Here is a 71,881-nt window from a genome sequence, read left to right on the forward strand (position 1 = left end):
TCACTTCCTTATCACAACATTTGACTTGCACTTATTATATCCCTATAACATGATGCTGTCAATTGTTGCATTTAGCTGGTAAAGAACAAGGTGGTGGATTTCAGGCTTTCAGCTAAGGAGGCAATGGTATTGAAGAAGCAAAATATGGTTTTTACTGATGTTCATATCCACCCTGCTTGGATTAATTTCACTCCTTTTCTCTTTCACCTATTTTATACCTGAGGAATTTGTCATGGGTACAAGTGGCCTCAACTGGAAATAATAATATCTGGCATGGTGGAATTCAAGGTATACACCTGTTTAGGTCTTTGAATAATTATTTAACTTGTTAATCAATTTTGTTAGGTTTCTTGTTTGTTTATTTACACCTTATTATGTGTTTCAGGTTCTGCATTTGCTTAAGAATTTAACCCAAGCTTTAAAATGTGAGATAGAATTTTTAAAGCGCTTACATTTTTGCTTCCAAGTAGGCCTAATTAATATTTCCTTGCCCAAATGCTCTAAAAAAAAGGGAAAAAAAAAATAAAATAAAAGAAAAAAAGAAGAAGAAGAAGAAATCCTTGCCCACAACTTTTATATGAAATTGTAAAAGCATTTGTACTGGGTAGTTGTTTCGAATGAATATTTATTGTGTTGTAACAGTCATTAATGAATTAATAAAGAATTTATAAGCATTAGGTTGCAAGGGAGAATCAATTATTTTCTGTCTCCAATAAGTGCTACATGCAATCTTGATTAGATTATACAGATATTATTCATGGTTTTTACATAGATATGAGAATTGTGATAGTATTAATTCCCAGACTAGTTGGGATTGGCATAGAAGAAGAAGAAGAAGAAGATAGGAACATAGTGAAACATGTTGCTGCAATCTTATTATTTTCATTGCTAGCGGCCTCATAATAGCCGCAATCTTATTATTTTCCTTAAAAATATTGAATGTTCTCTCAAATTCTGAGTCCAAAAAGAAAAATCCCAAAAGCTCTCTGAAGCTGAAGTTTCCTTCCTTTTTAATTACCCATTTCGTTGTTGTCTTCGCAATTTCTTTAATTTCTTTCCATTTTATGTCCTCCAATAACACTTTTGCAATGAAATACCTCTACATTGCTGCGGATTCTCTCCAGAAAACGGTAATTCTCACCATTCTCTCTCTCTGGCAAGCTATTGGCAAACGTAATGGTCTTGAGTGGATCATCACTCTCTTCTCGCTTTCTACTCTCCCAGACACTCTTTTCATATGGATTCCGCAATGAATGCCATGTAGGGAGATTTCACAGTAGCTGTAATGGTTTAAATTGTGGTTTTGCAGAGTCTAAATTTGGTAGACTGATATGATATTGATGTTTAAATTCGGAAGTGCAAAGTTAATCAACACTTAGCAGTTCCCTGAAACTGCTGGTGCTATTTCCTCTATCAGGGTTTGATTCTGATGTTGGTTGACTCAGTGAATCATTACAACCCGATGCAGAGATAGATAATGAAGTAGAACCCATGTAGTGTTGAGAAGCTCAAATACATTTTCATCCCCAATACTATCTTCATTCAACTTGCGCCATGGAGCAGTGAATTCAGCGGCATCTATATCACGAAGAGCTTCAAATGTTACTGGCTTAGATATCTTCTCAGTTCACTCTACTTGCAGAGAACAAACACCAAGGGCTTCTCCTTTTGAGTTTTTAATTCATCAACTTGAAGCAGCAGTAGTTTCGGTTAGCTATTTTTCATATCTTGTTTGAAAAATGTCTGTTTTGATGCTTGCAACCATTTAAATAGTTCTGAATTTATTGATATTTGACCTATTTGGCAAAATTACAATACAAGGGTATGCCAGATGTGATGACCAACTCGTTCTCATTATTATTTGGAAGGTAAATTTCAATAACTATTCATAAACTTATATGGTTGTAATACTACAGTTCTTAAACTTTAAAATGTAACATAAAATTTCTAAATTTTTAAATTTTGCACAGTAAAATTTCTCTAACTTTCAATTACTGATTTGTCAGTTAAAAACTGATGTGAACAGCTTCTACATGACTCTTAATCAATATTTCTGTCTCCTCTCTTATTCAAATTGTAAAATTATTCTCTCTGCATCTGAAAAATTATTCTGTTTACAGTGAGAAAAATAATTTAATTTATATATAATTTGAGAGAGAAAAGAGAAATATTGATTAAGCTCTATACTAGAACTGTTCAGGTCAGCGTCTAACTGAAAAATCGATAATTAGAGGTTAGAGAGATTTTACTGTGTAAAATTTAAAAATTAAAGGAATTTTATGTTATATTTTTAAGTTGAATCACTATAATATTATATTACATAATTTCATAGATGATCGTTAAAATTTACCCTTATTTCGAGGAACCTTATTCGGAAATTGTCTTTGTCTGGTCTCTTTTGTTAACAACGAAACTAGCCAATAAAGTTAAAATGTGTTGATGGGCTTGTGGGTGGAAAATTCCACCTATGGGGGAAGATGTGACTGGGATATAAATCATTATTAGATTTTTATCGAGTCTCAGCAGGATTCATGTTTAAATTTGATAATTGGGTTCAATACAGTGTTGTTAAATTTGGTTTGGAGGTTGATCCAAGGAAAGATTAGTGGTTGAACAAATAAGTTATTAAAAATTAATTAAATGTATATATATTAATTAAATATAATATTTATTAATATAAATAAATAAATAAATAAAACTAATTAAATTTTAATTATTTAAAATAAAATTTTAATATTTATTAAATTATACTTAAATAATTTTAATAGTATTTTTAAATTTTATATAAAAGTACTTAAGTTAATACATAAAAAAAATTAATTAACAATAATAAGTTCAAGTTAAATTCATTTGAGTTAAAAAAAATTAAGGTCTTATTTGATTTAAATTTTTTACTTTTTGAAAAAAAAATTATTTTATTAAAATTTTTTATTTAAATTTAATTTATTATTAATTTAAAATATATAATATATAATAAAATTTATTTATTAAATATATAAATATTATATATTTATATTTTAATTTTATAATAAATTTGATTTAATTAAGAATTTTCCCAACTTGTAAATCAAAAAATGAACTAATTAAATAAACAAGGCCTAGTAGGGGAACTGCTGGCAGCGAGTGGGAGAGCCTAAACGCGCACAATTGACTAAGATTTACACAGTGGACACTTGTCACACTGAAGAGTGCGCGAGTACGAAGCGCTGATGTCCTTTCCCATATAGGTAGGTTATAAATGTTGACTATAAGTTAGAATTTTAGTTAGACCAAAACTCATTTTGCAAATTCTCACATGTTTATCATACTAACGAGAATATGGAAATCCAATTTAACACTCTACCACTCACCTGATAAATCCAGTTTTGAATCTATACTTTTCCAATAAAACGTGATATCTTTCTTATTCTATTTATTATAGCTCCTCCCTTTCTTTCTTTAATTTTAATCCAAAGAGCTGTTTTTTCTTTTTTTTTTTACTTAATTTCAATTAAAACTAAGAAGTTCCAGGAGTTATTAATTTGTCAAGGAATGATTCAACTTAAAGACTTTAACTCGTAGATGAAACTCAATAATAGTTTTATATCTCTCTATTATATATCGCATGCGAAAATTGAATAGTCTTGAAATGTGAATAAGTATAGACTCATTCTGTTTTATATTAAAATATTTAATTAATAAATAAAATAATTAATTTAAATTTTAAACCTTTTAATATAAAAAAATCACTTAATTTAAAAATTTAAATTTACAGAGGAGAGCTAAAGAATATTTTTGCGTGTCTGTGTTAATATAAACATGCATTTATCGTTTTGTTTTCTTTTCAACGGTAAATGCTAGTTGTTTTTCAGCAAGCTGCCAAACTAAGAAATTTCCAAGTACGTACCGTTGTACATGAATATTAAAAGCCCGAGTCTCATCGATCCCCCACAACATATTTCAGACAAGCATACACTAACTATAGAGTTGCATCCTCTCCAGCCCACAATGTCATCTAGCTCGAATTCACAATTTGAAGAGATTAGATGGGTGATTACCATCCGTCGAACTCTGGAAGAAGAGCTTGAAGATGATAGTGAAAACCCTGTGTGCATTTTCAATGTCCCTAAACTCCTAATGCATAGCAACCCTCATTCTTATATCCCGCAACAACTTGCCCTTGGTCCATACCATCACTGGCGTCCAGAATTCTTTGAGATGGAGAGGTGTAAAATCTCTGCAGCTAAAAGGGTTCGGAAACGTCTTCAGAAGCTTGAGTTTCAGAGTCTTGTTGAACAATTCATAAAACTGGAACCAAAGATTCGGGCATGCTACCACAGGTACTTGAGCTTGAATTGCGAAACACTAGCTTGGATGATGGCTCTGGATGCTTGCTTCTTGATTGAATTCATCCAAATCTATGCCCACAAAGAAGGTCCCTCAAGAACTACTCATTTGCTAGATTATGGAATGAGTAAATCTGCTCATAATTCAATTCTCAGAGATATACTTGTGCTCGAGAATCAAATTCCATTGTTTACACTAAGGAAAGTGCTTGAATTGCAATTCTCGTCAACAGAATCAGCAGATTCCATGATGGTTTCCATGTTGATGAAATGTATAAAGAGGTCTCCCCTTTCAAGATACAGGATGAGTTGCTACCAGCTAAGGTATCTGAGTGTGCCCATTTGCTAGATTTTTTGTACCACAGTATCGTGCCCAGAATGGAAGAATCTCTTGAGATAATGGAAGAAGTAGAAGATGATTCTCTGGCCATGGCAGACTCAGAAGGATATTCAGCTGACCCGAGTAGCATAAAACAACTCCTGAATGAGATTTGGAAACTGCTTTTAAAACTACACGGAGAACCGGTACGTTTTCTCAAAAAAGTTCTCCTATCAAATCCTGTCAGAGTCTTAATTAATATGCCTTGGAGAATCCTGTCTAGCCTTCCTGGATTTGCATTCCTGAAAAAACCAATTGAAATCTTCCTTTCTTTCCAAAACACAGAAATTACTCCAGACAATCTCATATATAGCAATGACAAGCCACCATTAGTAGAAGAGATCACGATTCCTTCTGTCACTTAGCTCTCTAGAAGTGGTGTCCGGTTCCTGCCCACCAGAGGCAACCTATCTACCATTACTTTCAACAAAGAAACAGCAACTCTTTACCTCGCTACCATTACCTTAGACATAAATTCAGAGGTTATCTTGAGAAACTTGGTAGCATATGAAGCATCAATGGCCTTAGGACCAGTGGTTTTTTCTCGTTACACTGAATTAATGAATGGCATTATTGATACCAAGGAGGATGTGAAAATTCTTAGAGAAAGAGGCATTATCTTGAACCATTTGAAGAGTGATGAGATGTGGCCAATATGTGGAATGGGATGAACAAATCTATTAGACTGACAAAAGTTCCTTTCATAGATAAGGTAATTGAAGATGTTAACAAGTATCACAACAGCAGGTGGAAGGTGAAGGCTGGAAAATTCATAAAGCAGTATTTGTATGGTTCATGGGAATTTCTCACATTGTTAGCCGCCATTCTCCTGTTGCTCTTGATGACCTTGCAAGCGTTTTGCTCCTTTTATAATTGCTCTCGCATATTTCATGTTAGGAGTCTGTAATGCTGGTTATGGTGGATTCTTTAAAGAAAAAGTCTTTTGTCTTCTTTATGTCTTTCTCCACGAATTTGATTGATTGTCTTTCTACTTTTATGATGTGTCTTTAAAGAAATTTTCTTTTGTTTTGCGTGTTTTTCCCCTCGAATTTGAGATAATGTTGATCTAACTATAAGCTTTGATTGATTGTGATTTAATTATTTGTTTCCTTCTCTTGAAATTTAGTTGTGTGTATCATTATTTTTTTTAGATAGTATTATTATTAGGTTAGTAATTATGGATACATCTAATATATATTTTTTCAAATATCTAGAGTATTTCACCTTGTTTATGGTTGAATGGAACCCTCCCCATAAATGGCAATTCCATTGCTCAAACTTGAGATCAAGTGTGGGGTACAAATACACATTAACAGTCGACCAACTCTTCATGAGTTCAAAATAATATTCTTTTATTAACTATTACGGTTTTTAAAATATTTTTATATATTTTTTGAATCCATTATGAAAATTTTTTGATCAATTTACTTCAAATGATAAAGGATAATATTTTTTCATTAGTATTATGAAAAATATTATTTTTATGAAAAATATTATTTTTTAATATAATATTAACTATTAATAAATTATTATATGTGAGATTTAAATTCCATCCTGCTATCTCTAAGGTATTTTTATATAAACTATTAATTGATCATCTAAGAAATTTTTTATAAAGTTAGCGATAAATATATTACAAATTAAGATTATAATGGATATAACGAAAAAATTAAATTATTAATAAAAATTTATTTTTTAAATTTAACATGTACAAAAAATTTAATAGTATTATTTATTTTAATTATTAAAATAAAAAAATAAAACCAAATTAAATAAATTAATAAATAATGTGTAATAGATATTTTTTATAATTTGAATATTCAAATAATAAATTTTATTTAAGTAAAAATATATTATTCAATTATATTTAAGTAAGCTTGCTCTGAATTCCTCTGAGGGAGAGATTTGGATGGAGGAGTTGCCTCCTGCTGTGATGTCTATAGCTTCTCTTGGTGTTCAAAACGCTCATGCTGTTTAATGATATTGCTTTCTTTTGTCTCAAAAATATAAAATATAATTAAAATTTTTAAGTTTGTAATCAAATTTAAATTATCAAGTGAAAAAAAGCACGTGACAAAAATATATTTTTAATTATAGGAAAAAACTTCAATAACTAAAGGGAAAAAATTATTATGTAATAATTATTAAAAATTATTTAAAAATAAATTAATACATTTTAACTATTAAAATATTAAAATTTTACAATTTTTTTAAAAAATTAATCCTAAAATTTAATGCCACAGGAATTTTAAGTCTGTTTCTGGTCTAGTCATAGATAGCAGGTGGGCGTCAATAGATTTTTTTTTTTTAATGGAAAAATAAGGACTATCTGAGTATGATGGTCGTAACGTCCTTCAGTCTGAAGTCCGAAGTCACCGATTGACATTCTCAATTTAATCCAACCCTATAGAAAGGAACTTACCATCGAAAACTTGAAATGACACTCAATAAGACGAATCATTGAACAATTTATCATCGCTTCCTATTACATTTATAAGTGGAGACAATATTTAATAATATTGGTGTGCGGAGTCATCCTTTCTTTGATAGTGCGTCATTGTCTCATTAACTTTTAATTTGTTTGCAAGATTGTTCTCATTATTATTCACGTAAAAATTATGGTAAATTAAATCGAAGTCTTTAAAATTTAATAAAATTCACATATTAATCTATACAATAAATTTAATAATAATTTGATCCTTAAATTTTACTTTTTTAATAATTTAATTTTTAATAAAAATGAATTATAAAATTAAATTATTAATAAAATAAAATTTAAGGATGAATTCGTTATTAAATTTACATTAAAAATTAATTTATAAATTTTATTAAACTTCAAGAACTTCATTATAGTTACTCTATAAATTAATATATATATATATACTACTAAATTAATAATTTAAGTGAAATGTTGAAGTTTTGATAGCTCCTATTTTTTTTTTAATTTTTCGAAAATATTTTGTAAATTTTTTATCACTAGTTTAGTCCTAATATTTAAAAAAATAATAATAGTTACAATTTAAAATTTCATATAAATTTTAAGAATTTGAATTGTATAATTAAATGATGACAAATCGATTTCTTTTGAAGTAGTTTTTATTTAATAAATTATTTAACACTTTAATTACATATATGATAAATGCTTTATTTAGTAATATTAGCTATTTTAATAGTCGTGTGCTATTTTACTAGCAGTTAGATATTAACTTATAATAGTTAGCTATTTATATAGTGATTTAAAATAAAGTGTTCAATAAAAATAGTTATTGAATTAGCTGTTAAATATAAAAATAGTTATATCGTCTTATTGATTTAATTAAAACGTTCCCTTAACCTCTAAAAATTAGAAATGTTAATTTTTTATGAATTACTCTTTTAATCTCTAAATACTAGTATAAATTTTATGTTACCGAACAGTATAAACAAGAGAGGTAGCATTTTGACTAAACACTATGATCAAAATACTAAACTTTACCTTAAAAGTTATTATCGAATAGGGCTAAATTTTAATTTTAATTTGACATAATTTAGATAAAATAGTTAATTTTTTTTTAATTGTCCACAATAGTTGTTGAATTTGATCAAATTCAATACAATCTAAAATCACCAACCAAATCGACTGTATTTAATTTTAAATTTCTTTGAAATTAAAACCAGCCAAATTGCTTTTAAAATCAATAAATTTCAGGTTGGCTTGTGATTTATTTATGAATTTATTATATGTACATGCACTTTCACGCATTAAATAAAAAATCTTTCATTTAATCATGAATTATTTCTCAATATAGAAGATTCTCCAACATGGATAAATAAAATCATTTAAATAAACAAATAAATAATATATGCACAATTGCCTCACTTTCTTAACGATATATATATATATATATATAACAGCGAAAATAAATTATTAAAATTCATCTCGTTTTACATATTTCATTTATTTAAAGCCTAAATCCAACATTATATATATCATCAAGTTGAGATAAGGTGACGATTTTTAAATTTAATTAAATTAATTTGATTAGTCTTTTCTTAAATAAGGTCATTAAATATACAATTATATATTTAATAATCGATTCATTAATGACATATATTATATAAAAATTTAATTCGGGCAACAGTTGTACTCATGATTTTTATGTTATAATTTCAAAGCTAAGAGCATATTAAATTAATTTTATAATAATTTTTAAAAATATAGTTATAAAAATATTAATTATATATACCCTATTTGAAACAATTTAAAAAAGGGTTATTTCAATAAATTATCATGATATTCGTTTACCCCAAATCCAAACTTTGGAGATTTAGATTGACTTTAGTCTATGAAAAATTATTAGATACACCCAGTATACATGCACTATTTTTTCTTAATCACGTGAAACATGCTCTCTATATTATAGAAATTGTCAACTTTTATGTAAAAGTGGGAGCACTATTTAGTCCAATATCAGTTGATAAGGACCAAATCTTGCTATAAATGGACGTCGAGTATAGAGATCCATGAAACAGTAACATCAAATTATATAAAATTTAGTTCATATATTAAATAATTTAATAAAAGTAAACTTAAAGAGCAGGCCCATGCTTTGTTACAACATAATTATTATTATTATTATTATTATTATTATTATTATTATTATTATTATTATTATTATATATGGAGACACTTTTAATATGCACATGCTTATCTATGGATTAAGGTTGATCATTAATAAGATTATTAAGGTTGATCATTCACACTATGTAGGCTAAAGCATTGTCCAATTGTTCAATTAAAATATACAATAAGGGGAAGGTCACATTAGCAAAAGTAGGGGTGCGGATAGTTTTTAAAGTCTCCAAATTAAATTGAAAAATCATATTAAATTAATTAGTATTGTATATTTTATTACAAAATATTTAAAGCTATATTTTATAATAATATATTAATAATTAATTTTAAAATTTAAATAATTATTTGTATATAATTTTTTACGATCAAATCAAAATAAGATTAAAAAATTAATAATGAAATCAAATAAAAATTAAAATATTAAGAAATTAAATGGAAACTTTATAAAAAATTCAATTCTATTCAATTTGATTTTGATTTCAAAAAACACTTGAACCCGAACGAAACTGCACACCCGTAAACAAAAGTGATCGCATGGAGACAATAACTACGCCTCAAGTACTCTAAACTCTCCCATCAGTAAATGTACACAGCAGCGAACTGCCATTATAATTAAGTTCTGAATAGAGCAAGAGCATGTCTTCTTTCCAATCCATCATGTCCTCGAATCCAAATCCAAACTTTGATGAGAATCTATGGATAATCAACATCCGTAGATCTCTTGAGGAAGAGCTTGAAAATGATACCGACGTTCCTGTCTCCATTTTCAATGTCCCCAAAATCCTGATGGCTACCGATCCAGATTCCTATACTCCACAACAAGTTGCTATCGGTCCTTACCATTATTGGCGTCCGGAGCTCTATGAGATGGAGAGGTACAAGCTTGCCGCAGCGAAAAGAACCCAGAAACAACTCCTGAACCTCAAGTTTCAACACATTGTAGATCACTTGACGAAGATTGCACAGAAGATTCGCGCTTGTTATCACAAATTCTTGGATTTTAGTAATGAAACTTTGGCTTGGATGATGGCCATTGATGGGTCGTTCTTGCTGGAGTTCCTGCAAATCTATGCCATCAATGAAGGTATGACAATTACAAGAGTTTCCTCAAGAATGTCTCATTTGGTTGATTATGCGGGGAGAAAATCAGCTCATAATGCTATTCTTAGAGATATGGTGATGCTCGAGAATCAAATTCCGCTATTTGTATTAAGAAAGATCCTGGAAGTTCAATTCTCATCGTTAGAATTGGCCGATGAAATGCTGCTTTCGATGCTAGTGGGATTTTGCAAAGAGCTTTCCCCTTTCAAGATGATGGACATGCAAAAAATCCCTATTTCTCAGTGTTCACACGTGCTAGACTACTTGTACGACATGATTGTGCCAGAAGTGGAAGACCCGGCAGCGGCGGAGATAACTGAGGAGGAGGATCAAGGAGATGCCATGCAAGGGAAAGAAGGATCATCTGGGAATTCATGTTACGTAAAAGATCTCTTCGGTGAGATATGGGAGCAAATTTCAAAGCTAAACAAATGTCCAATACAGCTTCTGAAAAGACTGTTATTTTCTAGACCTGTTAAACTAATCCTGAAATTGCCTTGGACAATCGTCTCAAACCTTCCTGGATTTTCCATGTTGAAACAGCCTGTTCAATACCTGTTTTTCTCCCAAGAAAAAGAAGAAGTGAAACCTGAGAATGAGAACTCTAACAATGAAGTTAACAAGCCGCCATTAGTGGAGGAGATCACAATTCCTTGTGTCACTGAGCTTTCTAAATGCGGGGTCCGTTTCTCACCCACTACTGGTAATATCTCGAGCATTAATTTTGATGCTAAGACAGTTACATTTTACCTTCCCATAGTCAGCTTAGATGTGAACACAGAGGTGGTATTAAGAAACTTAGTAGCATATGAAGCCTCAAGTGCATCAGGACCATTGGTTTTTACACGTTATACAGAATTGATGAATGGGATTATCGATACAGAAGAAGACGTGAAGTTGCTTAGAGAAAAGGGAATTATTCTGAACCACTTGAAGAGTGATGGAGAAGTTGCAGACCTCTGGAATGGGATGAGCAAGTCCATTAGACTAACCAAAGTGCCATTCTTGGACAAGGTGATTGAGGATGTTAACAAGTACTGCAATGGTCGGTGGAAGATAAAAATTGAGAATTTCATGAAACGTTATGTGTTTGGTTCTTGGCAGTTTCTCACATTTCTTGCTGCAATATTCCTATTGCTCTTGATGACATTACAAGCCTTTTGCTCAGTCTATAGCTACGGTCTCATTTTTCATATTGATAATTCAACATAAGTATGGCTATTTTCCCATTTGTGCTCTCTAATTAAAATAATATGATGATTTGGATTATTTTATTGATGTTTTTCGTTTGCATTAGACGCTCCAAGAGATGAAAGTTCCCCTTTTCTTATCCAACTCGTTTAAATATGTATTGCACATGAAATGATCTGAAAGCGGATGAATAGCAAAATTGAGTGTTATGGATAGGGTTTAACAATTTTCAGTTATAATCTAAAAATTAAATTGAATTGAATTAATTCAGTTTTTTTTATTTAATTTTTTATTTTAATTAAATTATTACTTTTATAAAATTTCGAATTTTCAATTCAATATAGGTCCAGGTTCAGCTGCATTACATATACACAATTCTTCTTCTCCCTCTTCAATCCTCCCCCTCTATTTTTTGCTCAATATGAAATTAAATAAAAAAAATTAATTTTTAAAAATATTTAAATAATAAAATGATCAATAATGCATAAATTAATTTAAATATAATATGAAATTATTTTTATATAACTACTCAATAGATAACCTAAATTAACTCCAAGAAAAGATTTAAATTTGATAGTTCAAAATCAATTTAATATATTTATAAATAAATATTAAAAGTAAAAATCATAAACTTATAATTAAAGGAAATAAATTAAAGTAAAAATTAACTAAGCAAAAAATCTCTAAGTACGTAAACTTAATTAGCTAACGTCTCAATGGAGGAAAAGCACTATAACGGTTGAAGGGCAACTTTATGCTAAACAGGTGATTTTTTTTTTTTTTTCATTTCTTCATGAATTACTCGGTTTTAAGTGTATGGGCCGCGAGATAATCTAATGAATCGGGCTCAAATTGGATATCGTTAAGCCCACTGATCTGCTTGAGAATTGCGGTTCCTCAACTTTTCTTTATTTATAAAACTAATTAGCATAATGTGCATATTATATATGAGTAATTTATATTTTTTATTTTTTAATTTAATTTTTAATTATATTTTAAATAAAATAAAATATTATTATTAAATTAAATTTTTTTATTTAATTTAATTTAAATAATTTTTTATCTGTTATAATAATAAAATTTTAATTAATTTATGATGTAATTAATTAAAATATTTATTTAATTTTTTTTATATATATTAATAGTAGCTTTATAATTATTTCATTTAAAATGTAATAAAAATATTTTATTTAAAAATAATTTAAATTTTATGAAATTTTTATATTTTATCTCATAATAAAAATATTTTATTTAAAAAATAATTTAAATTTTATAAAATTTTTATATTTTATCTCATAATTTATTTAAATTGATATCTATTTTTTGTAAATTATAAGAAATATGTTAAATTATTGAAAAAATAATACTATTTTAAAAATATATAAATATAATATTTTTTTAATAATATAATAAAAATTAAATTACTAATGATGAATTAAATTATTTAATTTTAATAATAATGAAAATATATAATATTATTATTAATTAAAAATAATATTTTATTATATTATTTTTTAAAAATACTATATCTTAGTATAGTTTTTTTTTATTAACTTGATATATATTTTATAAAATAATTCTTTGACAAAAATAATTATCACTTTACATAAATTTATAATATAAAATAAATATATTTTATAAAAATTAAAATTTTAAATATTATCATTTTTTATTAATATAATAAATATTAAAAACACATATTATTTTTTAAAATACAGATTTCATTATTTTAATATTATAACTTTAATTATTTTTAATTATCTTTATTTGTAGATAAATTTTTGATGGAATCATATTTGCAATTTGTCTTTGAAAATTTTATTTGTATATAAAAATATAGTTGAGAAATAATTTATGTATAAAAATATAAATATTTAATTAAAATTTAAAAATAATTCTATTAAAAATTAATGATAATAAAATATAGATAATCAAAATATTAATTATTATTACATTTGATATAAAATTATAATAAATTAAAATATTTAAAAATTTAAAAAATATTAAATAAGAAATTTATGAAAAATTAATAATTAAATAAATATTATTAAATATATTTAAATAAATAAATTTTGAGAATAATAACTAATAACTTTTGATAAAAGTAATAAAAAAACAATACCAATAAAAAAAAATTTAAAAGTATTTAGATGAAATGAAAATATTCAGTGAAAGAAGAGTACTTGATATGTATCAAATATCTCATATGATATATTATATATAGATAAATAAATTAAAAATGTCACGACCCAACCTATGGGCCGGACCGGCACTAGGACCTGGGCCAGCCTAAAGCCCCCGAGGCCCGTAGTAAGCCTAACTGTTCATTAACCCAACTCTAAGGCCCATTTGGGCCCAATTTCAAGAAACCAAACGGACAGAGTCCGGCCATAAAATGGACTTTCCAACGGGGAGTTTTCGACTCACCCGACCTGTAAACATAATAAATACTCAATTGGGGAGCTCAGCTCACCCTCCACATACTCATATCCTCATAAAAATAAATGGGAGCTCAGCTCCCTCATCCAATCCATCAAACATACATATCATTATATGTTTACAGGTCCAACATGATAATAATATTACAGAACATAATCAAATAAATACTTCTAACACATGCGAAAATTCTAGGAGTAAATAAAATTACACAAATATTGATAAACAACCTGCGAAGGAGAAAAGCAGGTTAACCAAAAATAAAATCCTCCCAGAGTTTAAAAAAATATTGAACAGAGTGAGCGTCGACTCAGAGTAAAATATCAATTTTAACCATAATCTCTATAACTATCTAAAACTAATGCACCATGTAGAGTGAAATGCAACATCAACATCATTTTCACATCATAACATCAAAAAGGTAATTTGGAGCACTCACGCACCCTGTAGCATCAATCATAACATATGGGAGCTGATCCCCTATACAGCTCTCTTAAATCAAACTCAGTGCCGTGAAGAACTCAAGCGACTTTCGCTTAATAAACCAAATCGAGGGTCCTGTCAAGAACTCTGCCGTGACTACCCTCGAAGGATCGGGTCCCAGCGAAGAACTCAAGCCGTGACTACTCGTCCTATCCATAGTCCACACCACATCACACGCACGCCAACGCACGCACACTGCTCCAAATTACCACAACAACATCATGGCACTTTAACATTTATCAATGCATCAAAAATCGTGCCTAGAGTTTAACTACATAAATATATGCATATAAGTGATGCATGGGCATGCTGAACATATAATAATACCGAAATTACAATTAAAATTAATATTTTACTCACAGACTTGACGGTGGTCACTGAGGCTGCTGGGAGTAGGAAGAAGGTCAGTCGGCTCACTGACAATTTTATTACAATCATTTAATACAAATGACTCAATACAAATCAAGAAAAGACCCAATACGCCCTAAGTCATGCCGAAAAATCCGCAGAGTCTCCCTATACCTAGGACCTACCCAACTTTGTAAAAGGGCTAAAAACGCACTTCTATATTAAAAAACCATATATCCACAGATCAATCATATCACACAGACCCTCCTGCTACCATCAAAACAGACATCAATCAAAATACGCAAAATTTCAAATAAGTCATTATTATTGATAATTTTTGCAAAACCGCCCAAACAAGCTCTAAAAATTATAAAACTTTGCCCGCGGTCCTTAGCAATATTACTAAGCTATTGCAAAAAGAATCGTAATTTTCTAAGCTACCACGAATATTTTATGGATTTTTAATCCTATTTAAGCACTAGAAAATTACGAAAAAGCAAGGTTCGGGTTTACCTTTGCCGATTCCGACTTCGGGGACGCACTCGGGACGTCTGACAATGGGGGGCTAGCCAAAACCTCGGTCCAATTCGGAGACTTTTCCGGTAACGGGTCTGTCTGGCCCGAAATTTGCAGACCCGGTCAACTGTCGAATTTCCGCGAATCGAGGATACCTACACGAAGCCCATAACACGGGGGTTAGTACATAAATTTTTCAGAATTTTCTAAGCTCATTAAATGCTCGGAAAAACACTGCGAAGTTCCGTGGGACCCACCGAAAAACGGTGTCGGAAAAATTCGAAATTTATGTCGTTGCGAAGCTCTCGACGAATGGAGCGTGCTGGTGGCCTCGGTTTTCTCGTGGGATTCACGGCCGAGAAATCTAGCCCAAAATTCGACATTTGCTAAAATCTTCCCGAGCAAAAATCGGACAAACCGCTCGATGGATTTCGGCGTTCTTGGTGTCTATGGAAAGCTCTCGCCGAGTAGATGATTTTAGACACAAGACCCGGTCCAATCGGTGGCCGGATCGGCCGGATTTGGCCGGGGAAGCTGGAGCGGCGCGCGCGCGCAGCGGGGCGCTGCGTTTCCGGCTGCTCGGCGCACGGCTCATTGGCTGGTCAAGGCGGCGCCGGCGATGGTCAGCGGAGGAGAGAGAAACGAGAGAGAAAAGGGAGAGGGACAACGCGCGCAGGGAAAGAAAAAGGGAGAAGGAAAAGGCTGGTCCGATTCGACCGGTCCGATCCGGTCCGGTTTGATTCGGTCAGTTCGATTCAGAATACAAAATTTTGAATTTTTACTCTGCCTCGGGACCGAAAACGAGGTCCAAAAATTCTGAAAAAATTCTAGAAAACTCAGAAAAATACATAGACTCCTAATATATTTTTAGTTTTGCCACGTGGTCTTTAAATTAATTTTTAAAAATCATCAAAGTTTATATTTTCGGAAAATCGAACCCGATTTTTTTTTAAAATCCGAAAAATCTAAAAAAAAATTCCTAAAATTTAAATAAAATTAAAATACCAAAAATGCTCATAAAATTTAAAATTTTGGGGTGTTACATTCTTCCCCCCTTACAGAAAATTCGTCCTCGAATTTTTACACAAGGTAGAATAAAGCACATGATTATACATTGAACAGATAAGGGTACTTGCTACGCATGTCCCGTTCTGACTCCCAGGTGCATTCTTCCACTGACTGACTCCTCCACAAAACCTTAACCATAGGGATCTGTTTGGATCTTAGCTGTCTTACTTGGTAGTCCACTATGGCTACAGGTTGCTCCTTAAATGTCAAGTTCTCTTTTATCTCTATCACATCCGGCTGCAGTACATGAGAAGGATCGGGAATGTATTTCCTGAGCATGGAGATGTGAAACACGGGATGAACGTGAGAAAGGTTGGGTGGTAGCTCCAACCGGTAGGCAACTGCCCCAACTTTATCAGTAACCTCAAAAGGTCCAATATACCGAGGTGCCAACTTGCCCTTCTTTCCAAATCTCATGACTCCCTTCATTGGAGAAACCTTCAGAAATACATAGTCGCCCACTGCAAACTCCACATCCCTCCGTCTGGGGTCTGCATAACTCTTCTGTCTACTGAAAGCTGTCCTCAGTCGTTCCCTGATTAAAGGAACTATCTCTGAAGTGTACTTGTAGACCCTTATTTTGTGATGAGTATGTGCATTGAGGCCGTGGGAAACCCGATGATGAAAAATTATATGACTGTAAGATGTAATTGGAGGCATGGAGCTGAATTATTAATTCCGTGGCATGATCTTGAAAAAAATAAAAATAATAATAAAATTTTGGGGAAATTAATTTAATTAAATTTAAATAAAATTTTATTTTGTTTAAATTTAATATGGGTAGTTCTTAAATGGATCTAATTAAGTTTAATTGGGCTCTATGGGCCTAAGAAAGCCTAGTTAGGAATTTTAAATGGGACCCATTTAATTATTTTCTAAAAATTAAAATAACAAAATATCTCTCTCCTCCTTGACCCCACTCTCTTCCTCACTCCCTATTGGTGCCTTCCATTTTTTCCTGTCTTCCTATTTGTTGAAACACCTCACCCATATCCCAGTCTTATTCGAATTCTGCAATCGCAGTTATTTAAGTCATCTAAACTTTATCACCCTAAGACTCCAAATCCTACCACACCTCTTCCTCATTCCCTATTGGTGCCTTCCATTTTTTTCTGTCTTCCTATTGGTTGAAACACCTCACCCATATCCCAGTCTTATTCAAATTCTGCAATTGTAGTTGTTTAAGTCATCTAAACTTTATCATCCTAAGACTCCAAATCCTATCACACCTCTCTCCCAAAACCCTATAAATACCCTACTAGAGAAGAGAAGAAGGGGATGATGGGAGGAGAGAGATAGAGAAAATTCAGAGTTATAAGAAATTTAGAGATATTTAAGACTCTTTGAGTTCTTCCTTATTATTTTTTTTTCTTCAAGAAGATTTTCATACAAGATTTCTGGAAGGTCAGTTTTTATTGTTTTCTTTTCAAGATCTATGCCACACAATATTTTAATTCTATGCTATTTATCTTCAATTTATTTTATATGTTCATATAGATCATGTAATCATGTTTAATTTGAGGGGATACACAACTCTGCACATGTTTAGTTTCTGTCTCTCGTATTTTTATTAATTTTCTTTATTTTCTAAATCTGTAAAAAATTTTTAAAAATTATATTCATATTCTACACGAAATTCCATTAATTTTAGGCTCAAGAATCACTAAAAAAGCTTTAATATTTTGTAAGTTATGGCTGTTTGAAGTTAGGGTTCCTGTAAAATCTGATTTGCAGGATATCCGACTTGTGGAGCCCATATCTCCCTTGTTCCTTAATATTTTTGTACAAATCTAGTGTCTAAAATTAACTTTAGAATCTTATGAATCTTTTTCAATTGGCTTTGCATTCATATCTGTTGTGGTTAATGAGTTATGAATTTTACAAAAAAGTAGTACGATTCTGTCACTTAGAAAAGTTACGATTTATGTAGACCATTCGGCTAGGGTTTTATTTGATTTTTAAATTTTATGATCTTGTATGATATGTAGGCTATCTTTTGTAATTTTTTTATGATTTTTAGACATGTTCAACTATTTTTAAAAAATCGGATTTCTTGCTACCATTAATCTGCCAGAATTTAGAAATTGTATATTTATGCATGTTCTTGTATTTTCTTAGGTTTTAATTGATATTTGATCTATTTTTCTGTGTTCTTTTAATTCAAGAAGTGTTATGAAGTGTTTGGATCATGTTAGAAGACTTAGACTATTAGATAGTTGTAACTAATTAGGAGTCTTAACCCTTTAGGAGACCAGAGTTAGAATCCAATGTAAATTGTTATTAATATTTTCTTTATTTCTTTTATTTTCTTTAGTTTCTTTATTTTTTTATTACAAACAAAATTGGTAAGTAGCCCTAAGGTAAGTACCAAAGAGGGCATTTGCGTGGAGCTTATATGGAGCTAAATGGGAGTAAGCCAGGGATATCATTGCCATACTAGAAGAGGAGACCATTTTTTAAGGGTAGCTTGCCCCAATGGCAACTGCATTTACCAACAGGTAAGTAGCTCTAAACTTCTCGAATAACCATTGGCATGAAATTGTAGTAATAATAGAACTTTTATTTGGTAAATTAAAATTAACTTTATTTTTAATTTAACTGACTTTTGCATGTAATTAATTTAAATAAATATTTTGTAAATTAAAATTAATCTTGTTTGTAAATTAAACTAACATTGGCATGTAAATAAATTTAATTTAATACTTGGTAATTGTAAAATAAATTTGCATGTTAGAAATCTTTATTAGGTTGTGATTGTTTGGGCCTTATGTGATATTAGAATAAATTACACATGTACATAATTAACTTAGTTTAATTATCCTTAGGGTAACTTGGTGAAAATTAATTAATTATGTTAAATAGAAACGTAGGGTTATTTGAAATTGAATTTGTTTGTGAATTAAATTCCCAATAATAAATTAATTTTAGTCATCTGGTAAATATCATTTAAATAATTAGCAACCCCATAGATAGGAATTACTTGTGCATGAAAATTGTGTGTAAACAACAACCCTTTTTGTGAATTACTTGCGTGTGTAGGATTAGAATTGCATTTTTTAGGATAAAGTTTAATAAAGGAATAATAAACAAGACTTCTAGAAACATTAGTAGAGGACTGCACTGAATTAACGAGGTTAGACCAGCGTAAGGTGCCTAACACCTTCCCTTACGCACCCACTATCCCAACCTAGACATTGGGCTATGGTAATGACGTTGTGGAAACTCGCAAGGAGTAAGTTGCCATCCATGACCCTCGGAAGAAACATCGAATATGTCCGGTTATTACCCGTGGCGACTCTGTCTATCTATGCCTTTGTGGCATAAATCCTTAGTACCGTGGTAGTGTTATGGGAAGACGGTACTTACCAGTGGTTTGATTCTATTAGGATTGTATGAAGTGCATGTCTAGGAAATGTTGTCTAAGGAGGTGGTACTTAAGTGAGACCATTGTGACTCCACCATCTTTCCTAGGCATTACCTGGTGCATTTTATATAATTCTAATGGATGATATTTCGCCTCACGCCCCACCCCTACAGTACTGCACTAGGTCTACATCATGCACCTTCGCTTCCCCCATTTCTGTCCAACACAGAGGAGACCTACACTTTCTTCCATATAGTGCCTCATAGGGTGCCATCCCTATGCTGGAGTGGTAACTGTTGTTGTAGGCAAACTCCACCAAAGCTAGCTGCTCATCCCATTGACCTCCAAAATCCAAGACACTCATGCGAAGCATGTCTTCCAGTGTTTGGATTGTCCTTTCTGAGTCCGTCTGTCGAGGGTGGAAGGTCAGATCAAGTTCAATCGTGTGCCAAGTGCCTCTGCAACTTTCTCCAAAATCGAGAAGTGAATCGGGCCCCTCTTTGAGATATTATGGGCGGAACTCCATGCAATCGACTATTTCGAATGTAGAGCTGGGCATCTTGTACAGCAGTATGTAGTCTTTGGTGCAAGAAGTGAGTGATTTGGTCAAGCGGTCTACAATTACCCATATCGAATCATATCCTCGTGGTACGAGGCAACCTACCACAAAATCCATAGTGATCATTTCCCACTTCCATTCTGGGATAGGAGCTCTTGCAGCTTCCCGACGGTCTCTGGTGTTCAAACTTCACCTTCTGACAAGTCAAGCACTTGGACACAAAGTCTGCTATGTCTCTCTTCAGGCCATTCCACCAGTAGCTATCTTTCACATCATGGTACATTTTAGTGGAACCTGGGTGGACACTGTACAGTGTATAGTGTGCCTCTCGCATGATTTCATTCCTGAGGTTGTCTACATCGGGCACACATATCCTAGAACCTTGTACTAGGGCGCTATCATTGGCAAATCCAAACTCACCACCTTCACCTTGCTGTACTCTCTCTATAATCTTCATCAATTGTTGGTCTCTGTGCTGGGAAACTCTAACTCTGTCCCTCAAGTCTGGCCTCACTGAAAAGTGAGCCAACAATACCCCCTCATCTGACAGATCTAGGATTAAACCTTGATCCATCAACTCATGTACTTCCTGAATCAACGGTCTCTTCTCTGCTGAAATGTGCGCCAAACTACCAGAAGATTTTCTGCTCAAAGCATCTGCCACAACATTGGCCTTCCCAGGGTGGTACTGGATGGTGCAATCATAGTCTTTCAGAAGCTCCATCCATCTCCTCTGTCTCAAGTTCAAGTCCCTCTGTTGGAAGATGTACTTCAAACTCTTATGGTCGGTGTATATCTCGCACACTTCACCATACAGGTAGTGTCTCCAGATTTTTAGTGCAAAGACTACAGCCGCCATTTCCAAATCATGGGTGGGGTAGTTCTGCTCATGCCTCTTCAGCTGCCTTGAAGCATAAGCCACTACCTTTCCATTCTGCATCAAAACACACCCTAGGCCAACTCTGGAGGCGTCACAATACACGGTGTATCCTTCACCACTCACAGGTAGTGTCAACACAGGGGCAGTGGTTAGACACTCCTTAAGCTTCTGGAAACTCACCTCACAGTCATCTGTCCAAATGAATGGAACATTCTTCCTGGTCAACTTAGTTAAGGGAGCCGCTATCCTGGAGAAATCTTGTACAAAACGCCTATAGTAGCCAGCTAAACCCGTAAAACTTCGCACCTGGATCATTTGTAGGCCTAAGCCAATCGATTCTGACTTCAATTTTCTTGGGATCCACTTGAATGCCGTCACTAGAAACCACGTGTCCCAAGAATGAGATGCTTTAGCCAAAATTCACATTTCAAAATTTGGCGATACCGGTGCTCCTCAAAGTCCGCAACACCATCCTCAAGTGCCACACGTGTTCTTCCTCGGTCCGAGAGTATACGAATGTCATCTATGAATACGATGACAAACGGGTCCAAAATGGCTTGAACACCTGCTCATCAAGTCCATGAAGGTCGCTGGTGCATTAGTGAGTCCAAAAGACATCACCAAGAACTCATAATGACCATATCTTGTCACGAAAGCCGTTTTGGACACGTCCTCATTCCTGATTCTCAACTGAGGGTAGTCTGATCGCAGGTCTCTCTTGGAAAAGAATCTAGCTCCTTCGAGCTGATCAAACAAATCATCGATCCGAGGAAGTGGATACTTGTTCTTCACAAAGGACCTTGTTCAAATTGCGTAGTCGATACACAACCTCAATGACCCATCCTTCTTCCTCACAAATAAAACAGAGCGCCCCAGGTGAAGTGCTTGACGTATAAAACCCTTGTCCAAAAGCTCCTGTAGTTGCTCCTTCACTTTCTTTGGTGCCATCCCGTAAGGTGGCATCGATATGGGGTTTGTACGGCACAACATCAATGCAAAACTCTATTTCCCTTCTGGTGGCAACCCCGAAGCTCCTCGAGAAGACATCCATGAATTCTCTGACAACAGGAACGTTTTCCATGCTGACACCTTCTACAGATGTATCTCTCACCAATGCCAAATACCCTTGGCATCCACGCCTTAACATTTTTCTAGCACTAATTGCTGACACCACGTTATATGGAGCTACACTCCTGTCACCATCAAAGCTAAACTCTTCCACACCAGGTATGTGGAAATACACCTTTTTGTTCCTGCAGTCTAAGGTGGCATAATGAGTTGCTAACCAATCCATCCCCAGGATTACATCGAAATCCATTACTGGTAGAGGAACCAAGTCTGCTGGGAGGATATTTCCATCCACTACCACTGGTCTACGCGGAATAACGATATCTACATCTATGTTGTCAATAAGTGGGTTAGCTACTGACAAAGGGCACTCTAAAGTTGTAGGGTTTCTACCCAACCTCATGGCAAACACAGGGGAGACAAATGAGTGCGTAGCACCCGGATCTATCAAAACACGAGCCTCATAAGAACAGACCAGAAGAATACCTGCCACAACTGCATTTGAAGCTTGAGCATCCTGGTGGGTCAGGGTGAAAACCCGAGCTTGACCCCTACCCTGAGTGGCGTAACCACGATCGACTTCTACCTCTGACCGCCTCCAAATCCACGTCCCCCTTGTCCCGGGCCTGTTGTCGAATCGACTACCGCCATGTTGGAAGTACCGGATACAATCTGGCGAGGAACATTTGCAAGAACCTGTGACCCCATCGTGGCTCAGAAAACAGGGCATTCTCTAGCAAAGTGGGTTGGCCACACTCAAACATACTCTGATCCCATCAAACAAGGTCTGAATGTCCTCTTCCACACTTGTGCACAAGGTGCCAAGGAGGATCTGAACTAGACCAGGCTGCTGTATCTGAATCGTGACCACCGCCGATCCGCACTGGTGCAATCCTCGAGGTTTGTGTCTAAAACCACTCTTCTTGTTCCTACTTTTTCCTCTGTAATTACTCTGGCCACCACTGTCCGGAGTACCCATGGAAGGGACACCTGAGGAACCCTCTGCTCTATTTTTCTTTGCTCTTCCGCTGTCATCCGCAGCATAGCTAATCTCAATCTATCTGGCTCGATCAACCACCACATCAAAAGACTGATTAGACATCATTGCCAGGTTCGCATACCTCCTATCAAGCCCCTTTAGGAATCTCTTCACCTTCATAATTTCAGCTCTAGGGCATATCTGCTCAATTCCGAAGTGCAGCATATTCATCTGAGACCTACCATTACGTCTTAATGCCTCAAAGGCCCACTGCTTCTGATCTCTGAAGCTTTCTGGCACAAACCGATTGATAAAAAGTTCCACAAACTGAGCCCATGTCAAACCCTCCATCCGGGGTAACACGTAGTCATTCATCCATTGTCTAGGCATAGGCCCCATGACATGCTGCATACACTCTATCAATCTTCTATCACCAATCGTAATTACATTCTGCACTGCGCAGGAATCTAAAAACCGATATGCATCGTCTGACACATCATAAGTTCCAGGCACCAACTTCTTGAAATTTATGATCTGTTTGTAAGATTCCTCTCTTGGTGCGGTGGACTGCTGCTGCTGTGGAGGGTGGACCATATACTGCGCCATCATGTCGATGGTTCTCTGCAGACCAGCTAGAGTAGCTGCCATGGGGTCCATGGGACCCTGTGCCATAAAGGACTGATCCTGTACTGGGGGTGGCTGCTCCTCTACTTGAGCAGCTCTAGGCCTCCTACCCCGCCTCCTCGGGGCAGGCGCCTCATCCTCTGCCGACACCTTGTCGGGCACATCTGGTTACAGTGCGATGGCGGCTCTCACCTTCTACGCATTTTCCTGAAATTCAGCAGCATTAGCCCACAAAAATTCAAAACTGCTCATTACACAGCTCTATAGACTCATATTTACACACAATATATGAAGCAGAAACTAGAAGCAAAGACGACAATGCAAGACGAATATGGACCCTATTTTTCCGCATGTGACACCTAGTAGACTCTTCCCAACACTTTAGACAACTTTTCCCTAAGAATCTGGAGCCTAAGCTCTGATACCACATTTGTCACGACCCAACCTATGGGCCGAACCGGCACTAGGACACAGGCGACCTAAAGCCCCAGGGCCCGTAGTAAGCCTAACTGTTCATTAACCCAACTCTAAGGCCCATTTGGGCCCAATTTCAAGAAACCAAACGGACAGAGTCCGGCCATAAAATGGATTTCCAACGGGGAGTTTTCGACTCACCCGACCTGTAAACATAATAAATACTCAATTGGGGAGCTCAGCTCACCCTCCACATACTCATATCCTCATAAAAATAAATGGGAGCTCAGCTCCCTCATCCAATCCATCAAACATACATATCATTATATGTTTACAGGTCCAACATGATAATAATATTACAGACCATAATCAAATAAATACTTCTAACACATGCGAAAATTCTAGGAGTAAATAAAATTACACAAATATTGATAAACATCCTGCGAAGGAGAAAAGCGAGTTAACCAAAAATAAAATCCTCCTGTGCTTTGAAAAAATATTGAACAGAGTGAGGCGTTCGACTTCAGAGAGTAAAATATCAATTTTAACCATAATCTCTATAACTATCTAAAACTAATGCATCTGTAGAGTGAAATGCAACATCAACATCATTTTCACATCATAACATCAAAAGGTAATTTGGAGCACTCACGCACTCGTAGCATCAATCATAACATATGGGTGATCCCCTATACACTCTCTTAAATCCAACTGGTGCCGTGAAGAACTCAAGCGGACTTTCGCTTAATAAACCAAATCGAGGGTCCTGAAGAACTCAAGCCGTGACTACCCCTCGAAGGATCGGGTCCCGAAGAACTCAAGCCGTGACTACCAGTCCTATCCATAGTCCACACCACATCACACGCACGCCAACGCACGCACACTGCTCCAAATTACCACAACAACATCATGGCACTTTAACATTTATCAATGCATCAAAAATCGTGCCTAGAGTTTAACTACATAAATATATGCATATAAGTGATGCATGGGCGTGCTGAACATATAATAATACCGAAATTACAATTAAAATTAATATTTTACTCACAGACTTGACGGTGGTCACTAAGGCGGCTGGGCGGAGGAAGAAGGTTGTCCCGGCTCACCTGACAATTTTATTACAATCATTTAATACAAATGACTCAATACAAATCAAGAAAAGACCCAATACGTCCTAAGTCATGCCGAAAATCCGGCAGAGTCTCCCCTATACCTAGGACCTACCCAACCTGTAAAAGGGCTAAAAACGCACTTCTATATTCACAATCCATATATCAACAGTTCAATCATATCACACAGCCCCTCCTGGGCCCATCAAATCAATCACCCATCACAATACGCAAAATTTCAATTTAGTCCTTATTATTGATCATTTTTGCAAAAACTGCCCAAACAAGCTCTAAAAATTATAAAACTTTGCCCCGCGGTCCTTAGCAATATTACTAAGCTATTGCAAAAAGAATCGTAATTTTCTAAGCTATCACAAATATTTTATGGATTTTTAATCCTATTTAAGCACTAGAAAATTACGAAAAAACAAGGTTCGGGTTTACCTTTGCTGATTCCGACTTGGGGCCTTTCGGGACATCGACAATGGGGGCTAGCCAAAACCTCGGTCCAATTCGGAGACTTTTCCGTGCAGTCCGTTCGCCGAAATTTGCGAACTTGGTCAATCGCCGAATTTCCGCGAATCGAGGATACCTACACGAAGCCCATAACACGGGGGTTAGTACATAAATTTTTCAGAATTTTCTAAGCTCATTAAATGCTCGGAAAAATACTGCGAAGTTCCGTGGGACCCACCGAAAAACGGTGTCGGAAAAATTCGAAATTTATGTCGTTGCGAAGCTCTCGACGAATGGAGCGTGCTGGTGGCCTCGGTTTTCTCGTGGGATTCACGGTTTTCGAGAAATCTAGCCCAAATGTGGAAATGGGCTAAAATCTTCCCGAGCAAAAATCGGACAAACCGCTCGATGGATTTCGGCGTTCTTGGTGTCTATGGAAAGCTCTCGCAGAGTAGATGATTTTAGACACAAGACCCGGTCCAATCGGTGGCCGGATCGGCCGGATTTGGCCGGGGAAGCTGGAGCGGCGCGCACGCGCAAGGGGCGTTTTTGCGCGCGTTTTTCCGGCCGTTCTGGCGGCGGCCGCCATTGGTTGGCTGGGCGGCGGCCGTCTCTGGCTGGCTGGCTGGGCGGCCGGCCGTGGTCAGCGGAGGAGAGAAAGCGAGAGAAAAGGGAGAGGGGACGCGCGGGGAAAGAAAAAGGGAGAAGGAAAAGGCCGGTCCGATTCGACCGGTCCGATCCGGTCCGGTTCGATTCGGCCGGTTCGATTCAGAATATAAAATTTTGAATTTTTACTCTGCCTCGGGACCGAAAACGAGGTCCAAAAATTCCAGAAAACTCAGAAAAATACATAGACTCCAAATATATTTTTAGTTTTGCCACGTGGTCTTTAAATTAATTTTTAAAAATCATCAAAGTTTATATTTTCGGAAAATCGAACCCGATTTTTTTTTTAAATCCGAAAAATCTCAAAAAAAATTCCTAAAATTTAAATAAAATTAAAATACCAAAAATGCTCATAAAATTTAAAATTTTGGGGTGTTACAAAAAATATTTAAATAAAAATTAATTTATAATTAAATATTATTTAATTAAAGAATAGTAATAAAAGTATTTAAATTTAATTTTTGTAAGGGTAAAATGTTTCCTATATACTTGATTGTTTTAATTAAATCATCATAAGTTAGATATAATGATAATTATAATAAGTATTAATTAATTAATTTTAGAAAAATGAAATAAAAAGAATATTAAATTATTAATATAAAAAACAATACATACTAATAATAAATAAGTCAAATCTCTATATTTTTTTTTATAACTTTTTATGTATACTATACTTTTTATCTCTTAAATTTAACAAAGATTTTATAATAAAAAAATAGAAAATATAATAATATAATAAAAATATTTATTAAAGATATGAAATAATTTAAGGTTGATTAAATTATATGATAGTTGATTATAATATCATAAATTAATAATAAACTTTCTTTAAACTATTATTATTTTTTATTTAAACTATTATTATTATTATTATAATAGAGGGTAACATACAGGTGGCAAAAAATATTTTTACATAAATAAATTTATAAAAAAATAATATAAATAAATTTAAATATTATATTTAATTATAAAAGATCTTAATATTTTAAAAATTAAATTTTAAAAAAATAATAATTTAAATTTTAAATGTTAAGATAATATTGTAAATAACAATAATAATTAAAAGATAAATAAAAAAATAAATAATAATTAGAATAAAGAAAAATATTTATAATTGATTATGAGATCACAAATTAATTATCTATTTTCTTTAAATTAATAGTCATCAATAACATTTGATGATGATAATGATAATGATAACACGTAGTAAAAAAATATTTTTATATAAATAAATTTAAAAAAATAATATAAATAACTTTTAAATATTACATTTAATCATAAAATGTCTTAATTTTTAAAAATTAAATTTAAAAAAAAAATGATTTTAATAATAAATATTGAGGTAATATTATAAATAATAATGATAATTAAAAAAATAATAAATAAATAAATAATAATTAGTGTAAATAAAAGTATTTATAAAAGGTAACATATAATAAATTTTTCAAAAAAAAAATATCACTTGTCTTAAAAATATATATCTACTTTATATATATATATATAAATTAAGATTTTTAAAATTTTCAAAATTCTAACTTTTTCACTACTAAATTAGTTGTTGAGAAGTACTCTGAGCAAATCCAATCTGATTTTTCAAATACTGTCCTTCAATAGGTAACTGAGAAAAATTAATTACCTGCATTGACGTTGAATCGATATGAAATTTTTAAAACAAGTTGATATAAACCTTTGTGCTCAAAATTTCGAATGTACAATGCACAAAGAAACCTTGAACATTAAAACACCTCTTCTGTCAAAGCAGAAAGAGAGGCCAATAGAACATAATTTCAACACTACCAAATTATATAATTCAAACCAAGCAGAGACTTCAACAACAAAAACCCAGCAGTTTCCTCTCATTCTATGTGCCCATACAATAATAAATTCAAATGGGCAAATATCTTCCAGTTGAACACTGGAAAACAGTACCTGGTTTTTCTCTTGAAGATGCAGACTCCAGAGAAAAAAAGGAAGCCGCTGGTTTTTTTTTTCTTTAAATTTAATTTTGATTAAAATTCATTAAGTCAACGGAATATTTTTACTTAGATATAATTTATCATAAAATTAAGCATAGTTTTCGGATTTAGTTTATATAAAAAATTAGTAAAAGACAGAAAGTTAAACTAAGGTTAAATCAGAACACACCACATAATCCTATGTGATAACGTTATTAATTTAATATTGATCACTGTATTCAATATAAATATTAATAATTATATTTTATATCATATTTAATTAAAAAAATATAACATAATTGTTCATATAAACCATATTCAAAATAAGTCACTATAATATGATTTCTCACACGACATGTGTCTATTTCTCTTGCCATATATGGCTAGAGAAGGAGATTTGATCATGAACTGTCTAAGTTTATGTAATTAGCAGCACGACAAAAGATGCAGACTCAAAATCAACCGACCCTGAAAAGTATCTCCAAGAGAACCATATGTGGTGGTAGTGGTCATCTGATAATACAAGGGTGAATCTGATAATACATCTACTCCAAAACATAATATAGAAACAGAAACCCTTCACGCCCACACGGTCAACTTTCAGCTCACATCATTTTGAAAAGTTTTAGCTTAAGAACAAAGAAACTACCAAGAAAAAAAAGCCACTGAATATAAAAACTAAAGAAACAGAGTCAGACACATATGCACATATCAATGGCAACCAAGAATAACTCATCTTCTTCTTCTTCAACACGTACGTGCCTCTGCTCACCCACCACCCATCCAGGCTCATTCAAGTGCAGCCTCCACAGGAATTCAAAAGGAATTTATGCAAAATCAAAGGCTCACATGAATCAGATGGAGGTGTCAGCTTCTTCTTCATCGTCATCATCATCAAGAACAGCAGCAGCAAAATCAAAGAACATAGTGATGATGGCCTCGAAAGCCAATCTTATAAAGGCGTTTCTGATGCAAATAATCAAGCCATCAAGCCATAGTCTTCAAAGAAGAAGGAACTTCAAGCCCAAGCTTACAAGGTTTTGTCCTTTGAATGGCAAAGGCCATCATGGGGTGACTGTTTCTTGATTTTCTTCCTCTTCCTCTCTAAGATGAGAATTTTGGATATTTTTGTCTATATATGCATGGCAGTGTATGGATTTTGGAATTTGATGCATGGGGTTTTCATTTTCTGGATGAACATTGCCTGGAGGTCTTCCTTTTTTTTTTTTTTTTCTTTGATTCATTATTTAACTTGGAGTAATTCATAAAGATAGAAAACAATTATAAGTATATATATATATATATAAACTAATTTTTAATGGCTAGTTTAATAGATAGACTAACTCATTAATAGAAACAAAGTACAGAAATTAACTCATTCAAGTTTCAAACTATAAAAACTGATTCATTAATTATATCAAATTATAAACACTAACATAGTGTTTGAAATGAATAAATTCTGCGTGGAATTTATTTCTAAATTTAAAATTTTATACTTGAAAGAAAAAATATATAAATTTCAATTATATAATTTAAATTTTACAGAATTAAAAATAACTATTTCAAATTTCATCAAAATATGTGAAATTTTCAAATTAATTTTATAAAATTTATAACAAAAATTATATACCACATGGTTCAAACCATGCAGTGTGAATAAATGAGAAAGAATCAATAGAATAATATTGACAAAAAAGTTCAAAATCTCAATCCCACAACTAAAATTATAAATACATATAAGAAGAAAATTCTTATCAAATAAAGGAGGCAAGTTAAAGAAAAATAAATAGAAAAAAAAAGACAAATACAAAGTTATTATGTTAGGTAAATATAATTATAAATTTATTATTTATTTTATAAATTAATATGTCAAGGATATTTTAGAAAATAAATGTAAGTAAATCTTTAATTCTACATTTATTTTAAATATAATTTTGTGAAATTTAACTCAAATACATATTTTAAGCTTCACTGTGTCAAACATAAAATTCATTTGCAAATAAACTTTACCTAAATTTATTTACAAATGAATTTTATATTTTAAATTCCAGGAATTAAACAATCATTTATCCTTATATTATTATGGTTTTTTGGACTAAATTTCTCCATTTTGGACTGTCTTGGACTCATATTGATGGACGGTTGTTTTGGTCCGGTCAAGGCCTAAAATACCGTTATTTTTTTCCCTCTATTTTCTTATGAATTTATATAATTCGATTGAAGTCCTAAGTGATTTAACACTTTCATTAAGGTTGCCAAAATTCTTAAAATAACACATTTTCGAGATCAATAATATTCCTATACTAAATATTCTCCTGTTATTCAATTTGTCAATTAAAAAATAATTTTAAAATTTATTTAATTTTGGTTAAAATTAAAATTTAAAATCTTATCAATTTAAAAAGTACAAAATTTAATATCAGAGAATTATTTAACAAAGGTCCACGCATCAAATGCCTTGCATAATTCTATATGATAAGAAAATGCCATTGATGTCCGTTCACACCTCTAAGAATAAAGATAGCGTCGAGCCACAGCCTGTTCGTTATTCTTGCAAGGAAGAGAAGACCATCCCTACCCCTCATAATATTTTCACAATTTTTTAAATGATACATAAATGAAAAATAAGAAGTAAATTAGCAAAATTTAAAAATACATTATATTTATTTATTTTACTTTTTTATAAAATGAGGTATTATTTTCTTTTTTTTTAATATTTATAGCTTGTCTATAATGAAATTAAAGAGATAAATTTAACATAATATTTAAAATTATCCATGATTATAATATTAAAAAATATAAAGTTGTAAGTTTTAATCTTCATACGTTTAGTAGCATATAATGTAATGTAATATAATTAATTATGTAATGCAATCAAAATTATAATATAATTAATTACATTTCTCTATTTTGTTATAAAATAAAAATATAAGTAGTGAAACGTAATGATAATTTTTATTTTAATATTTAATTTATTTATAATGTTAATAATAAATGGTAATGATTTCAGTGATTAGTAGTTGAGTGATAGTAATGGCTAAACAGTGGTGGTGATCACGATAGTGATAATTAAATGATAGTGGTGGTGATAGCGCCAAGATGAGGTAGTGGTGGTGGTAGTATGGTTGAGGAATAGTGATAGCAATGATAGTAATAGAATATTGATGCTAATAATGTTGGCGATGATAGTGGTTGTAGTAATGGCGGTAATAGCGACAGAATATGAGTAGCGGTGGTAATAGGTAATAGTGGTAGTAATAGTATTGATAATAAATAAAAAAAATTAAAATAATTAATCATGATTATATTCATCCATTTATATATAATAATGACCATTACGTTATTTTAAGTATAATTAATTACATTATATAATTATTATTTTATTATGTCAAAATTTTTTTGTCACTAAATAATATAATTAAATATATAATATAAACGTGATTAAATTATAATTTTGTTCACGTCATATCAAACATGGCTTAATATTTTTTTTTCTCTAATTAATATTGGAATCATAAACTTTTTCCATGTAAAAAAATCTCTTAAGAGTTAAATATTAATTATTGATTAATTTGAGGCCAAAATTATTAATTATTTCGTGATTCATATCATATCCACAATGGAAGAAGATGAGAAAATAACATTTTTGTAATTATTAAAAATAAAATAAAAATTAAGTATGTTATCTCTTATATTAATAATTTATCCCATATACAATCTTACATTTCATCAAAAAAAGAAACTAATCTTTATTTAATTAGGATTTAATTAAAATTCTCAAAGGGAAAAAAATCTCAGCCAATAATAATATAGATAATTTAATTTAATTTTGAAATATATTACCATATTAAAAAATTAAATTTAAAATATATTTCTATTAATAAATTAATTTTTTATTAAAATTTATCATTAATCAATAATAAATTAAAGCAATCAATTTAAATTAACAATTAAATTAATACAAATATCATATTTTATTACCATAAATATATATCAGAAATTAATTTAATTTTCTTTCAAATAGATAAATTAAATTATGATTTTTTTTATATTCCAAGTAATCTTATTATTATTATTATTATTATTATTATTATTTTTTACAAATAAAGAAATTTCGCATGAAATTTTTTTTTATACATATTTAGGTGTATATACACTCAATTAATATAAAATTAATAAACTTTCTACCATAAATTATATAATTATTAAATATTTGGGCCAAAAGGTAAAAGTTCTGATCAAATGTGGAAAGTGTGGGGAAAAAAAATGAATTGTTTCTCTCTTGAAAGTACATGGATGCATATAGCATCTTCTCATGATGCTAGCATTAAACATTAAGCATACTGTCTTTTCTTGTTCCTACCCAGTTATATTTGTCTCTATGTGTTTCCATTGATTCGTCATTAGATATAATCTTTCTTCCCATTATCTCAATTTCAGACTGATTATCTTCGGAAAATTAGTTTGAAGATGCTTAAAATGGACATGGAGACCACGGCTTAAGATGATGTGGCCATTTCAGTGCAATCCAACTCTACTGTCTGTGGAAATGAACTCCAGCTTCAGGAGGTAATAACAGGAAAGATGGTATTTTTACACATCAACCTATTCCGTTGCTGTTCCCACTTTTTGTGCTTATGGACTTCAATGGTTTGTGGTCCCTAGTTATCGTAAAATTGCATTCTGTTATAATTTTTAAAGCCAATCGTTGCCATATGCCAAAAACAGAGTTTTTTTTTTCCTTGCAACAAGTGCATTTACAAAGTTCCCTTGGGCATCTAAACTCAAGAAATACAAAAGCTTCACAGGGGGAACAGAAAGCCAGTTAAAATGAAGATATCCTTTAGCAAAGAGCTTTGCTACATAGTCTGCTGCATTGTTGGCTGACCTTCGAACTTGAGACGGCGAAACAAGGGAATTTATTTGGTGAAACTGGCTTTGATATCCCAACTGCTACCCCTCCCTCTATTTTTGATGGCATCATATACTGCAGCTGAGTCCATTTCTATCACAGCTTCCACAGCTTCCATGCCCCTAAACAACTTTAAAACTTCCAAAACACGTTTAGCTTAGGCATTCAAAGGAGACGTGGTCCCAACTCTTTTAGCCAAATCATTGATCAAAACACCAGAATAGTCTCTAAATACTATATGAGCTATAGCTTCATCTTCCTTCCAGGCAGCATCACAATTGAATTTTAAACTCCCTTTGTGAGAGGTCGAGACCACTTATTCGGGATAGCAATATTACTAGGTACAACAATATTCTCATTACTGCCCCTCCAAGCCTGAGATTGCTCAAAACAGAGGTTTGGTCTTGATGAAGAGTAACTTTATCATTTTATGGGTTGTTTCTGTTGTCCCAAAATAGTCCAAGAGGGGGGTGAATTGGACTTTAACAATTTTTTGGCCCTTGCTTGTAGCCTAATGAAAAATTGTGGCTTTGTTCAACTAGGTGCTTCTCTATATAAAATGAAAGTAATATGTTCTTCAACTATGTGTTCCTAAGTTGCAATTCAAGCCTCAATCAATGTATATAGCAATATCTAACAAAACTTTCATCATACAATATACAACCAATTTCTCAAGTCACTCAATATGTTCACAATTTTATCAACTCAATCTATTTAACCAACATTCAATATCATGTATATGAGAAAAAATTTAAATTGCACAAAAGTAAAAAAGTAAAGGTTAGAGAGATCAAACACAATGATTTTTATAGTGGTTCGGCTTAACTAGCCTACATCCACTCTCTCAAAGAACCCTCTTTGAGTCTTCTCTCCACTATTTGCTCTTTTGAAGGCAAGAGACCAAAAGCCTTTACAACTTTTCAACACCAAGCTTTTACCAAGGTAGCTTGAAACCTTCACAAGTGCTATCTCAAGCACTTACTCTCTCAAGCTTCAATAGGTGCTTGTACAACCTCTCTTGAATGCAATTCAATGTTTCAACACTCACTCTTACTCAATACAAATCAAACTATAAAGAAGAGATGAGTTGATTTGCCAATGGTAGCTCAAAATCTTTAAAGCTCTTGAATAAAAGCAATAAATGAAAAATCAATGTTGGAGTTCAAATGTAAGCTTTCATCAAGTGTAAATGAAATAAAGAAGGTGTATTTATAGTCCCAAATCATTTTAGACCGTTTGAAACCCTTTTGGAACGTTATACACACTGCCCAAGACAAAATAGCGGTTATTTTGTCCTTTTGTGCGAAGTTGAGCAGCTCTGATTAATTAGCCAACTAATAAAATTTCAGGAGCAGTCAGCAAACTGGTTAGTAAACTAACATTTTTAGCAAACTTATTAGCAAACTGAAAATTTTAGTAAACCAGTTAGCAAACTAAGTCAACTGCTGCATGTCTCAACTTGCAATGTAAAATGATTTAGACCTTAAAAAAAAATGTTTTAATAGTAGTGTCCAAGGTCATGATGAGAAAAAGTAATCAGAAAATGAAATTTCAATTTTGAGCTCCATTCGACTAAAATCTCATCAATTCTTTTCACAAAAGATCCTAAGACTCAATCTCTAACACTATGCCTTTCATACCTTTTCTTTGAGTCTTGGCTTCCATTGTCTTGTTCTTTTCTCATTTTGGATTTATCTTGAAATGCCTTTGAGTATCCTTTCTCCTTAGATACAACTTGAAAGGTTCTTTATGCATAAGACAAATAATCTACACAACACTTTGAAGTTGGGTTAGATAGATTCTCTTTGAGTTTTGTTATCATCAAAATCAATGCTCATTTTGAACTATACGGGGTCAACAGTTTCAAATTTGAAGCATTGGTTTTGGTGCTTGTATTGTCACTTCTCGAAAAGTTTTTTAGCTTGTAAGTTGATGTGAAGGACTTGCTTTTGTTTGTGTTATTAATTTTTTTTTTTTAATTTTGCTGCGAAGTGTAGAATTTGATGGATTCCAGCAAGTCGAGGTATACTGCTCCAGGTGGAGAACTTGACATAGATATGCGTGATTGGAGAGTTCACGTGAAGCATGAAGGACGACAAAGAATTGTCAACAAGATGCAAGTGTTCTTTCGTATTGTAGTGTCAACAAGATGTATATGCTTCTACTAATTGCATTTAGGAGATTCAATTTTGATGAAATAATAATTTACTCTCTACCAAACTGGAAAAATTTTAAATAAAGTTAAAAAGGAAAAATTAGAATGTGGTGTTATAAAATTATGCAGATATCTAGCAAGTGAAGTCAAGTCTGAACAGCCAGTGGCAGTTAATAGAAAAACTGTGAGCATTGCCCATCTAAGCTAGCTAGGGGTAACTAGTTGGTGCTGTTATTGCAAATTTGGAATCGTTCCATGTTCTTGAGAAACATTAACAAGTTATGGAATCCTATCTTTTTGTTTGAACATCAAGTTTTAAGATTTTATAATCTACCACTCTTTTGAAATCATACCAAAAACCCCACATGTAAAACTGTATTCATTAAATTGAACCTTGGTTCAACTATCAATTTCCATACCATAAACACTCTCTTGAAATGAGGAAATGGAAGGGAAGGGGGGTGTGTGGTATGGCTGCGGTGGGGAAAACTCATGCAAAACTATCTTCATCAAATTGAACCTAAACTGTCGATTTTCAAACCAACTGATGAGATTGAATATAAATGATAATCACATGCTTAATAACTAGGAGGATTTTCATTTTGCTACTTCGGTTTCCTAATTCCCTACCACCAAAAAGAGAGGGCAAAGGTATTGAATATTCAAGTTTGAACCTGTTTAGTCATTTTGGTGGCTTGATTTTGACTCTGTTAGCATGGTTTATCAATTGGAAATTTTATTTTGCTGCTGCTTCTGTCTCTGTGGCTGATCAGTAACCATTAATCTGATGTGTAACAGAACAGAGACGCTAAATGGGTGTCTGCCACTTTCTAGTGATGAGGGACTGCTGGAACTCAAGAATATTGCTACAAGGTTTGAGGAAAAGATTTATGTGTCTGCCACAACCCAGGTATTTCCTCAGTGCATCAGTTTAATGATTTCGATAATTTATACAATCTGCACATGCACACACCAAACAGATATAGGCGTTTGCACGTGCATTCTCATGCATACCTGTGACCATGTGTATATAATATGTGAATCATTGGGTTATTGATCTTATTTAATATTCATAAGTTATGATCAAATGTGGAAAGTGTAAAAAAAAAAAAAAAGAATTGCTTGGCTTCACCAGGAAAGATTGTAGCTGGAATGCATGGATCCTTGGCCTCTTTTCACTGAAAAGATGCTAACATTAGAAATTATGCTACCTTCTTTTCGTCCCACCCCCATATCCATGTCTCTGTGTGTGTTTGCACCAACCCGTCGTGAAATATAATTATTTTTTTTCTCATTGTTTCAATTTCAGTCTGATTATCTGCGGAAAATAAGTTCGAAGATACTTACATTGGAGAAAAAGGCCGAAAAATAGTGTGCCCAATTAACCCCTGGTTCGGGAGGTAAGTTCATTAAAAAGCATTGCATTTTTACATTTAAATCCATTCCCTTGCAGTCCCCACTTTTTTTGCTTTTGAGCTTCAATGGTGGATGGGTGGATTGGTTTCATGAGAATAGCAGTATGGCTAGCATATCTTGCTGCAGAAATTATCAGAGTATTACGGTTCAGGACTTGCTGCCAACTTAAGCCATCATTTTGTAGAACTAGAAGTTGATGCACAAACATTATTGTCGATGTTGTTGGACAAAGACAAAAACAAAATCAAAATTTTCACCTGTGTTTCAACTATTAGTTGACTGCAAGTTGCTAATAATGTGGCTGATTTGCCGATTGGAGACGCAGGATGCTACCAACGGCTTTTCTTGTTTCAGTTTCCAAGAATAGATTTCTGATGTACTACTATTACAAATGGATTTTGAAAATAAAATTCATTGCTTATGCTAAACATATTCTGAAGAAGGAAGATAAGAGAGGACAAGACGATGATGGAAAAGAAATAAATTTCAATTTGATTTGGAGTTGATTTTTTATATGTAAAATTTTTTAAATATGGATCTCTTATATTACAGTTTGCATAATAATCTACCTCATAATACAATCTTATATATATTTATTAGTAAAAAGAAATTAATATATATTTAATTAGGATTTGATTAATAATCTTGAAAAGAAAAAATTCTTAGCCAATAATAATATAGATAATTTATAATTTAATCTTGAAATATATTAAAAATCACAGTACAGTTCATATATACCAAATTCAATTATTATAAATATTAAAATTATATAACTAAATAATTAAAAAATATGTATAATGAGCTAAATTGTTATAATTTTTTTTTTTGAAAACAGAGAAAATAAAAGCAAGACTACACAGCCATGCATAGATCAAGCCCAAACAGAATCTGGGCACTCCACTTGCACCCTAATACCCAGAGCCATATCAGCTCCCAACTTAGCAAGACAATCTGCAACATGATTAGTTTCCCTCGGAACACAAGAAATTCTCACCTCCCAATCTCGCTCCAGTAATTCCTCGACAGCAAGAATAAGAGGACGCAAATGTGAAGCCTCCACGCGAATCAATTTAACAACTTTAACTATAGCAGAACAATCACAGTCAACCAACAATTTTCAAATACCACAATTCCAAGCTTCATGCAAACCAACCAGCAGAGCTTGAATTTCAGCCCTTTCCACATTCATTCTCCCAAAATTAAGACTAAATCCCATCACCCACGCTCCATTAGAGTCTCGCACTTATCACTTGAATTAGCTTCCCCTTTGAGAACCACATCATTTCTCCGTTTCCATAACAACCAGCAAGCCACTCCAAAGTCCAAACACTTGATTCCAAGCACAACCACTACTATGAACTACATCCTGCTTTAAATTATAAACAATCCACTCCTCTAAATTATGAACACTTTATACTTACTCTGGGCATTGCCAGGATTTTTTTTTTAATTTTTCTTTAATTCATTATTTAACTTGGAGTAATTCATAAAGATAGAAAACAATTATAATCTAGCCTACCTTTTGCCATAGTCTAACAGGTGAATGCTGGTATATAATTTTAATTTCTTATTTTAATTGATGATGAGAATTTTTTTTTTTTTTAATACTTACGATAAGAACTATTCTCGATTGAAAATGCATTAAAATATATATATATATATATATATATATATATATATATATATATATATATATATATATACATATATATATATATATATTTATGCATTAAAATATATATATATATATATATATATATATATATATATATATATATATATATATATATATATATTTTAACTATTTTTAATAGCTAGTTTAAGATTTTTATAATTCGAGTGAAGTCCTAAGTGAATTAACGCTTTTATTATGGTTGCCAAATTTCTGAACATAGCACATATTCGAGATCAATAATATTCCTATGCTAAATATTCTTCTGCTATTCACAGTGATGGAGCCAAAAATTTTGTTTAGGAGTGCCTATTTTATATAATTATGTAAAAATAAATACATATATTTCCTCTTGAAAGTTAAAATTACAATTTTTATAAAAAAAATTGATAAAATTTTCTATTTTTTATATTGATAAATTTGTTACCAGCTTAAAAAATTTTGAGCATTAACTATTTCTTTCAATTATCTCAACTTTGATATTAGGAAAAAAAAATAAGAAATTATTGAGAATTTTGTATAAAACTAAATATTTATATATCTAAATTTTTTACTAACTTATTAAATTTTATTATTAAAGAAAATTTACTAAACTCAATAGAATGTTATAATGATTAAACGAGAAAAATAGAAAGGATGACTAAAATTGATCTTTTGTTAGTAATTTACCAAAAAAATCTACACATTAAATTGAAATTTCTAATTTTGTTATTCTAGAACATATTTAGTATTATAACAGCTCTAAAAATCAGCGACATTAGAAATTTTCATTGATTTTTAGTATAGATTTTTTTTTAAATTTTTAGCTAAAACTCTAAGTACATCTTTTACCTAAAGAGAAATTGATTAAATTTTTTTCTATTAGAGAAATCATTAAAGTTATTAATAATGAGTGAAATTCAATTTAATAATGAGTGAAATTCACACTTACATATTCAGTTTTTAATAAAAAAAAAAGAATTGAAATAAATTGTTCTTATTCTTAAAAAAAATTATAAAATTTAATCTTTTTATTACATTTTAATCCATCACTTATGTTAAATAACTTTTATTATCTATTTTTTAGATAAAATAACATTTTAGTCTTTTATCTTTGATTTTCTTAGAAATTACAAATTAATTTTACCTAAAAATTCAAGGACTAAAATATTATTTAAAGCAAATTCATAAAAATTAATTATATAATATTTTAATTGTACAAGTAGATTGTTATAAAATTAAAAAAATTGAGTATTACATTTCTTGAAAAAAAAAAAGATATAAATGTCAATTTTATTAAAAGTAAGAGAGTTTAAGGTATTTTAACTTTTATTTTTATTCAAAAGACTATTATACCCCTAATATTTTTTAAAATCCCAAGAGGGCCCAATACCCCCTTTACCCTTAATGCCTCCGTCGGTGGCTATTCAATTTGTCTATTAAAAAAAATTAAATTGATTTAATTCTGATTAAAATTAAAATTTTATCAATAAAAAGTATAAAATTTAATATCAAAGAATTATTTAACAAAATTTCGGGCATCAATGCCTTGCATAATTCCATATAATAAGAAAATAAACATTGATATTCGTTCACACCTCTAAGAATAGCGTACAAATTATTGTACAATTTTTCTATCCTTATCCTCACAATATTATTTTTTTTTTTTAACATTTTAAATGAATTTTATACCTACTCTCATAATATTTTTCACAATTTCTTAAATGATACATAAATAAAAAATTAGAATTATGAGGAAAAAATAAAATTGTAACATATAAAATTTTTGAAATTGATCCACGCTCACAATATTTAAAAAAAATAAAAATTTGCAGTTTTTAATCTTCAAAATTATAATAAGAACTGTATGATATAATATTTTTTTTCTCCAATTAATATTTGAATCATAAACATTTTCCATATAAAAAAATCTCTTAAGAGTTACATATTAATTATTGCTTAATTTGAGGCCAAATTTATTAATTATTTCTTGATTCATATCATACCCACAATGGAAGAAGCAAGATGAGAAACTAACATTTTATAATATATATCATAAATATATCATTATTACTAACATTTTACAACATTAACATAAATATATATCATAAATTATTTTTTTTTTCTCTCAATTTTCCTTTTTCCTTACAATTTAACCATTTCGTATTGTCATTTGGTGGCCTTCCCGACCCCTTCTGGGCAGAGGACAGTCGTTTTCTTTTCTTGGAGAGTGTATCTCTTACTCTCCATCTTTGGGTGGAATTGCAAAAAACTTTTGTTTTTTTTTTTTTTTCTTTTACTCCGATTGTCTGGGTTTGTTGCCTCTTTAATTAGGTTGATTTAATTTTGAGAGGGACTTTGGTGGCCATGATACGCTAGGTAGTTAGCAGTAGCTAGTAGATCTTCAGCTGAGAGAATGAACCCCCTAAGTCGGCATGTGCTCTTCTAGTTTAGCAAGGCTTGGAGATCAGTTGGTTTGGTTGGTGGATGCTTGAGGGGTGCAAGTTAGAATTTTGGCTCGAATGGTGTAAGTGGGATGTCAAAGAGACCCACTGCTGCCGTCCTTAGCATCTTGTTCCGACGTTGCAGCACAGTAAATGATGCTCATCTACTTCTAGTCAAGCCAAGGTTTCTTTTTGTGGGTTTGGGCCCTATTTGGTTTTGCGAAGGTTAGGTTATAGGTCTTGGACTATTTGTATGAGCCTTTTGTTTCTAGTCTTCTGGACTAGCATATGAGCCAGCCCTGCTTTGTATTGTGATGATTGGGCTCAGTTTCTGCCTCAAAAGGCTTGTTTTAACCACCCGTACTAAGGTTTTAGCCCCTGTTTATTTCAATTAAATGAATACATATCTTTTGATTAAAAATAAAACCGTTTACAAATAAAAAAACTCTAAGTAATAACTTATTGGATTTTGCTTAGAAACATAGACGCACATTCATTTTTCACTTTTTTATCTATACATATACAGGCTAATTGGGCTAAACATTAATATTCATATTTATATTTAAAATTTTTTCATTTTACGTGAAAAGTAAAAAATGTAAGATTTATCATAATTGTAGCTAAAGGATTTAATTGAATTTGAAAAGTCAATAATAAATGATAATATGGTATTTAAAATTTTATTTGATTAATAAAATAGGGAATTGATTAAATTTATATTTTAAAAGAAATATATTTTCTATTTATTTTTAATTGAAATTTTATAGTAAAAATATTTTTATCAATTGAAATTATCAAAATAATCTTTTGAATCAAGCTAAATAAATTTATGTATCAAAATATAAAATATAAAAATAAATTCATATCTTTTTATAAAATAATTTTAAAAGGAATATATAATTAAAAAAATGTATGTAACAGGAATTGTTACATCCATTGATTAAAATATACATGTTAATTAGAATAAATTAATAATTAGACACATTATCAATAAATCTTTAATTATAACTAATTTTTTATTTTAATTAAATAACAAATTAATTACAAAATTAAAATCTCAACTATTTTAATTAATTGATAACTTAATAATGACATGAACCAGCACTACATAATAGGTGGAGCTGAGGTCTAATTATCACTTTTCTCACTCTCCTAAGCATGGAAAGCTTGCTTTCCATGTCTTGCAAGAGAAACGATCGAGTAGGTTCCATTTGACTCTTTCTGGTAGCTCAGATGGGAGGCCTATGGGTAACCAGTTTGTCACTTTTGCTGCCAAGTTAAGCCATTCTCGTCCACAAATAATCTAACTACATGCACAGTGTCTTCTCAAATCTATTAAGAATAATACATGATATATCATTACTAGCCTTCAAAGAATCAAATATATTTGGATATTAAGCGAAGTAGCATGAAAAAAAAAAAAAAAAAAAAAAACTGAGGAGCGACAATTATACATCCATAATCCATGAGAAGCTATATGTCCAAGGGGCTAGTAATAGTTTTTGTCACGACCCAACCTATGGGCCGGACCGGCACTAGGACCTGGGCCAGCCTAAAGCCCCCGAGGCCCGTAGTAAGCCTAACTGTTCATTTACCCAATTCTAAGGCCCATTTGGGCCCAATTTCAAGAAAACAAACGGACAGAGTCCGGCCATAAAATGGACTTCCCAACGGGGAGTTTTCGACTCACCCGACCTGTAAACACAATATATAGTCAATTGGGGAGCTCAGCTCACCCTCCACATACTCATCAGCATAATAATAAATGGGAGCTCAGCTCCCTCATCCAATCCATCAAAACGGACTTAGAATATTAAGTTTACAGGTCCAACATGATAATAATATTACAGACCAAATTCAAATAATCACTGCTAACACATGCGGAAATTCTAGGAGTAAATAAAATTACACAAATATTGATAAACAACCTGCGAGGTAGAAAAGCAGGTTAACCCAGAACAAAATATCCTCCTGTGGCCTGTAAAAATTTTTGAACAGGAGTGAGCGTTCGACTCAGAGAGTAAAATATCAATCTTAACTATAATCTCTATAACTATCTAAAACTAATGCAACCTGTAGAGTGAAATGCAACATCAACATCATATTCACATCATAGCATCAAAAAGGTAATTTGGAGCACTCACGCACCCTGTAGCATCAATCATAATATATTGGGAGCTGATCCCCTATACAGCTCTCTTAAATCCAACTCGATGCAGTGAAGAACTCAAGACTAATAAACCAAATCGAGGTCGAAGAACTCAGCCGTGACTACCCCTCGAAGAACTCAAGCCGTGACTACCCCGTCCTATCCATAGTCCACACCACATCACACGCACGCCAACGCACGCACACTGCTCCAAATTACCACAGCAACACTCATAGCACATTAACAATTATGAATGCAACATAAATCGTGCCTAGAGTTTAACTACATAAATATATATGCATATAAGTGATGCATGGGCATGCTGAACATATAATAATATCGAAATTATAATTAAAATCAATATTTTACTCACAAACTTGACGACAAATTACTGTGGCGGCTGGGCGGAGGAAGAAGGCTGTCCCGGCTCACCTGACAATTATATTACAATTATTTAATACAGTCTGACTCAATACAAACAAAGAATAGATCAAGTACGTCCTAAGTCGTGCCGAAAATCCGGCAGAGTCTCCCCTATACCTAGGACCTACCCAACCTGAAAAAGGGCTAAAAACGCACTTCTATATTCACAATCCATATATCAACAGTTCAATCATATCACACAGCCCCTCCTGGGCCCATCAAATCAGTCATCCATCACAATACTCAAAATTTCAATTTAGTCTTTATTATTGATCATTTTTGCAAAAACTGCCCAAACAAGCTCTAAAAATTATAAAACTTTGCCCCGCGGTCCTTAGCAATATTACTAAGCTATTGCAAAAAGAATCGTAATTTTCTAAGCTACCACGAATGTTTTATGGATTTTTAATCCTATTTAAGCACTAGAAAATTACGTAAAAACAAGGTTCGGGTTTACCTTTGCCGATTCCGACTTGAACGCGCAAGGCGTCGACAATGGGGGCTAGCCAAAACCTCTACCACCCGAGATTTTTCCAGAGTCGGTCTGTTCGCCGAAATTCACAGATCCGGACAACTGTCGAATTTCCGCGAATTGAGGATACCTACACGAAGCCCAATAATAATATATAAAAAATCAGGGGTGTTACAGTTTTCAAGGCAGGTACCATGTAGAAACATGATGACAGGGTAATGGGTATATGCCATTTATAGTTGGTGTAAAAATTAACAATGGTTGAGGAGGAGAAGGATTTGATTTGCTCATTACGTGTGTACAATTTTTTGGAAATCTTTTAGTAGGCGGAACTTTGCTCACATATGTACAATTATAGGAAACATTTCTGTTTCAAAAACCGAGTGTTTCCAGAACAAGTTTAGCTTCTAATAGGGATGCCAGCAATATTACCAACAGGGTCGCCAGTGTTGGGGAATTCGCTCTGATACTATTTGTTGAGAAAATTAATCAATTGGCTAAAAATAAATAATACAGCTAAAAAATAAAAGAGACACAATTTTTAATATGGTTCGGTTAATTATCAACCTACTCAATATCACAATTGTAATGATTTCTTGAGTAATCCCTGCTCAATATCTCTCAAAATAATTTGTATCCCCTCACATATCTCCACCCAGTGTTTAAGCCATCTACTGAAGCAATATATTCTCTACTAAATTCCACTCTAAGCCACCCCATTGAAGCGATATATTCTTTAGAGCCTAAAGGAAAACCAAAGGGTAAATCCCATTCTTATCCAGTGTTTAATTCAACCCCACTGAAGCAACACCTCTTCTAAAACCTTGAGTAAAAATATCCTGATAATAAATCCCACTCTCAAATCAGAGCTTTAACATTTCTTTGAGCAAGCACCCTCGCTCTTCCTCTCCTGAGCTCTCCTAAGGTTTCTTCAACAAGCTTCATAGCTACTCATTCAAACTCTACACTCTATTTAGGAGGAGGCAGGGTAAAGTAAGATTTTATAAAGTTTTTCAAAGTAAGGTTTTTCAAGATTTTTAAATTTTCATAATTTTTTAAAATTAAAAAATTATGAAAAATCTTACTTTGAAAAACCTTCCATAATTAAAAAAAAACCCTTCTATCCTTCCAAACACAAATTTAAGATTTTTAAACCTTGAAAAACCTTCCATTACTTTAAAAATCTCCTCTCAACAAATACTAAAAAATTATAAAGGTTTGAAAATTATGAAAAACCTTATTTTGAAAAACTTCACTTTATAAAACTTTACTTTACCCTGCCTTATTCTAAATAGAGTATGGCATTTGAAAGGAATGAAATGTTTTTTAAAGTATTTAGTTGAAAGGAAGAGAAAACTTTTTAAAGTATTAGAAGTTTTAAAGATAAAATTTTAATAAAATAAAATATTTTTAAATTTTTCAAAAATTTTCAAATATTATATTTTAAACAAATCTTCTATCCTCCTAAACACAAGTTAAAAATTTGAAAACTGTTACTTTAACAACTTGTTTGGATAGGTGGAAAAAGGAGAGAAAAGAAAATTACAGAGGGAAAATAACTTTGAACATCTATTTTCCTCTATTTGGATAAGAAAGGAAAATAGGGGAGAAGAGAAAAATTTGGCATATTTTTCTCTGGATATTTTCTCTCTAAATCATAGAGAAAATGAGAAATTAGAGGGGAAAAGGGATCTTTGACCTGTTAAATTACATACTTGCCCTTGTTTTTTATCTATCGTGTATCCATAAGTTATTGGAGAGTTTTTCCTTTTCTCATAAGTGAGGGTTTGCTGAAGAAAAAGTGTCCAAGTCCAACATCTTCCACAAAATTCCTTCCCATCTACCACTGTATAAATGACTCAAGATTCTCCTTTTAGCATTGATCTCCCTTAATTGGGTTATTCTTTCGATTCAAACGTATTGGAGACTAACTAGCGCTTGTTGAAGATCATCACCTCTATTACCAGTGATTTCCACGCAGTACCATACTCATACTTTCCATTACCTCTGCTTATTGAAGAAGTCACTACAAAAGAAAACTTCATTCAAGTCCTGATTAACAAGAAAATAGCTATGATAGTATGGTAAGGAGCAGAATATTAGATTTCCTACAAAATGATTCTACGCATTTTTTTTTTTTTTGTTCTAGAAGACTAGATCTCGTATGTGGTAACCCATTAACCTAATTTTGGGTCCCATGTGTGCTAAGTGTCAATTTCAGAAACCTTTTTTCCTCTTATTCACCTCCATTAAAAATCTTTTTTTTTTGTTTACAGGTAATTTATGGCATCCAATTTCCCATTTTTGATTACTTAAATATTCACCAATCTTCTTTGCCAAGTCAAATATATTGGATGCCCTCATATCTATTTTGTTTACTGGCACTCTAGGGAACATTTGATATGTTAGTTGTGGTCAAATGGCACTGTATGCTAGTTTCTTGAATTTCTGGCTTATTCACTAGTCCTTTCAGGTATCCCCATCTTCAACCACCTAGCCATGTCCCATGAGAGTGAGACTACTTAGGTTGTGGGGTACGTATATTGCTATATTAGTGTTCCCTTGCTTTATGGCAATTGTCATATCGGTGGCTAGATGAATGAAACATAAGGCAAATACATGGCACTATTTACATATTTTGGGTTACAGATATATGTAATAAATCCAAATTCTCCACTGCCTTGTAATCTTTCATGTGATTCTCTGGCTTCTTGCTTTGGTTAATCTTTGGCCCTTTTTTTCAGCAGATAATAGTAAAACTCAAATCGATATTTCTTGAAATAACTAATAAATGTGTTAGCAGGTAGGCTGGCATGGGCACATGGGATGCCTTAGGTTTGTCACCCATAATTCCTACAAAATGGCTTTCTGAAATAGAGGTTGAATTTCTTTTAAATGGCGATGCTACCAGTTTAATTTATTAGTTGGTGTTCTTGCATTTAGTTAAAGTTACTAGATTTATTGTGTAATTTAAACAGTTGTTTCAAAGTATATTCCCTTAGGATAAAAGATCTTTGATTCCTTCCCTCAAAAAAGCTATTTGAATTGCTTGTTTAATAATGGAAAATAAACAGAATTATATGATTGAAAGCTGAGATATTGAGTTGTCAAATTTTTCTTTATTTCTTGAATAATTAAAAATGTTTAGGATCAGTAACTATATTTCAAATGCATAATACATCGTAGAATGGATATTTTGAGTGTGTGTTTGCTAGGCCTGATAGATCTATTTTGCTCTTATAATTTCTTTTTCTGTAAAAAGTAGATGTGTTTGGTGTTACTCTCTTTCTTATTTTGGAGTCAATTACCTATGTTGTGAGCATTACAAATTAACTAAAGAAGAAAAGTAGTGTGAGAAATGTTTACAATCAATTGACCACACGTTCTGATGCTCTTTTGATTTTGGTTTTATGGGATTCCACCACTGCAAATGGGGCTATCATAAACTGAGAATTTCTGGATTTGGATGAGATTTTCCTAATAATCGTTGAAATGTGATTCAATGGCCTTGAATTTCTTTATCAGAGATGCCTTGAATGATTCCTTTTCTTTAGTCTTTTTTTATTTCATTCTTTACATTATTCTCAGTTTTGAATATTTTGATAGGCACCTACCAATTTGAATATTTTTTTGTTACTTGTCTTCACTGTTCCCTTTTTTTTTATATCATATAGTCCTCTTAAAATTTCCCTTTTGTTTATTAACAATAAACAAATTGGATCTCTTTGGAAGTTAGTAGCATAATAGATTCTAGTATCTTGTCCAATTTTATATGGATCATAATGAAAATATATATTTTGAAGGCTTTCTACTGTTAGTAATAAATAAATTGGGTCTTTGTGCTTGATATATATTGAAAGGACTACGTCCAATATTGTGAATGCCCAAGCACCTAGACCAGAATCACTTTTTCAAGTTAGTGATTTCATTGGTCATATTGATTGACCATCCAAGACCTTTATATGTGTGTGTGTGTGTGCGCGCAGAAAACAAATGCCCACTAAAAACTCATTTCGCAGAATATGCAGATCATTTGTTTTCTACACACACACATATATATATATATTTGACTTTGTACTATTTTTGTAATTTAGAAATTTGCTACACTTGCGCGCTTTCTTTGGACATTTGTGGTTTCTTCCTAAAGTGTTGATTAGTGTATTTGGAAATCTAATACTCTTGTCAATTGTTTTGAAGTCTATTAATACTTGAATCACATATTGAATTTGACGTACACAATTTCTACTTTATAATGCTTTTAAATTCATGCTACTCATTAGCTATGATATTCTTTCATTATGTTGGCTTAAGTTTCATATTTAAGGTTGCCTTAAGAAATCATTATACAAATTTTTTACTTAAAACTTAAACTTTATAAATCTAATATAAAAAAGTATAAGTACATATAGATGTGTTTGTTATGAAATTGTTTACTTTATCTTATTATGCCATATTTTGAATGCATTTATGTTTGTTTGATTATTTAGGAGTAGTATATTAATATTTTAATTTGTAGATGGATAGGTAACATATTGGAGAAAATCACCCACAAGATAATATAGATGATGTAAGTGATGGCATGTCAATAGCCAATAAAATGATGGTTTAGAGTTTGAAAATATGTGGAAACATGTTATGGACACTTGGCAACGACAATGAGTGGAGGCTATAATTCAGTTATTATGTTATATCATTAATCTCTTATGGTTATTGGACATTTAAGTAATGATTATTGCTAGACCTTTAAGTAGTATAAATGCAAAAAGAGCATTATGACACAAGTTAATGCATGAGCTCACTACAAATGAAGTCATTTCTTGTGATATTATACGCATGGGTCCAGTCACATTTGTTGAATTTTGTGGAAAGCTCAGAGCTACTGGTTTACTTAAGGACTTTAGATGTGTTACAGTGGAAGAGCAAGTAGCTAAGTTCTTGCATATTTTAGGCCAAAACTTTAGAAATCATGCATTGAGATTTTTTTTTCCATCGATCAAGTGAGACAATAAGCCGTCATTTTCATAATGTCTTAAGAGCAATAGTGGCACTTGAAGCCAAGTTCCTTAACCAACCAACTAGAGCTGAAGTTCCCTCTCAAATTTTGATCAATAATAGATTCTATTCATACTTCAAGGTAAGCAAAATTGAGGTCAAATGAATATATACTACATATTTTAATTAGTTAATGTTTTCTTCTAAACAGGTCTAGGTGCATGTACTTGTCTATAGAGGATTGTGTTGGTGTGTTAAATGGAACACATATTCAAGTTAAAGTGCCAAGAGAACTTGCCCCTAGATGTCACGACCCAACCTATGGGCCGGACCGGCACTAGGACCTGGGCCAGCCTAAAGCCCCCGAGGCCCGTAGTAAGCCTAACTATTCATTAACCCAACTCTAAGGCCCATTTGGGCCCAATTTCAAGAAACCAACCGGACAGAGTCCGGCCATAAAGTGGACCTTTCAACGGGGAGTTTTTGACTCACCCGACCTGTAAACAAAATATATCATCAATTGGGGAGCTCAGCTCACCCTCCACATACTCATATCAGCATCAAAAATAAATGGGAGCTCAGCTCCCTCATCCAATCCATCAAACATGCATATAATAATTTTATAGGTCCACATGACAATTTATATTACAGACCCGAATCATTTAAATATCTCTAAAACATGCGAAAATTCTAGAAGTTTATAGAATTACACAAATACTGATAAACGACCTGCGAGGGAGAAAAACAGGTTAACCTCAAAAATATATCCTCCTGTGGCCTGAAAAATATTGAACAGGAGTGAGCGTTCGACTCAGAGAGTAAAATATCAATTTTAACCATAATCTCTATAACTATCTAAAACTAATGCACCCTGTAGAGTGAAATGCAACATCAACAACATTTTCACATCATAACATCAAAAAGGTAATTTGGAGCACTCACACACCCAGTAACATCAATTATAATATATGGGAGCTGATCCCCTATACAGTTCTCTTAAATCCAACCTGGTGCCAGCGAAGAACTCAAGCCGGACTTTCGCTTAATAAACCAAATCGGGGGTCCCAGCGAAGAACTCAAGCCGTGACTACCCCCCGAAGGATCGGGTCCCAGCGAAGAACTCAAGTCGTGACTACCCGTCCTATCCATAGTCCACACCACATCACACGCACGCCAACGCACGCACACTGCTCCAAATTACCACAACAACATCCATGGCACGTTAACAGTTATGAATGCAACCTAAATCGTGCCTAGAGTTTAACTACATAAATATATGCATATAAGTGATGCATGGGCATGTTTGAACATATAATAATATCGAAATTACAATTAAAATTAATATTTTACTCACAGACTTGACGGTGGTCACTGAGGCGGCTGGGCGGAGGAAGAAGGCTGTCTCGGCTCACCTGACAATTTTATTACAATCATTTAATAAATTGACTCAATACAAACAAAGAAAAAGACCAAATACGTCCTAAGTCGTGCCGAAAATCCGGCAGAGTCTTCCCTATACTTAGGACCTACCCAACCTGCAAAATGGCTTAAAACACACTTCTATATTTTCAATCCATATATCCACAGCTCAATCATATCACACAGCCCCTCCTGGGCCCATCAAATCAATCATCCATCACAATATGTAAAATTTCAATTTAGTCCTTATTATTGACCATTTTTGCAAAAACTGCCCAAATAAGCTCTAAAAATTCTAAAATTTTGCCCCGCGGTCCTTAGCAATATTACTAAGCTATTGCAAAAAGAATCATAATTTTCTAAGCTACCACGAATATTTTATGGATTTTTAATCCTATTTAAGCACTAGAAAATTACGAAAAAGCAAGGTTCGGGTTTACCTTTGCCGATTCCGACTTCGGGGACGCGCTCGGGACGTCTGACAATGGGGGGATAGCCAAAACCTCGATCCAATTCGGAGACTTTTCCGGTAACGGGTCTGTCTGGCCGGAAATTCACAGACCCGAACAACTGTCGAATTTCCGCGAATTGAGGATACCTACACGAAGGCCATAACACGGGGGTTAGTACATAAATTTTTCAGAATTTTTTAAGCTCATTAAATGCTCGGAAAAACACTACCGTGGGACCCACCGAAAAACGGTGTCGAAAAAATTCGAAATTTATGTCGCTGCGAAGCTCTCGACGAGTGGAGCGCTCGGGTACTCTCGGTTTTCTCGTGGGGTTTACGGTTTGTGAGAAATCTAGCCCAAAAGTCAAAATGGGCTAAAACTTCCCGGGCAAAAATTGGACAAACCGCTCGATGGATTTTGGTGTTCTTGGTGTCTATGGAAAGCTCTCGACGAGTAGATGAGTTTAGACACAAGACCCGGTCCGATTGGTGGCCGGATCGGCCGGATTTTGGCCGGGAAGGTGAACGGTCGCGCGCGCGCTGTGCGTTGCTTCTGGGGCCGTTTTCCGGATTTTCAGGCGGCGGCCGGCCGTGGGGGAGGGCCGAGGTGGGGCGCCGGCGAGGTGGGGAGGCAGGGGAGGTGGCGGCGCGGCTAGGGGAGGAGGGAGGAGAGAGAAAAGAGAGAGAGAAGGGGAGGAGGTGGACGCGCGCGGGAGGAAGAAGGAAGAAAAAGAAAAGGCCGGTCCGATTGGACCGGTTCGATCCGGTCCGGTTTGATTCGATCAGTCCGATTCAGGATACAAAATTTTGAATTTTTACTCTGCCTTAGGACCGAAAACGAGGTCCAAAAATTCCGAAAAAATTTCAGAAAACTCAGAAAAATTCGTAGACTCCAAATATATTTTTAGTTTTGCCACGTGGTCTTTAAATTAATTTTTAAAAATCATCAAAGTTTATATTTTAGGAAAATCGAACCCGATTTTTAAAATCTGAAAAATCTCAAATAATTTCTTAAAATTTAATTAAAATTAAAATATCAATAATACTCATAAATTAATAAAATTTAAAATTTTGGAGTGTTACACTAGATTTCGAGGAAGAAAAGAATAGTCTACGCAAAATGTGTTAGTGGCATGTTCTTTTGATATGAAATTCACTTATGTGTTGCCTAATTGGGAAGGAATTGCCTTTGACTTGAGAATCCTAAAAAATACACTTGATAAATAGGATAAACTTGTAATTCCTCAAGGTAAGTGTAATTGAATATGGTAAGGTTCTGCATTTAAGTATATTATAGGTCAAAACTTTATTAATCTCTCCCTTTGGTAGGAAAATTTTATCTTATGGGTGCTGGATTACCATTGAGGAGTGGATTAATTACACCATATAGAGGTGTTCATTATCATTTGAATGAATACTCTAGACGCAAACCTCAAAATGCCAACAAATTATTTAACTATCATCATGCATCACTCTGTAATGTCATCGAGAGAGGTTTTAGTGTTATAAAGAAAAGATTTCCGATTATTGCTAGTGGCACTGAACCCCATTACTCATTTGAAATAATGATTGAAATTGTCTTTGCATGTTATATGATACACAACTTCTTGATGAGTGTTAATCCTTATGAAAATTTAATTGCTGAAGTTGATCGTGAGCTTATGGATGCTGAGGCTGATCACCACATAGGTACTAGTGGATTACCAATAGATGTAGATTATAGAACAGAATTTATGTTAAGGGAACAAATAGCATCACAAATGTGGAATGACTATCATAATAACTTGTAATCTCAATTACTAACAATGCGTGACTAGTATGTTGTTTTCTCCTAACATTAGCTAGTCATGTTGGTCGGATACATTTTGATAACCGTTCCTGAAGTTATCTAGTATAACATTATAGTCCTTTAATTTAAAAATGTAACATAAAACCTCTTCAACTTTTAAATTTTACACAGTAAAATTCCTCTAATATCTAATTATCGATTTTTCAGTTAGATGCTGACCTGAATAATTCTAGCATGGAGCTTAATCAATATTTTTCTTTTCTCTCTCAAGTTATGTGTAAATTGAATCCTTTTTCTTACTGTAAACATAATGATTTTTCAGGTGCAGAGAGAATAATTTTACAATTTGAATAAGAGAGGAGAGAGAAATGTTGACTAAGAGCCATGCGGGAGCTGTTCACATTAGTTTTCAACTGAAAAATTAGTAATTGAAAGTTAGAGGGATTTTACTGTGCAAAATTTGAAAGTTTAGGGGGTTTTATACTACGTTTTAAAGTTTAAGGATTATAGTGTTACAACCATATAAGTTCAGGGATAGTTATTGAAATTTATCCCATGTTGGTCAGATATTTATTATTAATATATATACATGTGTAGAATACATTTGCATTCCATGTTTACTATCCTTTATTCAACAAGAATATTTTATGTAATTGCCTTACAGATAAATAATGCCAAGGAGAGAAAAAAATTCCAAACCAAGAAATTTCAATATCGGGGAAAAATCATGTAGTTTGGACAAATGAATGGATGATGTGTTGATAAATGCTATGTTGGAAGAAGAACATAAAGGGAATCGGCCTGAAGGAACATGGAATACTAGAGCTTTTGACAATATGTTACAAGTGTTAAGGGCAACATTTCGCCCTCTTATTCATAAATCTAAGATTAAGAATCAAATGAAGACCTTAAAGTGAACCTTTGTCGAGTGTAAGGATTTATATCATGGTCTTAGTGGCTTTGCTTGGAATCCTGTAATAAAATTGTTTGAAGCTACTTTTGATGTTTGGGAGTAATTAATTTAGGTAAAACTTCTAATATTTCTAAAAACTATTAAGTTAAAGATTAGTAGTGTATTTTATATGTTTTTGCATTACTTTAGATTTGTTAAAGTAATTGTATATTGAATAAAATGATATTTTTAACATAGAAAAAACTGGAAGCACGCAAGTGGATGCATACACCAAACAATAATTATGATAAGCTATATGAGCTTTATGGTGACCAAAGAGCTATCGGTGAATATGCAAAAAGTGTAAAAGAAAAGGTTAAATGCTGGCGATGAAAGGAAGTTCATGACAAATTGATTTGAATAACTCATTTGAAAATGTCATAATGTTTGATAGTGAGTTCAATTGGGCTAATGAGGTCACTGATAACAATATGAATAGTCCAGATCCTTCACTACATTCTCAGGGCACTTCTTCTAGAGGTTCTAAATGCAAAGCTTCAATGATGGAGATGTTAGAAAAGCAATATGAAAGGTTGAATAGTGGAATTAAACGGGTGTCAAAAGTCTTGGAAAGAGGAAATGCAATTGCAGAAAAATCTCTTACAATTCTTGAAAGTGGTTGACCACATTATTATAAGGAGGAAGAGTTTTTTGTAGAGTTAGAATTAATAGGGGTGCATCCAAATTTCGCAATGACAGCTTATTATTACTGTTCAAAAAATCCCTCAGCAACAAGATCTTTTTTAGGTGTTCCACATGCAAAGCGTTTAGAATGGTTGATGAGGGTTATGAATGACAAGTGATCTAAAGATGAAGGCTAATTGACTGCGTGTAGTTTTACTTATTATATATAACGTTATATGAACTTATTTTGTATGTAATATTAGGCATAAATGCTAGTTAGTATTTTGATTTATGTGTATAAAATTTAATGATTACTAGAAATTACCATTAATATTTTAATTAGTTTTTGCTTGAAGCAATAGGCAAAGCCAATATGGCTATAAGAATGATAAGCATTTAGGCATTGTAAGATAATTATAATATGTAATCTCTAACACTTATTATGTTATATTTTGTTTAGGAGCTAAATTGCATTACAAGAGTATATAAGACTTCCAACTTTGTTAAGGTCCCATGTTCCAGTATTATGTCAAGAACAAATGTGCCTTTTGTAGTCTCATTAAAGTTTTTAATTATATTATTTTTATTAATATGATCACTAATGATAAAGTATAGTCAAATTGTTAGACATGATTGATAATTTTTTTGTGAAGTATATTGATATTATTATTATAATGAAATATAATTTTTTTACTTATTTTGCTATGGAAAAAGTATATTGATGATTTGGGTGGATATTATTATTATATAACAAGTTTAATTTTATTATTATTTATGGATTTGTTGATATATAATAAAAATACAATTTAAAAAATAAGGAAAAAATGATAATTTCAATTATTTTTTTTCCATTCATTCTTCTTCCAAATAAAGGAAAATAAATTTACTTTTTTTTTATTTATCTTTTATTTTCTTCTTATAAAAGAAAATGAAAAGAAAAAATAATTTTATTTTCTCCCTTTATTTTCCTTTCCTTTGAGATATCCAAACAGAGTGTTAGTGGTAAAAAATTCTGTGCAACCATCCAAATCTCAAAATTGATACAGGCGCCAGCGGCCATGCAGGCCCTTTGTGGATGGCCATTTGATCATTTGTATTCCATCTTCTTTATTTTTTCTGGTCAGAAGCCTTAATTAAAAGTCAAACATAATAATATTCATGCGATGTCCGGATACAAAAAGCACTTTTTTTTTTTTTTATCAGAACCAACCAACACGTTTTCTGTGCTTGAGGGGAGCGAAAAGAGTTAAGTAGACATTAGCTCCACCTTTAATTAATGAATTATTTTATTAATTAAATGAAATTTTAAAATTATATTATAATTTAACTTTTTTTAATTTAATTTAACCCATACAATTTAATTTATGTTACAAAAGACCAAACTGTCTGTTCCTTCCCTTATATATACGTCTGCGCCGCATCGCAGAGAAGAAGAAGAAGAAGAAGACTTACCTGGCGGTGACGGGCGCTGGGCCATCGGACGGCGGCAAAGCAGGCGCAGGGCGAGTCTGGTGCAGGTGAGTTTTTTCGATTTCAAGTTTTCACTTTTCTGTTCTTCCATTCCATGTCTTCAATAGATTGCAATATAGCCCTGGTGAAGTTGCTTTTATATTTGAATCTGTCATTTATGATTTGGTGAAGTGATGATGGGTTAAGTTTAGAAAATTTTGAGGGCTTCTAATTGCACTTTCATGTGTCTTTAGTCTTCCCACTCTGCCTTCGATCCCGCTTAATAATTCTGATTCTGGATGATGAAGTGAGGGAGCTAAGTTGGGATGTCTTTATTTACGCCAGACCTAAAAGTTGTGAGACATCCAATTGTCTTTTTCTGCTATAGACCAAGAAAAGAAGATTGTCATAGTCAGATAGAATAAGAAATATTAATGTTTTCTTTGTGATTTTCGCCAAAGAGTAATCAAGTGACTTAAATATAAAATTCCCAGCATATATCCCTAATTTATATACAATACTCACCATAACTAAGAAGAGTATGTCCAGGAACCAATCTGAAAAAGATATATGGATTTAGTTTTAAATATTAGTAGAATTACATTCAAAGATATATGGATATATTTTTAAAAATTAGTAAAATTACATTTAGTAGCCACATTAATAGATTTTAATAGATTGTTTTCCATTCAATTTTCATATGACTAAGACTCAAAAATGAAGCTCATCAGACCCATTTTGATAGATTTTGTTATTCTTTTTGATATGGTTGAATTTACTGTTGATTATATATATTCCCAGGTTTCTATTTCCTATATTTTTTAAAATACCGTTTCCCCGTATCTATTTCCGCGATTCTGTGTTTCCGTTTCCGGGTTCAGGATATCCAGTGCAATCCAACTCTAGTGTCTGTAGCAATGAACTCCAGGTTCAGCAGGTAATAACATGAAAGATGGTATTTTTACATTTCAACCACCCATTCTGTTGCTGTCTCCACTTCTTGTGTTTGAGGTACATTATCATCTTTCTTGGCTTACCGCTGCACAGATTCTATAACTCTTCTTGAACTTCTTATACTTTACAGGTCAGAACCCCATTTATGGCCTTTTATTAAATTTATTATTATTAAATGTTATTAAATTTTATTAAATAAAATGTTGCTTGATGGGGTGATCACAATTTATTAAATTTTAATAGATGTTGGCATGCTGTTGGCTTATGCTGGATATGTTTTTGCCTTCTTCAAGTGCAATATTCTAGTTCTTTTTTTTTTCCCAAAATTTAGTTTTGAAGGTATCCAAGGAATATTCATTTTGCCTTGGGATTTTGGAGTTTCAAGATTATGTTTCTATGAATTCTTTTAGAAGACTAGTCTTGTATTTATGAACTTCTTGTTGTTTTTATAATTTGTGATTAAATGTGTTGTTATTTGGCATGTTTGATACAATATATGTATTATGATTAATTTTTTTTATTATGTTTTATGTATTATGTTTGTTTGAATTATATAAACTTTGGTGAACATTTTGTGTGATATGTTTAATTGTTTCTTAAAATTTTTCATTTCCAACACTATTTAAATTTCTCCAAAGTTTAGGGTTTGGGTTCTGGTATTTGATCTGTTTATCTAGTGGGTTCAGGTACTTTAAAATTCATGGGTACTTTACCCATTGCCATCCTTAAATTTGCATTTAGAAGATTCAAGTTTACCCATTGCCATCCTTAAATTTGCATTTAGGATATTCAAGTTTGATGTCCCTTAGTGATTGTGATGTGATGATAATGTAGAGCAACTGAAGTAAATGCTGAGCAGCCCATGGCGGTTAATGAAAAAACTGTGAGCATTGATAAGCCAACTAAGGGTATATATGTATAGGTACTGAATTTATATACATGCTTTATTTCTCTCTCTCTCTGAAAATTTAAATATTATTTCAGAGAGTTTGCAGATCAAAAAGGACACTCTGATCCCAAAAATTTTGGCATCTTAACCCAGATTAAAGTGAAGAATTTAATTTTGTATATTATTCCCATTGTTTGGAAGAGAGTGATTATAATGATCTAAACTCTCTTTCAAATGTCACCAGTATGCAGCAAAATCAGTTAATTGGGCAACAATACAATTTTGGAGACATGCAGCAGCAGCAGCGGAGATTACTGGGGCAACACAATAACGATCAAAATCTGCAGCAGCAGCAACAGGTAATGGCTCAGCAGCATAACCTCTTGATTATGCATCAACAGCAATTGGGCTCTCAAAGTAATGTCTCTGGTTTACAGCATCAGCAACAGCAGCATTTGCTTGGAACCCAGCCTGACAACTCAAGCATGCAAACTAATCAGCACTCTGTATGCATGCTGCAACAGCCCAAGGTTCCATGGCTGCAGGAAACTGCAATTAATTTGTTGCCAACTCAAGGCCAGCAGTCACAATCACAGCTTCCACAGCAGCAATTGATGTCACAGATTCAATCACTGCCGACACAGTTTCAACAACAGCTGGTTTTGCAAGAGCAGTCTAATCCATTGCAACAAGATCTGCAGCCAAGGCTCCAAGCATCAAGTCAAGCACCAGCTTCCTTGCTTCAACAGCAGATTGTAATTGATCAACAAAAGCAATTGTATCAATCACAAAGGCCCCTCCCAGAGACATCATCAAGTATTTAATTGCTTCTTCACAGTTCCTAGTCATGTTTTAACCCTGTTTTTGCAATTTTGTGCTTTTGTATTTATTTATCGTGCACATCCCAACATAAACGCCTGGAAGATATGAGAATGGTTTCAGCAATTTTTATCCATTTGACATAGCTTTATGTGCTGGTGACATTGCTGTTACTTATTGAAATCATTATAACCACTATTAATCTTTTCAGTTGTTAAAGTGTGTGCTGAAATTGATTTATGGATAAAGTTTCCTAATCCATCAATGCTTCATCATATACTTTGTAGCAGTTTTGGTGGTTGCACATGTTTTAGTTTCACTTGCATCGCATGATGCATCTCAATTGATCTCTCTGTTCCTGCAACTGTACTTTCCTTTGATGAAGATTTTTTTGTGGAGCTTATATAGAATGTGCAAGTTTTGGTTGTACTTACATGTGTGTGTATTGTTTTGTTTTTGTAGCATCTCTTGATTTGACAGCACAAACCATACATGCAAACGGAGGTGATTGGCAAGAGGAAGTCTACCAAAAGGTTTTTTTTTTTTCTTTGTCAAAGCATCATAGGACCAAATTTAAGGGAGTTTTGTTTTGGATTTTGGTACACAGGAAGTATTGGTTTGGAAGTAGTTGTGATTAGCTAGGAATGATCATAATCATTGTGAAATAAGCAATAACAAACTACCAGAGTATAAAACTTCACCTTTTAAGGTCATTCATTTATTCATTTGTTACTAGTTTGGTTAAAGCAACAAAATCTTATGTTGCTTTTTCCCCTAAAACTTTTATTTTATATTTGAATCCTTTTGCACATGCATTATTTTATTCCATGTTTTTAATGTAGCTCAGTTCAGTCAATACTTTATAGTTGTGATTTATAATGAAATTCATAATTTGTTATTAGTTATATACTCAAACAGATGAATTCTAAAGATGAAAGATTAGTAGAAGAAAAAGTGAATGTATTCCATTGAATCACGACAACATCCGTTATTCTAATTTCAAAATTTTCATGCAAATGAAATCGAATTGTTGAATTCTTCTTTATTTTTCTTTTATTATCATATTTGCATATTTGTTCAAGGCAAAAACTCTTTTGATGCTTAGTAGAGAAAAGAGCACAAATGATCTCAATTTTAATGTTATGATAACTTATCCAGAAATTCAGGATTTATATGGATAATAGATTAAAGGTGTTTTATGTAAAATCAGGCATTAAGCAAATAAGCCGTATTTTCAATTTTTTTTTTCCATTTTACGTAAACAGATATACCTTGTCAAGTGTCTGGTACTGATATCCTCTTGTACTGTTTTAATCTATACCTTTTAGCTCTCACTTTATATTTTCTTTGATTGTTTATGCAAGTGTGGGTGAAACACTTAATTTTTATTGTGTTACCTGAAGAAATAAAGCATTTATTTTTATAGTATTCTAATGATATTTTAAATTGTAGATCAAAGACATGAAGGAAATGTACTTGCCCGAACTAAATGTAATTTACCAGAAACTTGCCACAAAGTTACAGCAGGTAATTTAACTCACTACATTTTTTTGTTCTCAATTCATTGCTTATGCATTACTTGAAAACTACTACTTTTCAGTTCATTTATTGTAATAATGGTGATCTTGTGCTAATATGCGGTTCACTCTAGCAATACCTGTCTTTATGTTGACTATCAGTGTATCTTCTGCACTTATTACCTCATTTCTCTCATTCCCCTCTCGAAAAAAGGTCACTTCCAATGAACAAGAAGAAAATCCTTGCAAATAAGCAAGAAAACAGAAGAAATTTGCAAAATTTTGCTGCAAAGATCTAATGCAATTCTTGAAGCTCACAAGGGTATCATTCTTTGTTTAACAGCATGATTCTCTTCAACAACAACGCAAGTCAGTGGATCTCGAGAAGATAAAAATGTTCAAGACCTTGTTAGAGCGCATAATAGCATTCTTACAGGTTTCAAAACATGATATTTCGCCACGTTTCAAGGAGAAATTGGGTTCCTATGAGAAGCAGATTATAAATTTTGTAAATGTAAATAGACCCAAGGAAATGCAAATAAATCCAAGACGTGATAAATTAGTTAGGGAATGTGAGTGAGAAAGGGTATGGGAGGCCTGAAATGATGTGGAAGAAAATGGTATTTTAAGGTTTATGAGTTTTTAATATTGATGCAGACTTTGTATCTAACAAAATTAAATGACGAAAAAAAAAAGATTAATGTAGTCGAATCTAAACTAATTTGTTATTGAGGTTTAGTTGTTGTGAATGTTGGATTAAAAATATTAATAGTCCTGCCTCTTATTTGAAGTTTCCACTCGAATATTCAATTTTTCCTCCAGCAAACTCCATTAGCTGGGTTTTTTATGGAATTTTATTTGTGGCTTTTCTCAGAGAAATTATTTGAATTTCAAACCATAATTTTCATTGAAGATATAAAAGTTATGCAAACTTAGCACATGACTTTCAATAACAATTTTCGTTGAGATGTTGGAGGTGTGAAAATAAAGCAGTGATGGAGGAGAGAGATAAGAGAGCCAGGACGTGAACATCCATGGGCGCTGGTTTTTCTTATCAACAGGGTAAAGCCGGTTCAGAGTGAAACTTTTCATGATAAATCTTTTCATGAAAAATATTTTCATATAAAATATTTTTTATATACAAATTATTTTTTATAAAATAAATAAAATTTAAATTAGTTTTTTTAAATATTATTTTTTATATTATTTAAAAATAATTGAAACAAATTATTAAATCATTTGAAAATTTTTATTATTAAAATATATTAAAATTTAAATTTAAATTACATTTAATTAACAAATTTGAAATGATAGTTTTTTTGCAATAACAAATGAACCCCTAAAGAAAAATGAAAATCCTAATCATCGGCAAGTAGCAAAACCTTGTTTTACTGTGGATTGGGCCGCGTTCTACTGTCCAACTGCTTTGGAAGAATTTGTTTGGTAATTTGGTGGAGTTAAAGGTTGCTAGAGACTCCATTGGCTTCTGTGGTCTGTGGATGACATTGACTGTGGCACTTCATGTACTCCCGGCCTCGTGTTCTTTTCACCACATGATCATATGATTTTCATTGAAACCCTTTAAAAATAAAAAATAAAAAAGAGCTTCTAAAATACAAATATCACTTAGTAACGGATCATATTTTTGTTAGTACTTAACAAACAACTGTTTTGAAATTATTTAAGGCCCACAAGACCAACATAAAATGATATACAGCTTAGTATGTCTTGACAAAATTAATATGATTTTATTAAGAGTTATGTATTGTCTCTATTTTATGTATATGTTCTCTATAAAGAAAAAAAAAACCAAAAAATTACAAAACACTATAAGTTAATCTTATGGATGACATCAATGTAAGAAAATCTTATAAAATGCCCACTATAAATTTTTATTCAGTGATTGGTTGTAATGTATTCAATTAGATTTAATTAAAATTAATTATAGTAAATTAATTTTTTATAACAGCAACAAAATTATGTAATAAGCAGCCTATTCTGCTGTCCATATTTGGGTCAGAGTCAGACTAGTAGAGTTATTATTTGGTTTTTGCCAAGTTTGGAGTCTTGACTATTTGACCAAATAAATCTTGACTTGCAGAAGCATTCCAATGCAAAATATTTGGCCAATAATGTTTTAGAATTGGAACCACATTGCAAAAAGCCCCACTTGGAATTTGTCAGGCTGTAAAAGGCGACGAGTTATCTTATGTTTAGCTGCAAACACAAACTCAGAATTATAAACACAGTCATAAGCAGCAATTAACAGATATAATTCCTTAACTTTCATCTGATTTTTCACATCATTTTTTTATCAGTCTTCGAAAATGGAATATTGGTTTATAGTGGGTTCAACCTAAGCTTTTCTGCTGGGGTTTGCTTTGTGTTATAGTTCAAGAGTGAAGAGAAACACAGGAGCTTCCTTGAATATTCAAGGAGAAAAAATACTAAAGAGCTCAGGAATTGCTGGAGCTACCGATATTACCATAGTTGGAGCTGGAGTTGCTGGTTCTGCTCTTGCATACACCCTTGCCAAGTTTCGTCTCTGAATTCTGTCTCACTTGCTAGGCTCTAATGAATTGATCAAAAATGGAAAAACAGAAAAATCTGAGAGGAGAGACTTATTTTCAAATTTATTTTATAGGATGGATGTCGATGCATAAATTGAAAGAGATTTAACTTAATAGAATTGTTGGTGAACTTCTACAATGAGGAGGATATCTAAAATTGATTGAATTGGGACTAGAAGGTAAGCAAAAAATATTTCTAGGAAGATTTCCAAGTAATTTCTTTGCTCCAATTTCAGGTTATAATTCAATCTTCTAACATTTATCAGAAAGTTGATTTTGTTACTGTAGATTGTGTTAATGAGGTTGATGCTCGGCAAGTTTTCGGATATGCTCTTTACAAGGATGGGAAGAGTACTAAGCTATCTTACCCAGTGAAGAAATTTTCACAATGATCGTTTCATATAAAGGATGCGTGAAAAGGTTGCATCTCTTTCCAAGTATTTTTCATTTCCACTTAAATCTCTTCTTTGTTTAATCTTCATTTCCTTTATCAGGTTTTAGTATTTTGAAGAAGAACACTTATTTGGGTTCTTTATTTCAAATGCAAATCCTTTGTAGTGTTAGATTGGAACAAGGAACAACAACCTCACTCATTGAAGAAAAAGGGACTACCAAATGATGCACTACAAAACTAAGACAGGCCAATAGCTAAAAGCACATGATCCCCTCACAATAGTTTGTGATGGTTGCTTCTCAAATCTGCGTCGAACACTTTGTAAACCTACGGTAAGTATGTATATCTTTCCACATAAATGATTCATTTCATTTGATTATTGATGTAAAGATTTTCTTGGGTGTAATTGGGTTAAAAGAATAGTAGAGTTTTGAGCTTGTAATGATGATTTATTATTGAAGATAGTGAAAGATGGTATATCCGTAGATGTAGCCCTATGTTGAGAGGTGAACCGCGTAAATATTGTTGTTTTGTATGTTTACTTTGTTTCTTTACAGTTTACACGCTTCCGTGGTATAAAACAATTGGTATCAGAGCATGGGGATGGGGATGATCTTGGTGAGTTTGGTTTAAGTTAGAGTTTAGGGAAGAGAGTGAAAAAAAGAAGAAGAAGAAGAAGAAGAAGAAGAAGAAGAAGAAGAAAGAGAAATTTTTGCTTAAAACTGGTTTACTATAAATATGTTTGATTCATATATTTAATAGATAAGTCTCAGTCTCAGTGTATATTTTATTTCTTAAGTTCATAGTAGACTGAATTTAAACAAAAAAAATCATAACGGAAAAATTCATAATAACAATGATGGTAATTAATATACGGATTTTTCTTACTTTGACTCGATGCATCATGGATTTAAGACATAGGATATACGGTGAGATTCACTTATTAAATATATAAATCTCATATATTTGTCACATATTTGTATTCTGGTTCCATAATAAACTGGGTCTAGACAACAATTTTCTTGAATATACATTTGTTTTTCAAATTTGTGAATTTCGGTAAATTTTATTAAAATTCATTGATTATGATTTTTTTTTATGAATTGATTATACTAAACTTATTTTGAAGAAAAATGTTCAAAAGAGGGAAAGAAAATGATGATAGAAAAGAAATAAATTTAAATTTTATTTTGAGTTGATTTGTTTATTTTTGGAAATGATTAAACTCAACATAAAATTGAAATAAATTTAGATAAAATTGAAATATAATAGTTTTAATTGACATTCATTCAAATTTAAAAGGTTTAATTAACTTTTAATAAAAGTTTATGATAATTTAATTATTAGATTAAATACTCAGGACTAATTTAGATTTTTTACCTAAAAATTTATGTTTCTAATGTATCAAAATACTCTAATCATTGAAAAGACTTCTAAATAGAAAAAAATAACAAATACTCACTTATTGTTTGAAACTTTGAATATATATATATATATATATATATATATATATATATATATATATATATATAACACAAAACTATTATTTTTATTACGGATAAAATGTTAGTTTGACCTTTTTTATTGTAATTATTTTTTAAAAAAAAAATACTTTTTTATAAAAATACTTTTCATTATTTAGCTATAATATTAACTAATAATATACATTTTATCATATTAATAATATATATTTATATTATATATGCATAAGTTTTTTACATTTTAATAAAATTATCAAAATTTAGAAAATAATTTCATCTATTAAATAGAGAAAATTAAATAGAGAAAGTTATTTTCCTTAAAAATGATTTAATTTTTTTAACTTATAAAATATTTTCTGTTAATTAATTTTTTAAGTGTTCAAAATACTAAAAATTAATATATATATATATATATATATATATATAGGGCATTAGTATGGAAATTTAACCAAACACAATTTTTTTCCTGGTCAATAGTACTCTCAATATAAAATATTTTAATTTGACATGAATATGAAAGGCAAGGAACACGCACGATAAAGCAGTGTAGCTTTAAATGATAAATTTTTATTAATTTTTACAGCTACAATTATTTTTAAGTTAATTTTTATATGTAGAGATAAAGTTTTCTCTTTAAATAATTTTAAAAGTATATTCTCTCACATTATTCTAGTACATTTAGTGTAAATAATTTCAAAACATTTCTTAATAGAGTCAAATAATTTATAGATAGTGCTCTCTCTTTTTTTTTTTTCAACTAATTAGATATGAAATTCATTGAAGTAGAGAAAATAATTCAAAATTCATTTGCTTCAAAGGATTAAGAGTAAAGGCATCCTTGTTCAGAAAATCAATTACAAAAATTTAACTTGCAAGCCTAAAAATATCAGAAAAGATACCTGAAAAGTCTCTTGGAATAGAAGCCCTTTAGCTGCCAAAATAACCAACTCAGCATCACTTTTAATTTGAATCGAATGAAAAGCTATATTTGATGCAAGTAAAAGAGCTTCGTGACCAATTCTAGCTTGAAGATCGGTTTAGTTTGGTTGGTGGATGCTTGTGGGCTGCAAGCTAGAAGTTTGGCCTGGAAGGCTCCCGAATGGAATGCCAAAGAGCCCCTCCGCCACTGTCCTCAGCTTCTTGATGCCGATGAGATGCTTTACTCGTTTAAGTTCTAGCAACTTTCGAGATCTCCTTTATTGCATTATACTTGAAGATATGTATGCGAGTCTTGTTCTATCATTCCCTTTCGGGTACCTTCTTCCATGAAGAGCAATGGACCCTATTTGGTTTGGATAGGTTAGGTTGTTGGTCTTGGACTATTTATATGAGCCTTTTGTTTACAATCTTCTGGTTGGGTATATGAGCCAGCCCTGCTTTATGCTGCGATGATTGGGTTCAGTTCTACTTCAAAAGGCTCCTTTTAACCACTTGTATTGCCCTTGTTTATTTTAATTTAATGAATACCTATGTTTTGATTAAAAAAATTACAAATAAAAAAATTTTGAAGTCATAATATATTGGATTTTGCTCGGAAGCATCATCCATTTTTACCTTTTCATTTATACATATACAGGCTAATTTGATAAAAAATGTCAAACAATTGCTCCAATTCAACATTTATATCTAAAATTTCTAATTTTGTGTGAAATAAATTTTTAAAATTTGTCACAATTATATCTAAAAGGATTAAAATGAATTTAAAAAGTTAATAGTAAATTATAATGTAGTACTTAAATTTTATTTGATGAACAAAATTGTCAATTGATTAAACTTTATATTTTAAAAGAAAATATATTTTTATATATTTATTTCTAATGAAAATTTAATAGTAAAAATATTTTTATTAATTGAAATTTACATAATTATTTTTTAATCAACCCAAATAAATTTATTATCTAAATATAAAATACAAAAATAAATTTATACCTTTTTATAAAATAATTTTGAAAAAAAATTATACTCAACTCAACTCAACTAAGCCTTTATCCCAAAAATTTGGGGTCGGCTATATGGATTCGCTTTTTCCACTCTGAACGATTTTGGGTTAAATCCTCAGAAATGTTTAATGCTTCTAAGTCATGTTGTACTACTCTCCTCCAAGTTAATTTAGGTCTACCCCTTTTTTTCTTTCTATCCTCTAACCTAATGTGCTCTACTTGTCTAACTGGAGCCTCCGTATGTCTACGCTTCACATGACCAAACCACCTCAATCTCCCTTCTCTCAACTTATCTTCAATTGGCACCACTCCTACCTTTTCTCTAATACTCTCATTACGGACTTTATCTAGTCTAGTATGGCCACTCATCCACCTTAACATTCTCATCTCTGCAACTCTTATCTTAGATGCATACGACTCTTTCAGTGCCCAACACTCACTACCATATAACATAGCCGGTCGTATGGCTGTACGGTAAAATTTTCCTTTTAATTTATTGGGAATCTTACGATCACATAAAACTCCCGTGGCACGTCTCCACTTCAACCATCTGGCTTTAATCCTATGACTAACATCCTCCTCACATCCCCCATCTACTTGAAGGACTGAGCTTAGATATTTAAAGTGATTACTTTGGGACAGTACCACTCCATTCAAACTAACTCCTTCCCTATCACCAGTTTGGCCTTCACTGAACTTGCAATGCATGTATTCTGTCTTCGTTCTACTTAACTTAAAACCCTTTGACTCTAGAGTACTTCTCCAAAGTTCTAGCTTCCTATTGACTCCTTCTCGTGTCTCATCTATCAGAACAATATCATCCGCAAACATCATGCACCAAGGAATACTCTCTTGTATATGTTTCGTCAGTTCATCTAAAACTAATGTAAAAGGTAAGGGCTTATGGTGATCCTTGGTGTAATCCAATTGAGATCGGAAAATCACTTGTGTCCCCTCCCACTGTGCGCACAATAGTAGTTGCTCCTTCATACATATCTTTCAATACTTGTATGTACCTAATAGATACCCTCTTTTGTTCTAACACATTCCATAAGACCTCTCTTGGAACACTATCATAAGCCTTCTCCAAATCAATAAAAACCATGTGTAGATCTTTCTTCACATCTCTATATTTCTCCATCAAGCTTCTAATGAGAAAGATCGCTTCCATAGTTGAACGACCGGACATGAAACCAAATTGATTGAGAGAGATAGAAGTATCATGACGTAGTCGATGCTCCACAACTCTCTCCCACAACTTCATAGTATGGCTCATGAGTTTAATTCCCCTATAGTTTGAGCAACTCTGTATGTCTCCCTTATTTTTAAAAATAGGTACTAAAATACTCTTCCTCCATTCATCAGGCATTTTCTTTGAGTTTAGAATCTTATTAAATAATTTAGTTAACCATGCCACTCCCATATCTCCCAAATACTTCCACACTTCAATTGGTATTTCATCGGGTCCACAGGCTTTACCCACTTTCATTCTCTTAAGTGCTTCCTTTACTTCTAAAGATCGAATCCTTCTGGTATAATTTGCATTCTTTTCTATTGTTCTATAATCTATATTCACGCTATTACTATTTTGACTATTATTAAAGAGATCATTAAAATAATTTCTCCATCTTTCTTTAATGTCCTCATCTTTTACCAACACTTTTCCTTCTTTATCCTTAATGCACCTAACTTGATTGAGATCTTGACATTTCCTTTCTCTACTCCTTGCTAATCTATAAATATCTTTCTCCCCTTCTTTAGTTCCAAGTTTCTTATATAACTTTTCAAAGGCCTGTGCTCTTGCTTGACTAACTGCCTTTTTTGCTTCTTTCTTTGCTATCTTGTACTGTTCATATGCCTCATTATTATCACATTTAGGTAATTTCTTATACCATTCCCTTTTTCTCTTCACTGCCTTTTGTACTTCCTCATTCCACCACCATCTCTCTTTTGAGGGTGGTCCATATCCTTTAGACTCTCCAAGTACTTTTCTAGCTACTTCTCTAATCTTTGATGCCATCTGTATCCACATATCATTGGCCTCCATATCTAGCTTCCATACTTCGGACTCGAGAAGCTCATTTTTGAACTTCACTTGCTTTACTCCTTTGAACTCCCACCACTTTGTTCGAGCTACACTATTTCTTCTAACCTTACTTGAATTGTTCCTAAACTTGACATCCAAGACCACCAACCTATGTTGACTTGTTAAAGCCTCTCCTAGAATGACCTTGCAATCCTTGCATAGAGCTCTATTTGTCTTCCTGGTTAAGAGGAAGTCGATTTGGCTTCTATGTTGCCCACTTTTGAAAGTCACTAAATGTGACTCTCTTTTTATAAAGTAGGTATTTGCTAGTATTAGGTCGTATGCCATAGCAAAATCCAGGATACTTTTTCCCTCCTCATTTATTTGCCAAAACCAAAACCTCCATGAACATTCTCATAACCTTGCCTATCACTTCCTACATGTCCATTCAAATCTCCACCAATGAAAACATTCTCTTCATTCGGTATGCTTTGCATTAAATCATCCATATCTTCCCAAAACCTTTGTTTACTCTCACTGTCTAGTCCTATTTGTGGGGCATAAGCACTAACTATATTTATTGTTTCTCCTTCTAGTACTAGCTTTACTAGTATAATTCTATCTCCTACTCTTTTCACATTTACTCTGCGTTTTTAATGTTCTGTCTATGATTATACCCACTCGTTCTTATTTCTCTCCTTTCCAGGTAAACCACGGTTTGTACCCTGAATTACCCACTTCCTTACTTTTCTCTCCTACCTATTTAGTCTCCTGAATGCAAGCAATATTCACCCTTCTCCTTTCCAAGGTATCCACAAGCTCCATCAATTTTCCTGTAAGTGATCCAACATTCCAAGTACCAACCCTGATCCTCCTCCTATCCTGCTCCTTCCTAATTGGTCTCCTTCTATGATATCTTCTATTGTTTTCTATATCTATCTTGTGTTTTGTTCCACTATTTGTTCTATTATCTGTCCTATGGACTAACTTCTTTACCCACACCCGTCCATGATGTGGGAACCCTTGCTCACTTAACACCACACCCGGGCGCGGCATGGCGTCGCTTTCATTGACGCCCTACACCCTTGCATATTTATCACTACACCCGGGCTCCGATGTAGCGCGTCGTTAGTAGAGGACGCCCCAACGTTTATATCATTTGAATCCATATCATAGGGTGTGACGAAATTTTTACGCTGGTTGTCACCTACCGCAACCCTCCTCCTTTATCCAGGCTTGGGACCGGCTAAGCGCAAACTACTTAGGCGGAGTTTTTGAAAAAAAATTATAATTAAAAAAAATATATTCAACATGAATTATTACATTTATTAAATAAAATACACATATTAACTAGAATAAATTATATATTAGATGCATTATCAATAAATCTTCAATTATAATTATTTTTTATTTTTAATTAAACAAAAAATTAATTGTAAAATTAAAATCTCAAAAAAACAACAACTATTCTTATTAATTGATAACTCAAAAACGACATGAACCAACACTATACAATAGGTGGAGCTATGGTCTAATTATCACCTTCTTTCTCCTCAAGCATGGAAAACCTGCTTTCCACGTCTGCTATGCCCTGCAAGAGAAAGATTGAGTAGACTTCAGTTGACACATTCTGGTAGCTTAAATTGGAGGTCTATGGGTAACTAGTTTGCCACTTTTACTGCCAAATTAAGCTCTTCTTGTCCACATTGGTATGGGAAGAATTGCCGTATCAGACACTGTGTTGACATCATTATGCCATATTAGATATAGCGATGATGTCAACACGACACATTAGCACACTGTCCAAACTATTAACCACGCGCAATAGTTCAATACTCATTTATTACGAAACTACACTGTACTAAAAGGTTCACAAAATTAATAAAGGTGAGTTTAGTCCAATTGGCTTATATATACGCCAATACGTTTCCACTTGCACTCTGAGCCTTCCGCACCAGCAGCAGGTATCTATCTCCCGGCTAATTATATTTCCCTCTACATCAATCACTTATTCTCCATCTTCACTATCATCGTCTTCTCCTTCTTCTCCAAGTATAACTTCTACTTTTTAATCTTCTTCAAGTTCTATCCATCCTTCTGCTGCTGCTACTGCTGTGCTTATCTCTTCCGCTGCTGATGGAGCGTTTGGAGCTACCAATATGGTCAAGTCCTCACAGGTACGCCATATAATACTCTTAATTAGTTTCACGGTGTTATATATATAATTTTTCCTTTTTCTTTTTCCTGGGTAGGATACTGTTCCAGTGGCTGAACCTGCTATAGATTTGCGTGATTGGGGAGTTCACTTGCAACCTGATTCATGACAACGAATTGTCGACAAGATGTAAGTGTTCTTTTGTACTGTAGGGGACTTAAAAAAAAATCCCAAATATGTATTATGTTCTCGAAATCGTAGCTTTTTGTTTGAAAATCAACAATTCAAATTTATAATATACACAAGCTGCCAAAGTAAAACTAACTTCACTTGAACTCAATTTGTCTATTTCATATCATAAAACACACTCCTGAAATGAGTTTTGAAAATGAAACAGAAGAAAGCTCATATGCAACCATCTTCGTTAAATTGAATTACTTGAGAGCATCATAATTTGGCTACTTCAGTTTCCTATACTCCTCCACACCCACAACAACACCACCACCAACCCCACCACAAAAAGAAAGGGCAAATATAGTAACTATTGATTGTTCAAGTTCCAATCTATTTAGTCATTTTGATGGCTTGATTTTGACTCTGTTAGTGTGGTTTACCAATTGGAAATTTTATTTTGCTGCTACTTCAATCTCCATGCCTGGTCAATAACTATTAATCTGATGCGTAACAGAGCAGGGACACTTAAGAGGCATCTGCCATTTTCTGATGAAGAGGGACTACTAGAAATCAAGAAAATTGCAGTGAGGATTGAGGAAGAGATTTATGATGTTGCCACAAGTCAGGTATTTCCTCTATGCTTGGTTTTAAGGATTTTATACGATAAGCACAAGCTCGCACCAAACAGACATATATGTCTGCACATGCATGTTTGTTTGCATGTGTATACAACACGTGAATCATTGGGTTGTAAATTTTATTAAATATTTATTCATGAGAATATTTTTTTTTGAAATGGGCCAAATGGTAAATGCTCTGATCAACTGAGTTCTCAGGTTAGCAGAGCAAAAATGTATTTAGAAACAAAGTAAGCGGACTTGATGAATGGAGCTATTAAACTTTATATAGGCCATTGGAGAGTAGTTACTCAACATTCCTGAGATTCCATGAAATTCAGACTTAGTTGGATGATGGATCCTGAGATCCCAGTCAAGCTTATCCCCAAATGTGTTAGTGGAAGATCTTCTGAACAATTACCGAACTATTGGTGTCTCGCCGTTAGATATCCGAACTATCTTAAGGCCAAACGATGAAACTCTCCGAAGGAGACGTCCATGCCATAACTGG

General features: G+C 32.4%; 4 protein-coding genes, 2 long non-coding RNA genes and 1 pseudogene across 13 annotated transcripts; 6 read left to right on the plus strand and 1 right to left on the minus strand.

Annotated features, from left to right (window-relative positions):
• Positions 1-3,968: 3,968 nt before the first annotated feature.
• Positions 3,969-5,802, plus strand: LOC110637118 (putative UPF0481 protein At3g02645; annotated as a pseudogene).
• Positions 5,803-9,902: 4,100 nt separating this feature from the next.
• Positions 9,903-11,632, plus strand: LOC110653222 (putative UPF0481 protein At3g02645). The gene is given in 2 exon segments (XM_058148035.1): positions 9,903-9,957; positions 9,960-11,632. Coding segments are annotated over 2 exon segments (1,728 nt in total).
• Positions 11,633-29,250: 17,618 nt separating this feature from the next.
• LOC131180678 (uncharacterized) lies at positions 29,251-29,622 on the plus strand. The gene has a single exon (XM_058148036.1). The coding sequence runs from the start codon at positions 29,251-29,253 to the stop codon at positions 29,620-29,622; it is 372 nt and encodes a 123-aa protein (XP_058004019.1).
• Positions 29,623-32,846: 3,224 nt separating this feature from the next.
• On the plus strand, positions 32,847-37,523 carry LOC110650441 (mediator of RNA polymerase II transcription subunit 15a-like). The gene is made up of 4 exons (XM_058148783.1): positions 32,847-33,105; positions 35,446-35,564; positions 36,402-36,513; positions 36,913-37,523. Exons 2-4 carry the CDS (start codon positions 35,452-35,454, stop codon positions 36,973-36,975), a joined length of 288 nt encoding a protein of 95 aa, XP_058004766.1. The 5' UTR covers positions 32,847-33,105; positions 35,446-35,451; the 3' UTR covers positions 36,976-37,523.
• A 5,409-nt stretch (positions 37,524-42,932) lies between these two features.
• Positions 42,933-51,232, minus strand: LOC131180859 (uncharacterized). Its single transcript, XR_009149536.1, has 3 exons — positions 51,010-51,232; positions 43,637-43,695; positions 42,933-43,092 (listed from the first exon to the last, which is right to left on the minus strand). It is a non-coding gene; the product is annotated as an uncharacterized LOC131180859 (long non-coding RNA).
• LOC110650442 (uncharacterized) lies at positions 45,656-53,892 on the plus strand. Its single transcript, XR_002493949.2, has 2 exons — positions 45,656-46,242; positions 53,474-53,892. It is a non-coding gene; the product is annotated as an uncharacterized LOC110650442 (long non-coding RNA).
• Positions 53,893-55,734: 1,842 nt separating this feature from the next.
• Positions 55,735-60,730, plus strand: LOC110650439 (mediator of RNA polymerase II transcription subunit 15a). 8 transcript variants are annotated; one of them, XM_058148769.1, is made up of 9 exons: positions 55,824-55,902; positions 56,716-56,771; positions 56,882-56,918; positions 57,623-57,710; positions 57,922-58,036; positions 58,115-58,493; positions 58,959-59,029; positions 59,949-60,023; positions 60,357-60,730. In XM_058148769.1, exons 4-9 carry the CDS (start codon positions 57,703-57,705, stop codon positions 60,591-60,593), a joined length of 885 nt encoding a protein of 294 aa, XP_058004752.1. In that variant the 5' UTR covers positions 55,824-55,902; positions 56,716-56,771; positions 56,882-56,918; positions 57,623-57,702; the 3' UTR covers positions 60,594-60,730. The 8 variants fall into 8 exon arrangements, with proteins under 8 accessions (XP_021661087.2, XP_058004754.1, XP_058004750.1 ...); XM_058148768.1 differs by lacking the exon at positions 56,882-56,918 and having other exon boundaries at positions 55,812-55,902; XM_058148772.1 differs by lacking the exon at positions 57,623-57,710.
• The last annotated feature ends 11,151 nt before the right edge of the window (positions 60,731-71,881 follow it).

This window comes from Hevea brasiliensis, chromosome 6 (genome assembly GCF_030052815.1).
Source record: "Hevea brasiliensis isolate MT/VB/25A 57/8 chromosome 6, ASM3005281v1, whole genome shotgun sequence".
NCBI lineage: Eukaryota > Viridiplantae > Streptophyta > Magnoliopsida > Malpighiales > Euphorbiaceae > Hevea > Hevea brasiliensis.

What these genes read in the sequence shown, in the direction of transcription:
- LOC131180678 (XM_058148036.1), top strand. Translation starts at nt 29,251, where the DNA reads ATGGCAACCAAGAATAACTCATCTTCTTCTTCTTCAACACGTACGTGC.
- LOC110650441 (XM_058148783.1), top strand. Translation starts at nt 35,452, where the DNA reads ATGGATTCCAGCAAGTCGAGGTATACTGCTCCAGGTGGAGAACTTGAC. An exon ending in CAAAGAATTGTCAACAAGAT is followed by an intron (nt 35,565 to 36,401) that starts GCAAGTGTTCTT and finishes GATGTGTAACAG; the next exon opens with AACAGAGACGCTAAATGGGT. An exon ending in ATGTGTCTGCCACAACCCAG is followed by an intron (nt 36,514 to 36,912) that starts GTATTTCCTCAG and finishes TTTCAATTTCAG; the next exon opens with TCTGATTATCTGCGGAAAAT.
- LOC110650439 (XM_021805395.2), top strand. Translation starts at nt 55,750, where the DNA reads ATGTTACAAAAGACCAAACTGTCTGTTCCTTCCCTTATATATACGTCT. An exon ending in CCTCCCAGAGACATCATCAA is followed by an intron (nt 58,494 to 58,958) that starts GTATTTAATTGC and finishes TTGTTTTTGTAG; the next exon opens with CATCTCTTGATTTGACAGCA. An exon ending in TTGCCACAAAGTTACAGCAG is followed by an intron (nt 60,024 to 60,356) that starts GTAATTTAACTC and finishes TTTGTTTAACAG; the next exon opens with CATGATTCTCTTCAACAACA.